This window comes from Lissotriton vulgaris, chromosome 5 (assembly GCF_964263255.1).
Source record: "Lissotriton vulgaris chromosome 5, aLisVul1.2, whole genome shotgun sequence".
NCBI lineage: Eukaryota > Metazoa > Chordata > Amphibia > Caudata > Salamandridae > Lissotriton > Lissotriton vulgaris.
The window spans coordinates 901,665,719-901,737,807 of record NC_141693.1 but is presented as its reverse complement, the minus strand read 5'-3'; the positions used below and the strand labels follow the sequence as shown (position 1 = coordinate 901,737,807).

Below are 72,089 nucleotides of genomic sequence, written 5' to 3'. Positions count from 1 at the left end.
CAAGTGGATTTCACCAGAAGCCAGAAAAACATCACCCACACACTCATTACCAGCAGACTAGACTACGGAAACACCCTCTACTCGGGAATCAATAAATCCCTGCTACAGAAACTTCAGACCATCCACAACACTGCGGCCTGACTCTTCCTTGGCACCCCACAACAAGAGCACATGACCCAACACCTGCGAGACATCCACTGGCTCCCCGTCGATAATAGTAACCTTCAAGCTCACCCAACCTACAAATCCCTCCACAACATCGGACCGAAATACCTCAACTAAAGAATCTCTTTCCACGCACCCAAAAGACTCCACTGCTCCGCCGACCTCGCCCTAGCAACGACCCCTCGCATCCGCAGAACCAGAGCCTGGGAGAGAGCCTTCTCCTACATCACAGCCAAAGCCTGGAACGAACTCCCAGTCAACATCAGACAATTCCCCCACCCTGCACACCTTCAGGAAGCACCTCAAAACCTGGCTCTTCGGCTGACCTAGAGCTGCAATCCCCATCCCCCCCGCCCCACCACCATCACCACCACCACCACCCCCCCCAGCGCCTTGAGACCCTTCTGGTTGAGTAGCAAGCTTTGTCTGATTCTCTGGGGCAAAGTAAGGGAAACCAGTGCAAAAAGGACAGTCGCCAGATGGAATGCACTCTTAATTAAAATCTGCTACTCAGGGCCTAAAAAGCAGCCCCTAGACGGTTTGTGTGTTTACTCCACCAGAGCCAAGGCTGCTACTACTGCATTGGCATACTGAAAGCCTGTCCTGGATATATGCCAGATGGCTACGTCGGCATTGGTACATATGTTAAACAACTACTGCCTCAACAATCGGGTCTGTCAAGCGGGGCATTTTGCCCTCTTAGTCCTTCAGGACGTTTTGGTCTGAGCTAGTTCCAGAGCCATCACTTAGGGAGGTATTATTATGGTATCTATACACAAGGTGAGCAATCTGCGGATATAAGTATCCATCAGAAGAACAAGTTACGTACTGTGGGTATTGAGCTTTCTGGTGGATACTCTAATTTCAGAATCCTCACTGACTTTCCTTCCTCTGCTTTGTAAAATGGATTATTTTTTCCATCTTAAAGTCTCAATCTAGAGACCGGCACACTGGTCATGCCAATGATAAGGGGATACGCTCTGCGCTTGAGGGCAGACAACATTTGTCTGGAGCTGCACAATTCCACCTGCCATTCCACAATACTGCTCAAAACTTTTCGGATCCAGTCTGACACTAAGGGAATATTCACAAGGTGAGGAATCGGAAGTTACAGAAGGGTATTCATCAAAAAGATTGTTACTGAAGGGAGGTAACTTGTTCATCTGGGTGCTTTTATGTACGTTGGTGTATGCCTATGGATACCTGTATGTTGATGTGTGTGCATTGCTGCTGGTACACGTCAAACTTCATTTTTGCATGCCTGTGCCAGCGCTATCCAAAGCCGAATCTACTGTCGCAGACAGTGCTTGTATTGTACAATTAAGTAAGTGGTTTCATAAGCTGCAGCCCCCGTTAGGCTTCTACGATCAAAAGGTAAAGCAATGTCTGTGGAGCTGGTTTGTTACAGTGAACAAGTGATACCTGTTGAAACTGCCTCCTCCCCTTTCTTTTCCCGAGGCGGTGTCTGGCTCCCTCCCTCCTGTTGGCGATGGAATTCAGATTTATGCGATAGGATTTCAATACTAACTACAGTGTGTTTTTGTTTTGTTGTTTTCTAGGATGGAACAGTTGAAAAAGCGGACACCTCATCGGGGAAAACCTCCATGAAGTCAATTCTTGATAACCTCGGCGACCTCTGGAGTCAGGACCAGTATGAGTCTGAATACAGTCTTGACAGTTTCATGCATTCACTCAAATAGGGAACCGGTTTGCACAGTACAGTTGCTGCTACTCACGTTCACATATTGCTGATATTCAGCAACGCGTAAAAGCCTAGACTGAACCTTAGCCGAATTTGTAAATAGATGTGAAAATATCACGCCGCTAGCAAATCCGTTGTATCCATTTTATAGGGAGATGGGACTTAATGTCTTATATTTGCACTGTATCAAACTTTACATGTAAACATATATTTTGTGAAGTGGTTTGAATATTATATGCTCAACAGATGCAAAGTCATTGGCCGTGAAATAAAGCAAGGCGGATTTTACATGTTGCAACTTGAGTTCTTTATCAATTATAACATTGTCTATACACTCCTGTTTTGTTAGTCTGAGGATGGGAGTGATTGATTTCTGTATTAACGACTCAAAGGGAGAATCTGATCTCTAGTTTTATGCTAATTAAGTGGCCAAGACTCGTCCTGCAATTGGGAATGCAAGGGCTGGGGATAACAAATGCACATACATTTTTTACAGTAGAGCCTTAAGCACAGTAACCACGCTCTGAGCTAGCTTCTTTGCATTACTCTACCGGTCTCCTGCAAAACGAGCAATCTTACATGGTTAAACGGTCTGCTTTGTCCAAATCCAATTGGCTTGACTTGCTTGAATTTTTCTCTATGCCAATGGATGGTGTTTTTAAAGAGCACATGTGCCTACGTGCCATAGCGCAAAGTACCAATTGGTTACTGAGCACTGCTTGCAGATAAACAAGAATGTTTTTAGGTCTTACCTGGATTTTTATTAAGTATCACACACAACAGAGAGAGGGGGAGCATTCCAGGTCTAGGCTGCTGCCACAGAAAAGGCCCTATGTACATGTGCGATTTGATGAACTTTAGTTGAAAAGTTGTAGCTGGGAGTAGTGCTCTTGTGGGGGGTATAGCTTAACAAACTTCTTGCTAGAAATTCTGGAGACTGTTGATACAGTGCCCTGTGCACAGTGGTCATTGCTTTAAAGAGTATTCTGCTTTTCACTGGAACCCAGTTGAAGCTGACTTAGAACTTGGGTGGTATGTTGTTTTCTGGAGGAATGTGTTGTTTTCCTTGAAGCTTCATTCTTTTTCAGCTGTAGTTGATACATGTAAGGAAATGGGTTGAAAATTGTGTGGCCTGCATAAGTAATGGGTCAACAATCCCCCCTCACTGGGAAACAAACACCCCTTTGTAGCACTTGACTCTCTCAGGGTAGGGAAGCAGAGCAGTGCAAGACCTACTCGGGGAAGGTGGTGTGGGCTATTAATCACCATACACTGGCATGCAATAATGACACTAAATACGTGATTGTCCAGTCTGCTTTTCTTTAAAATAGGAAAAGTACTTTTATTACACACACTACTTATTGCGCAGTAATTTACAAATACACTTAAGGCTGGTGGAAAATACCTTTGACAACATTGCATTTGGCTCCTAAAGGGTCATGATTCCACAAATCCCAGTACCCTCACATACAGTGTTAGATATCACCATAAAGGAGAGTGTCACTTCAAATCATGTCAGTGCTACCACTTTACTGTCTCTTATTTGCATGCTTTCTATTCAGTTGCTTTCGTCCTTTCTGCTTGTCCATTGTTTGTTTGTCCCCTGGAGCATAGCCTCTATTAGACCTTCCAGAACGTAGCAATTTACAATAAAATTACGAAATCAGCACTTTTGTAAAAGTGCCTGCGAAATTTGGAGGTACTAGGCCTCTGGGGAAGAGAAAACCCAGATGTGTGCACGAGCCAAACTTGTGATTCTCAACCACTTCAGGAGCTAAAAATTTTAAGGGAGGTAGCACAGTGATCAAATTAATAAAGAGTTTACTACACAGCTCAAAGCCATGTCCAATGAATATGTGAACAGCGCCGCTAATTTTCGCTGATGAGGCACTACTGCAAATGAAAAGAGGAGGTTGGCAAGTTTTTCGCACCCATTCACCTGGCAGTGTGCTTCTTTCTCCGCACGGAGGTTGGATTGTGTGTTCCGGATACCTACAGCCGGCAGAACCCCCAGAATTTACAATCCCTAACTTCCCAGGTTTCATGACCTACATAGCTGATGAGATTGCAGGTTTCATGTGAAAACATAGACCCTCATAAAATGTTGTGCAGGAAAATGAGGTGGCAATGCTGTACCAGTAATTACTATACAAAACTGTACCTACATAACCGGTTTGCTATTATTTCACCATGGGTTTTCACTGATGGAAAGAGGAATATCATTATTAATCTGTGTTTGTGCAGCAATTTCTGTAGGGTTTCCTACATTCTGCACACTTTTCTCCAGGTATATTCCATCCGGTTTTCACTGGAGAAAAATATCTGCAGATTTTTCTGCAGAACTTCAGGTGTGTGAGGAGTCCCGTAACCACAATTGTGGTTTTATTTTGGTACTAAGCTATGGACAAGATTCCTTCCCTTTATTACAATGCAAGGCATCCATGCTAAGCCACTGGTCTTTGTTTATGCAAGATATATGCTTTAGTGGTCGGTCTATGCTACTCACTATGGTGACCATCAACCTGGACTAGGCGCTAAAAGGAGATAAAGAATGTATCTGATAGAGACTGGATCTGGAAACTTTTTTGCCACAGCAACCCTGTGTGCCGGGGGCTGGGTGGCATCACGCGTCTCCGCCCAGGCGTCGTACGTGACGTCAGCGAGGTCACATAAGACCCACCCCGTCAGTTTTTTCCTTTTCTGCGTGCAATGCGGATCCGGTCCTTGCTACGGGCTTGTTTAGGGCCCCTTTTTTCTTCCAATTCTTTTTGTGGAACAGTGTGCGAATGCGGGCTACAAAACTTGCACTTTTTGTGGGCGTCTTATGTCGGCGACGGACCCTCTCACCTCATTTGTATGTGGTGTTTGGGGTAGGATCACGGTACATATGATTGTTAGGCGTGCAAACAGTTAAAGCCGAAGTCACAGCGGGAGCGCCGGATGAAACTGCTCTCGGAACGTCTCCTAGTCGACGTCCTCCCCTCGGTCTGTTTTGGCGGACGGCTTCAGATACTGCCGTGGTCGTCGCTCTCGTCCTTCTCCGATGTCACGTGAGCGTCGCACCCCGGTGGGTAAGTGTCGCAGTTTGTCCCCAGGGGCTGGTTTCCGGTCTGCTGGGGTGTGGACTACCCGCCGGTGATGCGGCCTCACGTGTCCTCCTATCCACCATTTTCCGGTGTTGGGGCATCGAGAGTTCAGATGGAGACATACACAGCAGTTTTGCAGGCCTCGCTGGCGTCTCCTCCTCCTTCCCCTCCTGACGCGTCTGCGGATCCCTCGCCTTGCGCGTGGCCCTCTGCGGCGCCACCGGCGGCTCCAGCCTTGGCGCCGACTGGTTCGTATCCAGGCTTGGAGGATGTGGTGCTGTTGGGGTGCAGCCCCTCGTGGGGATGTGACCTCCCTTCGGTTTCTTCTGACTTCCTGGGCTTGCCCTTGCCCGTCCCGTTTGGCCTCGGGGACGGCTGCCTTAGTTTGCAGCCGTCACCCACGGAGGAGCTGCTGTCTCCACCGCCGGGCCCTACTGAGGCGGGTGCGGCCTTGGCGCACACGGTTTCCACGGCTGTGGGCATTCTGCACATGGGTGACCCGGTGGCTCACTTTCCGGCGGACCATCTCTTGGAGGTCCTCCACCAGGGCTCTGGTGGGAGGGGAATCTTACTTTCCTTTAAAGGTTTGCTCCTTTCTTCCTTGATGGGGGCTTGGAGGCGTCCTGCCTCAGGGGACCCAGTGCCTCAGTATCTTTTGCTGTCCTAAGTCCACCTGACCAATCTCTGGGATCTGCAGCGTCCCCAGAGATTGGTCAGGTGGACTTAGGACATCATGCTTTGGATGGCCGGGAGCTTGTAGCGTTTATTCTCGGCTCCGCTCTGGATATCTCAGAGGTGCTGGGCCGGGCCATGGCTTCCTCAGTCGCTCTGTCGCCATGCTTGGTTTCGGGATGGCGTATTCCCTGAGAATATTTGGGAGCAACTCATCGACATTCGGTTTGATGGCAGCCTGTTGTTCCACGCCCCGGCCAACTCTGCCTTCCAAAGGATTTTACAAAAAACAATTTGATGGACAGAATGTAGATCGATGTCTTACATTCACCCCAGTACAAGGATCTGGGCCTAAATCCATCGTTTTTTGCACTCCACACCACCCTGGGTCAGATAATGGCTTTATGCAAATCAGCTCTGACCCTGTGCCCCATGGGAACAGTCCAGTCCGAACTACAACAGCCATATCTTTCCCAGACCGGAATCAAGCATCCGAGGACCGGACCGGTTTCGAGGTAACACCTCTCATCAGCCCGGCTAGCTTGACTCCAGTGGTGTGGAGGCTCTGGGACCCACGTCTGAGCTACCCCAGTACACTCAGGGAGAAAATTACAAAAAACAATTTGATGGACAGAATGTAGATCAATGTCTTACATTCACCCCAGTACAAGGATCTGGGCCTAAATCCATCGTTTTTTGCACTCCACACCACCCTGGGTCAGATAATGGCTTTATGCTAATCAGCTCTGTCCCTGTGCCCCATGGGAACAGTCCAGTCCGAACTACAACAGTCATATCTTTCCCAGACCGGAATCAAGCATCCGAGGACCGGACCGGTTTCGAGGTAACACCTCTCATCAGCCCGGCTAATTTGACTCCAGTGGTGTGGAGGCTCTGGGACCCACGTCTGAGCTACCCCAGTACACTCAGGGAGAACATTACAAAAAACAATTTGATGGACAGAATGTAGATCAATGTCTTACATTCACCCCAGTACAAGGATCTTGGCCTAAATCCATCGTTTTTTGCACTCCACACCACCCTGGGTCAGATAATGGCTTTATGCAAATCAGCTCTGACCCTGTGCCCCATGGGAACAGTCCAGTCCGAACTACAACAGCCATATCTTTCCCAGACCGGAATCAAGCATCCGAGGACCGGACCGGTTTCGAGGTAACACCTCATCAGCCCGGCTAGCTTGACTCCAGTGGTGTGGAGGCTCTGGGACCCACGTCTGAGCTACCCCAGTACACTCAGGGAGAAAATTACAAAAAACAATTTGATGGACAGAATGTAGATCAATGTCTTACATTCACCCCTGTACAAGGATCTGGGCCTAAATCCATCGTTTTTTGCACTCCACACCACCCTGGGTCAGATAATGGCTTTATGCAAATCAGCTCTGACCCTGTGCCCCATGGGAACAGTCCAGTCCGAACTACAACAGCCATATCTTTCCCAGACCGGAATCAAGCATCCGAGGATTGGACCGGTTTCGAGGTAACACCTCATCAGCCCGGCTAGCTTGACTCCAGTGGTGTGGAGGCTCTGGGACCCACGTCTGAGCTACCCCAGTACACTGTCTAACCCAGGGTGGTGTGGAGTGCAAAAAAACGATGGATTTGGGCCCAGATCTTTTGACTGGGATGAATGTGTGACATTGATCCACATTCGGTCCATCGCCTGTTTTGTTTGCAATTGCCGCCATAAGTGCGCTGGGGATGCTCAGACGTGGGTCCCAGGCACTCCACACCACTGGAGTCAAGCTAGCCGGGCTGATGAGAGGTGTTACCTCGAAACCGGTCCGGTCCTCGGATGCTTGATTCCGTTCTGGGAAGGACATGGCTTTTGTAGTTCGGACTGGACTGTTCCCATGGGGCACAGGGTCAGAGCTGATTTGCACATCGCCATTGTCTAACCCAGGGTGGTGTGGAGTGCAAAAAACGATGGATTTGGGCCCAGATCTTTTGACTGGGATGAATGTGTGACATTGATCCACATTCGGTCCATCACCTGTTTTGTTTGCAATTGCTTCCAAAGGATTTTGGCAGGGCTCTGTCCTACTCCTCCTTCTCCTCCTCCGCCTTATACTCCTCCTGCTCCGTCCTCTCCTCAGTGACTGCTGAGTTGGACTGATTCTGGGCCTTTTTAGGCCGTCTGTTCTGGATTGTGTTTTCTGGCCCTTTAGTACTCCATTTGGATTTTGGCATTGTTGCCTGCTGGACGGCCCTTTGTTAATCGTGTGTATTCTGCCAAAGTTGTTGCACAGACTTGGCCCTGAGATTAGGCCTTTTGCTTGCTTGGGCTGCATGTCCAGCCTTCCACGGGGGTGTTTTTTTCCCCGTTCAATGGCTTGCACCTTGCTTGGGAGTTCTGATCGCTTTCGGGTGCCTGTTCTCCATGGCTTCCATGTAGGTTGCTTTTGCTTCTTGGGGTTGTGTGCGCGGCCACTGGTAGTGGTGCGCCAGGCATCAACTCCTTGACCTACTCCTGTTCCTAGATCTGGGATGATTCTGTCCCCTGTCAGGCGCTGCCTGCCCGGCGTTCCTGGTCCTCTGGCTTATTCTTCTTCTTCTTGTTTCTGACTGCGGACACCATCCTGGCTGGCGGGTTGCCCTTCATCTGGAGTGGGTTTGCCTTCTTTTCCCTAGATTTCTTGGGTCCTCTAGGCTTCTTCTTCCTCTCTTCCTGTCTTGGCATTGGGCAGAAGCTATGTTGCCTTGTGGGGTTGTGGGATGCTCCGGTCTCTCCGGCCTTGCCCTTGGTTCCTCCGCTGTGAGTGTACGGGCCTCTTCAGCCTTCTTTTCCCTCCTCATCCTCTTGGGGTCGGTGGGGTTCTGCTTGTGGGAATTCCCATTGCCTGGCAGAGACGAGGTTCTACCTGGTCCACAGATCTGGTCCCCTGTGGGGCCCTCTGTTCTGTCTTTGCTGGTGAGGTCCTTTCGCAGACCCTCCTCCCTGAGGGAATTGCTAGGGTATCTATCCTAGGTGAAGGAATCTGCGGATGTACGAGTTACTTCGCTTCGGTAACAATGTATCTGGTAGAGATGATTCTAGCCGCAGATTGTTTCACGGCCCGCCCTTCCTCCCGGTTCTGCGAGGACCCTTGGCTTGGTCTTTAGTGCTCGCCTCCTGGTGGGGGGGCTGAGTCTCCTGTGAGTGCCTTCTTGGCTCTTGATGGGTGGCTCCGTCTGGGGGTGGTTCCTCCTTTCTCTGGTTGCTGGAGGAAGCGGTTCCAATGCATAGGCGCCCTGCTGATCTGGCTACTCCAACCTTGGAGGGGGTTTGCTTTCCACCATGTCCTTTACTCCCCTCCCTCCCTCCTTTGCTATCTCTGAGTGGGGGTCATCGGGCTATGCCTTGCCCGTGTTCCTTTGGGGTTGGTTACCCCCTGTGTGTTGGGGTGGCTTGGAGGTTGTTGTCCCCTTCTATCTTGGGACTGCCTCCCCTTCCTTGTGAAGGATGGGGGTGGTAGGTCTGCTATGGGTGTCATGACTTCACGCTTGTCCCTGTCTCTGGGGCAAGGGGGATGGGAGGCTGTCTATGTACTGGCAGGGTGGCTGCCGAGGGCTCTGCTGGTACTTCCTTCTCTCCCTGCCTTGGGTTCTGCAGTGTTTACACTGTTCCTTGTGGTGATGTGCTCACCATTTCTTTTCCAGAGGTTTTTCTGCTCTTCGCACACTGTTCCCATGCTCCCACAGTTTTTTATTGGTGATTCCGCGTTGTGGTGCGGAACAGTTCACTGAAGAAAATTGAGGTAGGCGCGCCGGGGCGGGTCTTATGTGACCTCGCTGACTTCAGGTACGCGGACGACGCCTGGGCGGAGTCGTGTGATGTCGTCCCACCCAGCAGCGCACAGGAATGCTGTGGCAAAAAGTTTTCCGGATCCAGTCTCTCAGCCTGGGGATAATTCTCCATGAAGGAATCTATGGCTAGAATCGTCTGTACCAGATACATCATTATCGAAGGTAAGTAACTCGTTCTTCAGGTCTCGCTCCTCCTCAGAACAGTGAGTGTCAGGCCCCGTTTTAAATTAGCACTTTTGATGATCACTTTGTGTCTGATACGACTCCCCAGACTGTTTCTTAACAAGCATAGTTCTCGCATTTACGCGAGTTTGAGCTATTGACATTGCAAATAATAATGCCTTTTATTTTATTTGTTTTTCTTTAAAAAACATACATAAAAGACATTATTTACGATGGCAATAGCTGAAACTCTTGTAACTGCGAGAACTATTGCATTGCAAATGCTTGTTTAAATACCATGCTCCTTGCCCTAAGACCTTTTCATGCTTACCTTAGGGGTGACTTACAAGTTCAAAAAAGGAAAATGTATGCCTGTCATAAGGTTTGTCTTGCAAAGTCGAAATGGCAGTTTAAACTGCACTACCGGTTGCAGCAGCAGGCCTGAGACATTTTAAGAGGCTTCTTTAGTAAGTGGAACAATGAGCACTACAGCCTATTGGTTGCATTTAATTTACAGGCCCTGGGTACAGGTAGTACCATGTACTAGGGACTTGTAAGTAAAATAAATGTACCTCTCAGATGGTGGCCGATTTTACCATGTTCTCCAGGGGGAGCACAAGCACGCTACCACTGATTAGAAGAGGAAAAGAACACAGTCCTAAAAGCAAAAAAAAAAAACATGTTCAGCAAAGGAAGACTGAGGCTGGCAAAAATCTGGGGTGAGCGTGTCAAAAGCCTTTTGCAAGAGTTCTATGGAATTTCATACAATATGAAATACTAAAGAGGTTCTGGTCTACAACATTCTCTATAGCCACTGTCCCTAGAAACATTCAAAACATTAAATAAACTCTTGCTATCGCTGGTCTGGTTGGGGAAGCGTAGTAGAGATGTCTTTGAAACACACAAACTAGACCAGGAGGTCTGGGTCAACCTGACATTGAGTTGTATTATTACGCAGCACACCTACAGCATGCATTGAAATAGACCACAGTAGAGAACAATTGGGAAAGGGCCTTCTGAGTGGGACCTGCAATGAAGCCATTTTGATGGAACTACTATTGAGGGGGGTTGACTGAGAATATCCTTACATACTGAAGTAGACTGCATCTGGGAGAGAATATCAACCAGGGTTCTCAAGCATTCACCCTTCTCAAGAGATCTGGAACTGTGGGTGTTGCAACCCGTTAGATGCATAAGCACAGACAGGACGCTTACATTGTGGCATGAGGGAGGCGTCTGCTTCTTGGGAGATCTAAACCCTGGGGCCAGGGCCAGGTTCATCACCTTCCAAGAGGCACAGGAGAGGTTTAGTGTGGGGAAAGGCCATTTTTTGCAGTACACCAGGTTTAATGGAACCATCAGAAATGTTTGGACTGGGTTCCCTGAGACTCTCCCCTCAAACGGAAACCCTTCAGGCAATCCTTAGTTTGGGCATGGAGGGACATTTGGTGGCCTAGCTCTATAAACAGAAACCCTTCAGGCAATCCTTAGTTTGGGCAAAGGTTGATATTTTTTGACCTGGCTCTATAAGAGTGGATAGGGTAGAGGGTCGCGTGACCCAAGCTCGCAAGATGGTGGACGTGTTCCCTTGAGCTCAGACCCTTCAGCCCATTAATCTGACATCATCCTTCTTGGCACGATTATATCCGTGCAGCGCGGCCTCTCAGCCACCCTTGGAGCTAGGCTCGTGCTGGCCAAGGACCGGTAGGTAACAAAAGTGAGCTGATTTTTTCCCGTACGAGCACCGGCAGAGGATGCTGCAGCCACGCAGTTAGGAGGGCTGCCTTCCTGAACCTTCCCCAGTGATCCAGGAATCCCGGGGCATGGATCGCCGGCATCACTGCAGCCAGGGTAATGCTGCCTGTTGGGACCGGGGCTTAGCATTGGAAAGTGTGCCCACTCCCCCCATATTTTGACATCCAAGCAAAGGCCTACCGGGACTAGGGGCCGCGAGAAGGACCCCGGATTGGAGCACAGTCCCTAAGGTGTAGCCCCTGTGGTCCCGTGGCAGAGAGGGAAGTGCTTCTTGGCACTCCACCCTGGAGGGGGCTGGGAACCGAAACAGCTGGTTGGGTTGCATTTGCGCCCAGGCTTAAGGCTGGTGGGAGTATTCCTGAAGGGTAGGGGTCAGTTTTGGACAGTGGGGTATTTTTTTTTTTTTACTGCGGATAGGTTTTGCAGCAGGCTTCCTGTTACAAAAGTGGGAGCCATGTTTTTCACTAGCACCCCACTCCCCGCTACCGGGGCCAGTCGACTAGATTGCCAGGGCTGGTTTCTGTTTCCAGTCTGCCCGTGCCAGCAGCAGGAGGCTTTATGATTCTTTCTCCCTCATCCTGAGAGTCACAGTCCTGGCTAAGGTACCGGGGTGGGGTTGAGGAGTGGCAACGCACGTTTGGACATCCTGTGCAACATCCGGGCATATACCAGAAGGTGCGCTCAGACTTTGAGGGCTGATCGCGGGCTGCACATGTCGTCCGGTGGTGGGGCTGGCAGGCCCGAGACACTGATCTCCTGGTCTTTCTCTCTTTCCCTTGTTTTTTTTTTTTTAAAACAATTTTTATTGAGGTAAAAGTACAAAAGCATACAAGGCATTACATCAGTACCGCATCTCCGCCGTAATCATCAGTTCAGTACAAGGCAAGCACTCGGCGAAGCATCTTATTCAATAAGAAAATGTGCACACTCATTCCTTGTGCTCCGAGGCAATAATAGCAGTGTCACCAGATGCGGACAGTCGACCCAACCCCCTAGATGATCCCCCCTTCTCACCCCCACTAAACCTTTACCCCCTACCCCAACTACATCCCCCTCCTCCCTCAATCAATACCACCCACCCCCCTCCCCCCAGGCGTGAAGGGGTGGAACCCCGTTGGGATGGGAATAGGTTTGACATCTCTGGTCATATCTAGCAATTGGACCAATGGATACTATGTGGTATGGGTCGTCTCACTTCACAGGAAGGGGGCAGCAGCTGGCAACCGAACTATGCAAGGTGGTCTACATTCATCTCGATATACTATGGCGAGTGCGTCCCAGGGCTATGTGCAGGGGTTTCCTTGTCTGCAGGGAGTGCAAGTTCATTGACTAATCTTTCCCAGGCTCTCGCTCTCTCTAGTGCCTGTTCATTACCTGTTCTAAGCGCCATTTGTAGTCGGACCTCCCCCTCGCATTGGGCCCACTTACTAAATTCATTTTTCCATGTATCTACACTGGGACCCTTGTTCGCCTTCCACTGAGAGGTTATGGTCATTTTAGCGAAGAGAAACCCCAGGTCAACAAATTTACTAGTGATTTTGTTCTTTGAAGTGTGGGGAAACCAATGGAGGATACACTGTGCCATGGAGGATTGTAGGTCCCGCTCTGTAACATCCCTCAACAGTGTCGTCACCCCTTGCCAAAAGGAGTCGAGCACCGGACAAGCCCACAACATATGTTTGAAATCGGCGTTCTCCATTACACATCGTGGACAGGCCGGTGACTGGGTTGGAAAGTATTTATGTAAACGGACTGGTGTTAGGTAAGCCCTATGTAGGATGTGAAAGTGCACCAGCTGGAACCGCACATTTCTTGTACTCTTCCAAGCCTTCTCCACTATCCCACTCCACGCTGTATCTGGTATATCCATCCCTATATCCGCTTCCCATTTCGACTTCAGAGTTATCAGTGGGGCTAGAGCTTCTTGGGTCATGCGCTTGTACAAGCAAGAGACTGCTTTGACTGTGCCCGCAGCAACCACCACATACTGGCAACCCATAGATGTAGGCGGTTCTGTCAAGCCCAATTCCCAGTGCTTGCGAACCACTGTTGTGAGAGCAGCATGTATCAGAAAGTCACCTCCAGGTAATTCAAAACGGTCCCTCAGGACATCAAATGGCAGCAGCGTGCCATCCTCATATAGGTTGCCTATTGTCGCTTAACCCTGTTGTTCCCAGGTCTCCAACCTCTGCCAGGTTCCTCCGTGCGGCAGTGCCCTTCATATTTTTTGTGGGATATCTGATGCGTAAGGGATCTCTATACCCCCCCGTCATAGGTACCTATTCCAACATTTTTGGGCTGTGGCAAACTCCTGAGTAAGCTGCATGTCACCTAACGGGAGGCGCAGAACTATGCGAGACAACACCAGCAAGGGACCCGTTAGCTCACCTGTCTCCTTCTTCCCTAGCTGCCCTTGCTACCCACTGCGTGAGCCATTGAAGTTGGGCTGCTATGTAGTACGTCTCATAGTCTGGGACCGCTAGTCCCCCCTCCGCTCGGGGTCGCATGAGTGTCCCGAGCGCCACCCTGCGCCTGCCCAAACCCCACAGAAAGGTACTGACCATCGCCTTAAGTCTCCGAAAGTAGCTCACCGGGATCCAGATCGGGAGAGTCCTAAAGAAGTAGAGCAATCGCAGAAGGGTCACCATTTTAACGAGTGCCACTTGTCCCGCTACGGATAAAGCGACAGTGCTCCAGAACTCAAAATTGGCTTTGGCGCCCCGATCGCTTTCCCCACGTTTCCCTCCAGTATGTCTCCCCGTTCGTGATAAATCACTGTGCCTAAGTAGGGCAGACTTCTCTCCTCCCCGGTCACCCCCTCAGTAGTCCGCGGGCACTCTCTGCCCCCCCCCACCAACCCACGGAGTCGGATATAAGCACGACTTCGTCCAATTGACTTTTAGCCCTGCTACTACACTTAGGGCTCGCAGCAGAGATTTCGCTCCTCGCAAGGATTTTCCTGTATCTGCCAAAAACATTAATAGGTCATCCGCATAAAGTGCGATGTGGTGGACCTGCCTGTATACGTCTAACCCCTGATATGCACGCCCCAAACGAGCGTGCGCTGCGAGGGGTTCCACCGCTATGGCGAACAACAATGGTGAGAGGGGACAACCCTGTTGTGTGCCCCTTCCCACCCTACATGCCTCAGATATCACCCCCCCCCCCGTTCGAACTCTGGCCGTTGCATCTTTGTATAATAAAGCCATCCAGCTCACAAATTCCGGACCCAACCCCATCCGACGCATACCATGAAAGAGGTAGTCCCACTCTAAACTATTGAATGCTTTTTCGATGTCAACAGCGAACACTGCTGCCGTATCCTCCTCATAGGTATCGGCCTCCAGAACATGTATGAGCCGTCGTATATTAAGCGCTGTGTTGCGGGCAGGGATGAACCCGGACTGATTGGCATGTATCAGTGTGGACATGTGGGGAAGCTGCCGAGTAGCCAGGATTTTGCTCAAGATTTTGTAATCCAAGTTAAGCATGGATAATGGGCGATACGCCGTTCTATACCAGGGCTGCTTGCCCGGTTTCAGTAGCGGGATAATGATCGCCTCCATGGTGGATTCCGGCAACCTACCTAACTTCTTGGCTTCGTTGTAGAGCCACGACAGGCGAGGCGCAGGGAGGTCGCGTAAGTGAGATAGAATTCCACTGGAAAGCCACCCGACAACGGCGTTTTATTCCGTGCCATACTATTGATGGCTACCCGCACTTCTCTCACCTCGATGTTCCTACCCAACAATTTCGCATTTTCGTCCCACAGTTCCGGTAAGTTCAGATCCCCCATAAAGTTTTGTAAGTCTTCCTCCGATGGAAGCACCCAACTACTGTAAAGTTCTGTATAGTAGTCAAAAAACAGCTAATTTATCCCTTGTTGATCAAAGCGGGCCACTCCCATCCGGTCTCTCAACTCTAGTATGACTGAGCTACGGCGTGCGGGATTAGCTAGCCAGGCCAAAAGGGCTCCCGATTTATCTTGCTCTGAGTGCGCCCGTGTGAGAAAGGCTTTGTAATCAAAACACCGTAGGCGTTCTACAGTTGTTGCAACTGGCTTCCAATAAGTCTTCCTGCTTATCCGGCCGTTCAGGGCGCTCTTTCTCTAAGGCATGCAATCTCTCATCCTCCCGTCGGATGTCTTGCAATAGAGTCTTCCGGGTCCCAGACACTGCGATCTACATCTCCCGCGCACAACTGTTTTGTAGGCGTCCCATTCCACAGTCACCGACCCCGTAAACCCTTCGTTAATTTGAAAGTAGTCTTCAATGGTTGAGGCTATAGTGGTTCGAAAGACCTGATCTTCAAGCGCTTCCGGGCGCAATCTCCAGGTAGGGATTCTGGGACGCAGCCGCGACCACTGAAGCTGGGCCATCAGCTGGTTATGGTCAGAAATAGTGCGGGTGAGATATTCGCTATTGGTAATCTCTCCGTGCACATCAGGGGAGCATAGAAATACGTCTAGGCGGACATGTAATTTGTGGATGGCCGAGAAGGAGTAATCTCTAACCAATGGGTGCTGAACCCTCCAAGTGTCAGTCAACCCCCAAGTCTGTCGCCAGGTATAGCGCGCCACTGCCAGTTTGCCCGCTGGTGCATTCGGTAAGGGGGGGTGTGATCGATCCAGGTCAATATCTGTAACACAATTAAAATCGCCCCAAGTAATAGTGGTCCTACCAAGACAGATGCTAATTTATGGGACAGTGAGGAAAAGAAGGCGGGATGGTCCATATTAGGTGCATCCCAGCTTTAAATCTCTACCATCCAGTTTCCCCAGGATCAACACATACCTGCCTTCTGGGTCAATCAATTGTGATGTGCACTTAAAGGGGACCCCAGCTCTTACCCAAATTAAGACCCCCCTCGCATATGCCGAAAATGTAGTGTAGTAAACTTGACCCCTCCAGCGGCGTTGGAGAGCCTTCCCTTCTTTTGCAATGAGGTGGGTCTTTTGAAGGAAAGCTATCTGTATACCTCTACGTGTTAAGAAGGAGTGTATTTTGTGGCGCCTATGCATAGTATGCATACCCTTTACATTCCATGTGAGACATGTGTAACCTAATGTGGGTCCCATTGCTGATAGTGGTCTAGGTAATGTTCCATCCCGTTCTCCTCCCCCCCCCCCGACACGCCCAGGTCCCCTGAACCAACCCCCACAATTGAAAAAATTAAAACATCCCCAACTCCCCCTCCCAGGACAGGCATCCAACACGGCATCCCCATCCAAACAAGGAAAATACACTTAGAAAGTCTAATCAGTTCAGGCTGCTTGGAATAAGCCCAGATGCCCCCCCAAACCCCCCTCCCCTCTCCCATGGATTCATCTCTCTGCCCCTGTCCCCCTCAAAAAGTTCCACAGCGCGCTCAAACATTACCTCCCTCCACTAGGTACTAGGTCCCAAAGCCCAGCAGGCAACACAGATACCTCATGAAGGCAGTCATATCGTGCACAGTGTTCTGTCAGCCAAATACCCTATCTGCTGTTTGCGGAGTGACCACTGGTAAATCAGTCTCCGAGAGCCCGTGGACGCTGCTGAAACTAGGGCTCTGTTCTCCACTCTTCGTGCGCTCGGAAGTGTTGCTGGCTGGGCTGTGATCTCCTTGGCTGATGGCCGCCACCGCCAAAACCGCCCTGTCTCGTTCTTGGCGCCAGTCCACGGGAGAGCCTGGTCGTTGCATCGGCAATGTGGTAGGGGAGCGATGACGAGGCGAGGCTGCAGTTGGGGAACGCTCACCTGCCTCCCCTCGGGTTTGCAGCCAGTCCCAGGTGGCCTGCGGCGTGAGTAAAAAAGTGCGTATTCCCGTCAGCAGTGACCCGCAACTGGGCCGGGAACAGCATTGCAAAAGGAAAGAGTAGAGTCCTCAGCTTCCGCTTCACCGCTAAAAAGGAAGTTCTTTGGCGTTGCACTTCCCTGGTATAATCCGGGAAGAGATGGACTGGGGCCAGGCCTGCTTACGAGTCCTGCAATCTCAGTGACAGGTGCCCGCCCACCAACTTAGAATGGAGGCTCTGTCCCAGTGCAGAATGAAAGCTCAAAGAAAACAAGGAGTATTTCAGTTCCTCACAAATGTACCATATATGGCTGTACAGTTTAACGTACGTAATGTAGAAAACAGATGGGTTTTATATTAATTGTTATACTGTAATCATTAATATCCTTACTATCACTGTGTTCGGTGTGTGTACTTGGAGGTGGAACAGTGTCATGGCTGAATAGAAACAGAACGAGCCCTTTCTAAGAAAATGGTTAAAGCTGGATCAGGAGAAGAGGGGTTTAACATGGCAAGCAGCAGGAGGTAGGGGTTGCAGGACGGCAAGGTGAGATTAAGGAAGATGCAATAAAATGCTAGCAGCGAAGTGCAGGAGGTGATGGTGGGGGTACGCCATGGGGAGATGAAGTGATTTACGTAATATAATTAATAACAAGTAACTCTGCAGACACGAAGGGGGGGGAGGGTGACAAGAAGCTTGGAGGAGACAACAACATAACCTCCAGCTCAAAAAGCTCTCTGAGCGACAATGAAAAAGTAGTCCCTGAAACAGTTGCTAAAATAGACAAGTGTAAGGCTATGAGAAATGGGGCACTGCTGAGTTGGAGTGAACAACCAGCCAAAAGGAGGGACAAATAGGAAAGATTAACCGCTTGGAAGCAAGAATTTTTAAAGGATACTAAAATAAGCAAATGAAAAGCAATGGGCGGGTTATAAGCTCACAAAGTATATACAACATGTATCGAAGAGAATGTACAATCGCTGTCTAGCCATGAACTTAAAACAGACATATTGGTATAAAACCCCACAGACGATGGATAGCTGACTAGAACAAAATAAAGCAGAATAAGTTTTGCATGGGTTGTAGAGCCACTGTATCCCTTTCACATTTATTATTGCGGTGCCTCATACCAGAGAGGTTCTGGGAGAAGCTACTTGAGGAAATGTGAAATGTTTTTTGATATTCCCGTAATGAGGGGCGCAATGCCCATTGTCCTAATAGGGCTTCAACCACTCTTTATCTGTCTTAGTCTGGTTGCTACAGCTACCAGGGCACCCTCTATTTATTCTTTGGATTATGTGTGCGCCAGGCTTCGCAGAGATTGTGACCACACTGACTGTATCTTATAAAGTATTTCACAATTCACCCAGAGGTTCAAGTGGGTAAAATCCATTTGAACAGTAATACTGAATGCAATGTGTGTGTTTGTCTCTGACTAATAGAGTCCTACAACTGAATCTTTGTCAGTACACTGGGGAATAGCAACGTGTACTTATAGTGGGGTGACTTGTCTGGCTCTCACCAGGTTCTGTTACCCCAAATCCCTTGCAAACCTCACTTTGTTAAAAATAAAATCCACATTTTCCTCACATTTCTGTGGTGGAAAGTTCTGGAATCTGTGTGGATACACAAAATTCCACCCACCCCGCATTCCCCAAAGTCTTCCGAGAAAAATGGTACCTCACTTGTGGGGGTAGGCCTAGTGCCCACAACAGGAAAGGACACAAAACACAACTTAGAAACACCACATTTTTACATTGAAAACTGCCCCTTTTTTGCAAAGTGCCTAGCTGTAGATTTTGAACCCTAGCTCTGCTGGCACCTAGGGAAACCTAGCAAACCTATAAAAAAATTTAAACTAGACATCCAGGGGAATCCAGGATGGGATGACTTGTCTGGCTCTCACCAGGTTATGTTACCCAGAATACCTTGCAAACCTCAAACTTTGTAAAAAAAAAAACATTTTCATCACATTTCTGTGATGGAAAGTTCTGGAATCTGCGTGGATCCACAAATTTCCTACCACCCAGCATTCCCCCAAGTCTCCGGATCTTTCTCAAATTTCTGTGTGGGAAAATTGTAGGATCACCGGCTGAGACAAATTTCCTACCACCTAGCGTTCCCCCAGGTCTCCCAATAGAAATGATACCTCACTTGTGTTGGTAGGCATAGTGGCTGTTACAGGAAATGGCCCAAATCGTACTGTGGAGACTTCAAAATTACCTATCACAAAACTACCTGTATGTGTTGGGGGGGCACCTGGTTTTTTGGCCCTGCCGCCATCTAGGGAAACCTACCAAACCCATACATTTCTGAAAACTAGACACCCTGGGGAGTCCAATGAGGTATGGCATGCGTGGCTCCCCCAACGTTTCCTTACCCAGAATCTCCTGCAAACCTCAAATTTAGCTGAAAAAATATCACTTTTTCTATACATTTTTGCGTGGGATCGCCGTGCCGGCACAAATTTCCTACCACCCAGCGTGCCCCTTGTTCTCCCGAGTAAAAAGGGGGGCAGAAAGGCTGTTTGGAAAAAGTTATGACGGGATCAAAGGCCCTAGCCCAAGGGGCCGCTCCCCCCTCCCCAAGGGCTAGTGGGTGGATCCCTGCGTGGGGATCACCCACTAGGGAAGGATACCATTGGCAAGGGGATATTCTCCCCCATCCACAGATACCTCTCCCATGTTTGTGGGTGCTCGGGGGCTGAGATAACCCCACAAGCACCGAAACGGTGAAACTGAAACTAAGTTTCAGTATTGGTATCATTGTAATGACAGCCACCATGCGCGCGATCGTCAATAAAAACCCTAACCATGCTTTGGGAGGTTGGGGAAGCTTTTCCACACCTCCCAAAGCAAAAAAATAAAAGTGTGCTCATGACGGAATGGCTCAGTCATGAGCACACTTGCGCTCATTTATTTTGAAAGTTTTATATAGCGCGAACAAGATCTTTACAGATATCAGAGCGCTTTACAAGGACAGTCGGTAATAACATAATAGTAGGTAATAGTTGAGCTAGATAGGTACAAGGTACATAGTTACAGAGCTAGTTCAAAATACAGGAGGTAGGTCATAGTTGAGGTAGTGTAGGTACAAGGTGCATAGTTAAACAGGTACGCCAGTAATATAAAAGTACCAAAAGAGGGATCATATACTTGTTTAAGCGTGCATAAAACGCTTTTGGATATAGCATAAAGGTAGGCATAGTTCATGGAAGGGGTTAAAAATATATCGTTTTGCTAATATGTAAACACACTGTACCTTGTGCAAACTTTTTTTTTTTTTTAATTATTTTAACTTTCCATTAGGACGGTCTTCAGAACCGATCTGATAACTCCTTTACATTACCTCTCAAAAAAATAAGGGCCTAATTTGTCAATATTATACGCAATGCAGCAAGACAACTTTTGTGAAAGGGACAAGACAGGAATGTGCCATATTAACCAATATATGGCACATTCCTGCTCTCTGCCTACACTGTCACACAATCTGCTGCCTAGTGCCAAAGAACGGTGATGGATTAAACCCAGATCTGTTGACTGGGTGTGAGTGTTTGATTGGTTCAGATGCTCCGTCCATCACCACCCCCTTTTGTACCGCTTTGGCCGCCATAAGTTGGCAGGGTATGCTCAGACGTGAGTCCCTTGCTCACTTTGCCACTGGATTCAAGCAAGCCTGGCTGAAGACGGCTGTAATGGCAGAAACCGGTCCTAGGAAGCTTGAATCCGGTCCAGGGAAGGCATGGCTTGGCAGTTCGGGCTGGACTGTTCCCATGAGGCACAGGGTCAGACTGATTTGCATATGGCCATGTCTGAACTGGGGTGGCAGAGTGGGATAAAGAACGGTGATAGATTAAACCCAGATCTGTTGACTGGGTGTGAGTGTTTGAATGGTTCAGATGCTCCGTCCATCGCCACCCCCTTTTGTACCGCTAGTGCCAACACAAGCGCATTTAGGCAATGGTACAAGGGTTCCTGTGTTGCAGACTGGATTGTTTTTGTACAGGAAGGGTCACTTTCCTGTAAAAAAACTATCCTAAGAGGCATTTTCCTCTTTCTAAGAGTGCTGCAGAATATAGCACACTTAGAAAGAGGAAACAACGAGGAGAAATGAAGATATTTCTGCTTGTGGCGCCTCCCATGGGAAGGCGTAGTGTTTTAATGCATGCTCAGGTTTACTAGTCTTGGTAAATCTGGGAATGCGCCAAAATCCATGGGTGGATGCATGGGAACACCCATGCTCCACTCATTGAAAGCCTTCCACAGCAAAGTAATGCAAGGCAGTGACTTGTGTTGCCTTGCTATACTCCAGATTTACCAAGCAATGCACGACCCTGAAAGGTGGCCTTCAATTGCTTGGTAATACGGACTCTGAAGTATTTCGTTGCCTTTGCGACACCATGGTTACGCAAGGACAATGCAATACAATACAGTCATAAATGTGGCCCTTAATCTGTGTCAACATGAAGCCTCAAAGGGCTTTATCAGTTAATGCCAAATACTGGCTCTCAGGAGCCTTTAGATTTACTGATTAACCAATTGCACACATGTACGTTTCTTTCAAGTAGGAAGCATCCAGGGGTATTGATGTGCAAGCCATCAAATTAACAGGAAGATCAGAGCTATGGGTCTGCTTTGGCTCTAGGAGGCCTTGCACAAGTCCAGTCTTGAAAATATTTGGTATATAAATCAAGTGATAGATAACAATACTGCTTTAACATTATGGAATAGCTGTGTTTTGTTTTTTAAACAAAAATTGTGGAAACTGTCGTAAAAAAAATTAAAAAAAATTGGTCATATCATTCAATAGATCCCATCCACTTCAACCACTGAGGTAATTCAAAAGATATTTATAGATAGAGGCTACTTTCTTTTTACTCTGCTCCTTGTGCCTCCTAGTTTTGCACTCTCTCTGCCTGATCAGCAGACGTGCAAGGTGCCCATAATAGACATGGGCCGACAATTATAACAAGTTCAGTGTCCTGTACCCATATTTACTTGGTGAAGGAACCAAAAACCCCATTTTACAGGCCAGAAGCTCCAGTAGGTAAAATCACTGTCGGAAAAGGCTGCACTGTAGCCTGGACCGCTGCCTGAACCTCAGACAAGGCACGAAGCAACATTACATGTTCCCCCCCATCCTCCCCAAAGACCCTCTTCATCCCCCCTTCACAACAGCCCCTGAACACTTTTACTACATGCTCAGAGCAGATGGTAATTGTGTGGGTTAAACCCTTTGGAAAAGGTATATCCGGTTCCATAACTAATTCCCCATTCCAAAGTGTTTAACTCGTATTTGCATGGTATTGATGTATTGTTGAAAAAAAAAAAGAAGTGTATGTTTGGTTGTTAAATCAAACAAACAGGACAACAGCCCTGTATTTTCATGAATAACTGTTTGTAGTGGAACCACCAGACAAGAAATCATTTTAGGACAAGAACCCTCACTCACCTGAGGATGGCATGCTTCATCATTGGGTTCCCTCCTCACACCTGGACTGCAAGGTCCATGTTGTGGGCTACAACTCCCCAGAGGGGAGAAGCTGAGGTGTTTCACAAAGATGAGCAGTGGAAAGGGGTAAATGAGGGGCAGATTGCAAAGTGAGTGTTAGGGTGAAGATAAAACTATCTCCAGTGGTCCATGTGAGCTTTATTTAGTGGCCTCAGGGATAGAGTTCAAAAGAGGACTGTGGATTAATCAAATACATCCATCTGTAGGGTCAACATGTTTCTGTCCATAAATGGTCCCATACAGGGATCCCCGGCCATTCGTCAGGACTCCGAGGTTATATAGTCACTGTGCTAAACACGTGCGATAGTGAAAAGATAGTAATAAAAACACAATATAAATATACTAGCCGCCACGTGATAAAATCGGGCAGAATAGCGATGATCGGTATTATTCTGTGAGGACCATCTTTCTGAAAGTGATAAGAAACAAAGGTAATGATTCAGTTCCCATCACAGTATACACAGATATCAGACTGGCAGTGTACTACTCTAACTATCTCATATCTATTAGAGATCTTCATAGCTTTAATTGTCCATGATTGGTCTTACGTAATAAGAGACGTGCAGTCCACTCTCGAACCACTGAGTACCACCCATAGGGAACTATCCCAATTCATTTGGAAGGTCAGATTACATTTCTTCTTCAATGAAGCGGACGATTCCACCACAGAAAGAAATGTCATCAAAGGCCTAAGAAATAAGTCGACTTTCAACTTACCTCTACATTTGGTCCCCCCTGAAGTAGCCACCTCTGAGAAAGCACTGGTTAAGGATTTCGAACACCAGAAATCTATGGCTAAATGTCCCTTTTTCAATATCTCCAAAGAAGAGATATTATGCCTTAAGTCCTTGGCGTTCAGATCAAGAAATTATCATCAAACCTTCAGATGAAGGTGGAGCCACGGTTCTCATGCATTGCCAAGATTACCATGAAGAACGCCATTGACAACTGAACAATACCAAATACTATAAACTATTACAGAACGATCCCACACTGAGCCCACACTGAGATTACAAAGGTGCGTCAGTTTTTTGGTTGAGAAAGGAAGAGAAAAGGGTTGGATCACCAATAGTGAATTTGAATTTCTGCAACCAGCTAACCCCAAGATACCTTCTTTCTATATACTGCCTAAATCCACGAGACCTCCACCGGGCAGAATAATTGTGTCTGGAATAGTGTCATGGTTGGAACCATTGTCACAGTAACAGTTTGTAGACTGGTTCTTACGTCCCCTGGTGTCCAAGATGGCCTAGTATCAACAGGATACTAAACCTGTATTGAATGCATTGGCATGACATTTCCTAGTTTTGTATGATGTGGAATCATTGTATACAAATATCCCACAGGATGACACCCTACAAACTATCAAAGGACTCCTGGAACAGAGAACATGACGCCTACCACCTTTGTGGTGGAATTTGCTACGATTGCCATGAAGAATAATTTCCTTCAGTACCAAGACCATCTATACTGGCAAATTTGTACATGCACAATTTTGAATCAATGCACATCTATCCTGCAGTTAATTTATATGCTGGGAATTTGAAAACATGGAAAAGGTATATAGATTACATCCTTGTTATTCGGGAGGGGGACTTGGAATCCTTACCAACATTCTCTGGACGGCTCAATACAAGAAACCCCTAATTTATATTTACCTACGAATACAGCAAGGTCTCCTTACCATTCCTGGACCTCTTGCTATATCCGAAGAACGGAGGGATCTGCTCAGAACTATACAAGAAACCAATGTCACTAAACTCTCTGTTACAACAGCTTTCATCCCCAGGCTTTGAGGGATATCTTGCTGGTTGGCCAGTTTTTAAGGATCAGAATGAACTGCACTGAACAAGACAAAGCAAGGAAGATGCGGCAACACTCAGTCGTTACCTATCCCAGAGATCCTACCCACAAGACATTATAAATAGAGCAGCCGAAAGAGCTAGGAATAACAACAGGGAAGCCCAGCTTGAGACACACCCTAAATAACGATCAGAGAGACTTGTTTGTGTGAGCCATCTCGCAATTACAGTGACCAAGGTGGTTAATAAGAATTGGCCTACTCTAAACACAAGAGTCCGGAATCTACCTAAACCTCTTTTTTCTCTAAAACGAAGCAAGAACATTGGAGACATGATTGTCCATACCAGACTACGACTCGATCAAAAGAAGACAAATCCGAATACTTTGTGGTTCCTCTCTCCTGTTAAGGAACACTTCCCTTGTGGCTCATGTTCAGTCTGTCCATATACCAATGTGACACACGAGATTGACCTAGGACTTAAAACACCATGAGATCTTTAAAACCATACCAATTGCAATACAGAAGGAGTAATTTATCTACTCAGATGCCCAGGTAAATTGAACTACATAGGCATGACCACTCGTAAGATCAAGAATAGGATCACTGAACATCAGAGCGTTGTGAGATGTTAAAAAAAAACTAACACAAAACTCACTAGACATTTCTTGGACCTAGCTCACACAGAAAATGACATAATGCGGATGGTGATAGACATACTGAACTTTACACCAACAATAGGTTCTCATTAATCAGTCTTATTTCAGAGAGAGCAGCGTTGGGTCTTTAGACTGAGGAGTGACAGATGAACGAGATCCCTTGAACCAGTCTGAACAAATAATATATGACCACAGTGATATCTTAGATTAGATCTGATTTCCAGACCATAGACCTTTCCATCCACTTGGACCATAGGCCTATATGGGCGCACTTATATCCTATATATATTTTTTGTTTGGTGTTCATACTATTTCTCATACGTCCATTCCAAGTTTTCACATAGATATATACATTTATACTTTCTCCACATAGCTTCAACTATATTTGAAGATCACTACATGTTACCAAAACAGCATGAATGTACCCCTGTTCAGATTTAATTGTAGAGAGGAACACACGGTTTTTATACACCCACTAGACTGATAAACATCAATAGCTACCAGACACATAGTGTGCAGCCATGAGTGCATTGACAAATAGGAACATAGATTATTCTAGTTTGAGACTAATATCGCTGCAAAATAACTTTAGAACAATTTATATTCACCACCTATTACTGGGACTACATGTCCCAAGATACTCACCAAGGGAGTCACATGCACGTAATGCACACAATATGCGTAGTGCACGTAACCCACATCACATACTGCATCCTCTAACAGAACGCAGACGGCAGTCAAATCCCACTCTCGCCGGGACGTCTGTTCGGTTGTGGCATCGACGACTTAGATAAGCGGGTACCTACTCGATTTGTAAGCTCTGCACTGAGCTACATTTTCGATGTATGCACACCCCCAGGTGGAGGTAGGCTAATCTATGGTTGCTACAAGCTGCTTGTTCATGTATTCCTACAACAATAATTTGCAGTTAACGTAATTGAAACCTGATTTAACTCCCTAATTCTTTCCGATGTTTAGGCATTGCATTTTTGAGGAACGCATATATATATATATATATATATATATATATATTTATATATATCCTTATAATGTGCTGATACCTGTACAACTACTGTTGATATGACAGTGTATTTTTCTTGATAAACAATAAGATACATCCTGACAACCTCTGCCATCGTTTGTGATTTTATACACATTTGCATGTTTTGTCTGCAATAGTCGTGCACTTTACTTTTTAGTTGGGCACTACAAGACGTACCCAGTGGTTCGAGAGTGGACTGCACATGCCTTATCATTAGGTAAGACCAATCCTGTACAATTAAGTAAAGTTATGCTGATCTCTAATAGATATGAGATAATTAGAGTAGTACATTGCCAGCCTGATATCCGTGTATACTGTGATGGGAGCTAGGGTGACCAACCGTCCGTAAATTTCACGGACAGTCCGTAATTTCGGCCGTCTGTTCGTTGTCCGTGAAGGATTCTTTAACGGACGCCATTTGTCCGTAATTTTAACCGGGCACCGGTCGCACCTCCCTAAAGCCGGCACAGCTTCCACTCACCTCCCTTCTTGACGTGACATGACGCATTCAGGGCTGTTTGCATCTGAATAAATGCCCCTGCTCTTGAAGCTGCAGCCCCCACCCCTCACAACTCCAGCCCTTGATGAGCTGTTAAGAGGTGCTCGAAGGTGACTGAGAGGGGGGGGGGGGGGGGCTGCAGCTTTAGGAGCAGGGGGCATCTATTCAGATGCAAACAGCCCTGAATGCGTCATGGCTCTGCCATTTGTGTGAGACATTCCCTTTCTGCTCAGGGCCCCAAACATCCTACAACCGGTCTGGATTACACAGAGGCAGCACATGGTTCTCTTCACAGCACAGAGCTTAATTACGGTCACTAAATTGTAAACAAACATCGATTCTTCAAACATGAAGTATTTAATATAATAAAATTAAGAAATGGCACAATCGCACCCACACTAAAAAGTATGGAGGACAATCGGTTAAATTAGTTCTCTTGGAGTATCTCCTTTAAGTACTGTACATCATAGTGGGGGATGACAAAAGTAACTCTTTGGAAAGAGACTGACTTCTCATTGTCTTGTCCAGGAGGGGGTGAGGAGCCCTACCCCACCCTGGAAGAGACCAAGATGATACTAGAATACCGCATGCCCACCCCTGTGCCCACCCTGGTGGATCCTGGTCCCCCTCCTGCCTACCCTCCCCCAGTGATGGCTCCTGTCCCCCGCCCCCCCCCCCCCCCATCTGTGGTGGATCCTGTCTCTGCCCTGGGTGGCTTCTGTCCCAGTCCAGGAACGGCTCCTGCAGCTCAAAAAGGCTCAGCTCAAAATTAATATGAAAAGGTGGGCGAGTGAGTAAGTGAAGGGATGGGTGGATGGCTGGATGAATTAGTAAAAGGGTGAATGGATGAATGAAAGATTGAATAGATGGATAATAAAAGAGGATGGGTGGATTGATGAGTGAGTGGTGGAAGGATGGAAGGGAGAAAGGGTAAATAGCTGGATGTATGGGTGGAAGGGTTGCTGGATGGGTAAAAGGGTGGATGGATGAGTAAAAAGGTGGATGAGTGAGTGGGTAAATGGATGAGTGAAAAGATGGATGGATGGATTGATGAATTGATAAGTGCAAGGGTGAATGGATGGATGGATGAGTGAAAGGGTGGATGTAAGGATGGATGAGTGAGTGAAAGGGATGGTAGATGGACTAAAGGATGAATAGATGAGTGAAGGAGTGAAAGGATACGTGGATAAGAGAAAGGATGGATGAGTGATAGGGTCAATGGATGGATTCATGAGTGGATGAGTAGATGGATGGATGGGTGGGTGGATGGATGGATGGAAGGAAGGATGGCTAAGTGAAAGGGTCGATGGAGAGAGAAAGGGAAAATGGATGGATGACTGAAAGGGTGGATGAGTGATTTAGTGGATGGATGAGTAAGTGAAAGGATGGCTGGATGGGTGAACGGGTAAATGGGTGGATGGATGAGTGAATGAATGATGGGTAGAAGAGTGGATGAAGGAGTGTACAGATGGATAGGGTGAAAGGGTGGATGGATGGATAATGGATGGATGAGTGAAAGGGTGGATGGAGGGATGGATGAGTGAATGGATGGATGGGAGAAGTGTGGCTCACTGGTTAGAGCAGGCAGACCCTGAAGCAGAGGTCATACCCGGGACCAGGGTTCGATTCCCGACGCGGCAGGGTGTTGAGCTCAAATGTTCACGGACACGATAATTCTCGCTTCGGTGCCTGACCTAATCATGGGTTCACACTCTGCAACTCTGGGCATTAAGCTTGCTCAATCTCCACAACGGCCCCCCGCGGCGGGATGCCTGGCTTTCACCTTGGGGATGCCCTGTAGGGGCTATCTCACAGGGAAAAACCAGGACGGGTTCCCAAGGCAAGCGCGGAGATACCCCTTCGGGGGTCGATTCTGGCGCTATATAAGAAATGTAATAATAATGGGTAGAAGAGTGGATGTATGAGTGTACAGATGGCTAGGGTGAAAGGGTGGATGAAGGGATGGATGAGTGAAAGGATAGATGGAAGGATACATGATGGATAGGTTTGCAAATGGTTGAATATGTTTGGATATGGCTGGGCTTATTTATATACTATTGCGCGACCTCTGATGTGTCTGTAAAACTTATCCAATTGTCCTGAAGTTTTGTCCTGAATTTTGACCCTTTGTCCTGAATTTTTACACTCACCGTCCTGAATTTGCACCAATGCCAGTTGGTCACCCTAATGGGAGCTGAATCATTACCTTTGTTTCTTATCACTGTCATGAAGACGGTCCTCACAGAATAATACGGATCATCGCTATTCTTGCTGCTTTGATCATGTGGTAGCCAGTACATTTACATTGTTATTTGACTATCTTTTCACTATCACAAGTGTTTTGCAGATGACTATATAACCTTGGGTCCTGACGAATGCCCCGGGATCCCTGTATGTGACCATTTATGGGCAGAAACATTTTGACCCTACAGAGGGATATATTTGATTAATCCCCAGTCCTCTTTAAAACTCTATCCCTGAGGCCGCTAAATAAAGCTCACATGGACCCCTGTAGATAGTTTTATCCATCACCCTAACACTCATCTTGCAATCTGCCCCTCAATTACCCCTTTCCACTGCTCATATTTGTAAAACATCTCAGCTCCTCCCCTCTGGGGAGTTGTAGCCCACAACATGGACCTTGCAGTCCAGGTGTGTGGAGGGAACCCAATGATGAAGCATGTCACCCTCAGGTGAGTGAGGGCTCTTGTCCTAAAAGGATTTCTTTTCTGGTGGTTCCACTACAAACAGCTATTCATGAACATACAGGACTGTTGTCCTGTTTGCTTCATTAAACAGCCACACGTACAAATCGTGATTTTTTTTCGAACACTGCGGACTGATACGTTTTTGGTATTTTTTTGATCCCATTAAGATCCTCTGTGTGGAGATAATTGATGTATTGTTACCTCAAAATATCTTCTAAATACTGGCATGGAGTTTGACCCCTCTTGTATTGTTCAAATTGTAATCGGTCCATGGTGGGTCACCTAAAGTGTCTGGAAATAGATCGACAGAAATTAAAAAAAGTTATTAGATCCCACCACATCTACAAATACACAGCAGTGGTTCTTCACCACACTTTAACTTAAACAAAAGACAGAGAATGCAAGAATCCATCAGAATGTAGTCGAAAGATGCTGTGGCTGTGATATTGCATTATGTAGCATTTTTCTATCCCTAAGAGCTCCTAAGTAAGTAATACATTTTATTGTTTTTAGTTATTTACAATCATAAAATGTTTGACCTAAAAACAAAATAATAACAAGTGTCATTCTTAAAATGAGTCATAAACATTTAATCAAAAATGAATTCAATGTGCAAAGATAGTCCAATGGCTAATTATATTGTAAAAGTGTATAGTGCTGGCTGGGGCTATCAGGTTAGACTTTTACCCTTATTTTGCTGTCCTGTATCCCCAGTGGCATGCTAAAGACGGTTTAAGGTGCAGTGGTACTACAAAAGTACAATGTGCCATAAGGGGGAACCCCAGCAGTTGAGTGTTGAACTTAAAATACAGTGAAGACAAATGATTTAAACCACTCTGACCCATATGTTTAAAATTCTATTCAGACTGGGCATTCTTGTTCATTACTTTGTGTCCTTCAGAAATTTTAAAAATCTAGTGATTAACTAAATGTTGGACCTAATTAGACATGTTTCTAACGCATTTTGACATTGCCTAATTTCTAGGTGGCAGAATACTGGATTTAACCAAACCTTCCTTAAATGCTTCAATTTGTTACAGATACAAACTACATGAAGCAGTGATTCAAGTTTGTAATTACACGTCTACTGTTCAAGGCATCTGTCCCTTTCAATCGTCCATATTTATAGGCTTTAAATAAGGGGTATAAGGCTGCATCTTTGCCTAATTAGATTTTATTTCAGCCCGAGATTCATAGGGCTAGATAGATGGGGGGCCCTCCTGTTGGACTGATAGAGGGAAATACTCAGATTCAAGTAGGCCTTGCTTTATGGTTCCTGTCGATCGTCATCAGCAGACTTCAGTCTTGCATTATTAGTGAGTATCATAGCACATACTTTTGGTGGAAGGTTCAAGTCAATGATTTCTCGGGTGCCCACGGTGTTCACTGAATTCCGTGCGTATGATTTCCATGCAAGCTTACTATTCTACATACTTGACCATATTAACTCCCTCCGTGAACTAGGCGGGGCAGCCTTCATTTTGTGGGACACCCCCCACGCCGCACGGCCACCAGCTGCTGTGTGTGCCCCTTGCCCTGCCTATACTGCCTCGCTGCCGCTAACCACGCCCCCTCCTCCGAGCGGCGTGGTCCGTGCTCGGCTGCCGGCTGCCTTTGCTTTTTTCAGTTTTTGTCTTGTTTTTGCCATCCATTTGTGCTTGTATAATTGTATTTCTTAATCTGTGCCCGTGTTAACGTTTTTCCTTCCTGTTTGGCCGCCTACCTCGCCGCCCTCCGCTCTCCCTCCCCGCTTCCCGCCACCGCCGATTGCCCCGCCCCTTTTTCTCTTCTGTACCCTCCCCGCTCCCGCCTCCCAGCTGCTCCGCCCACCCACGCACTTGGCCTTATATGGAGACCGTGCGACGCAGGTGAGTGTGACCCACTTGTGGGACACCCCCGCGCCGCACGGCCACCAGCTGCTGCGTGTGCCCCTTGCCCTGCCTATACTGCCTCGCCGCCTGCCTCGCTGCCGCTGACCACGCCCCCTCCTCCGAGCGGCGTGGTCCGTGCTCGGCTGCCGGCTGCCTTTGCTTTTTTCAGTTTTTGTCTTGTTTTTGCCATCCATTTGTGCTTGTATAATTGTATTTCTTAATCTGTGCCCGTGTTAACGTTTTTCCTTCCTGTTTGGCCGCCTACCTCGCCTCCCTCCGCTCTCCCTCCCCGCTTCCCGCCACCGCCGATTGCCCCGCCTCTTTTTCTCTTCTGTACCCTCCCCGCTCCCGCCTCCCAGCTGCTCCGCCCACCCGCGCACTTCGCCTTATATGGAGACCGTGCGAACGCGCAGCGGTCACGCTCAGCGGTCACGCGCAGCGGGTGCGCCGTTTGTGCGCCGAAGGCGCGCCAAAGGTAAGCCCGTCTGCGCCCGTCCGCGACCGGATCGCGACCAGCGCCAGGACCCCTGGCCCCCGAAGACCCCGACCGACCCGCCTGACGTACTCCGCCGCCGCCCTCATCGCACTCAACACCGGCCGACTCCCAGAATGCCACCAAGCCGCACCACGACGCACCCACGGACCCTTCAGCTGCCACGCCTGCAAATTCACCTGCATCCGGACCTGCCTCGCACCAGCACCCGCCAAGTCGAACTCCAGAAGCACCCACCTCAAGTGCATCCTGCTCAACACCCGCTCCGTCCACAGACACGCCATCGAACTCTGGAACCTCCTAGACGCCACAGCCCCTGACGTTGCCTTCCTCACAGAGACCTGGATGAACGCCTCTTCAGCTCCCGGCATCGCCATCGCTATCCCAGAGGGCTACAAGATCGTCCGGAGGGACTGCAACGCCAACCAGATGGGAGGAGGCATCGCCATCATCCACAGGAACACCATCCGTCTCATGACCAGCACCGACAACTCCCCGACCACTGCGGAACACCTGCACTTCCAGATCCACACCGACCCGAACACCACCCTCAGAGGCACCCTGATCTACCGACCCCCGGGACCACGCACACAATTCAGCGAGGACATCGCCGACTTCGTCAGCCCGCATGCCCTCCCCTCCGCTGACTACATCCTCCTGGGGGACCTCAACTTCCACCTGGAGAACATCAACGACCGCAACACCAGCACCCTGCTCGACAACCTCGCCAATCTTGGACTCAAGCAGCTGGTGTCCACCCCCACCCACCTCGCCGGACACACACTCGACGCAGTCTTCTCTTCCAGCACAGACATCGACTTCAGCCACGCCACAGAGCTTCAATGGACAGACCACAGCTGCGTCCACTTCACCTTCAAGAGAACGACGACCCACCACCACCAGCAACAGGCCGCCCGCAGAAGCTGGAACAAGATCACAGCAGACCAGCTCGCCACCTCCCTGAGCCAGCACCCTCCTGCCAGCTCAGCGAACCCCAGCCAGGCCGCCGACAACCTCACGAAGTGGATCAGCATCTGCGCGGACGAGCTCGCCCCGCTGAGGACCCCGCCCAGCAGACCCGGCAGCAAGAAAGCCCCATGGTTCACCAACGAACTCAAGAGCTCCAAGAAGAACTGCCGAGCCCTCGAGAAAGTCTGGAGAAGGGAACCCACACCGGACAACAGGACCACCTTCAAGCTGGCCACCCGGAAGCACCACCAGCTGATCCGCGCCGCCAAGAAAACTGCATTCAAGGACCGGCTGGACAACAACGCACACAACTACAAGGAACTCTTCAACATCGTGAAAGAGCTATCCAACCCCAGCGCAGGAAACAACGACATCACCCCATCGCAAGACCTCTGCAACTCCCTCGCTTCATACTTCCACAACAAGATCGCGGACATACACAACAGCTTCAACAACCAACCAACGCACACCAAGACCGAACAACCACCCCCCACCACCACCCTCCACGCCTGGACCCCGATCAGCACCGAAGACACCATCCGCACGATGAACTCCATCCACTCCGGATCACCGACCGACCCCTGCCCTCACCACGTCTTCAACAAGGCCGACGCTGTCATCGCACCCCACCTGCGAGACATCATCAACACATCCTTCGACACCGCCACCTTCCCTGAGAGCTGGAAGCACGCCGAACTCAGCGCTCTACTCAAGAAACCCACAGCGGACCCCACCGAACTCAAGAATTACCGCCCCATCTCGCTCCTCCCGTTTCCAGCCAAAGTCATCGAGAAGACCGTCAACAAGCAGATGGCCGCCTTCCTCGAGACGAATGGATCCCTCGACCCCTCACAGTCCGGCTTCCGAGCCAATCACAGCACCGAGACCGCCCTCATCGCCGCCACCGATGACATCCGAGCCCTGATGGACAACGGAGAAACAGTGGCCCTCATCCTCCTAGACCTCTCCGCGGCATTCGACACTGTCTGCCACCGCACCCCAGTACAGCGCCTCAGCAACATCGGAATCCAGGACAAGGCGCTGGAATGGATCATCTCCTTCCTCGACGGAAGAACACAGAGAGTCCGCCTACCACCGTACAAGTCAGAGGCCACCAAAGTCATCTGCGGCGTCCCCCAAGGATCCTCACTGAGCCCCACCCTCTTCAACGTCTACATGAGCCCCCTCGCGGCCATCGCACGCCAACACAACCTCAGCATAATCTCCTACGCCGACGACACCCAGCTGATCCTCTCCCTGACCAATGACCCCGCCGCCGCCAGAGCCAACCTGCACGAAGGAATGAAAGAGGTAGCCGAGTGGATGACGACCAGCCGCCTGAAACTGAACTCGGACAAGACGGAGGTCCTCATCCTGGGCTCTTCACCCTCCGCCTGGGACGACTCCTGGTGGCCCCCCGCCCTGGGCACCGCACCCAAACCGACAGACCATGCACGCAACCTGGGCTTCATCCTGGACTCCTCCCTCTCCATGACCAGGCAAGTCAACAACGTCTCCTCGGCGTGCTTCAACATCCTACGCATGCTACGGAAGATCTTCCGGTGGATCCCCACCGAGACCAGGAAGACCGTCACCCAGGCCCTCGTCACCAGCCGACTGGACTACGGCAACGCCCTCTACGCTGGTACCACCGCCAAGCTCCAGAAGAGACTCCAGCGGATCCAGAACGCCTCAGCCAGACTCATCCTCGACATCCCACAAACCAGCCACATCTCCGGACATCTGAGAGACCTTCACTGGCTCCCCGTCAACAAAAGAATCACCTTCCGCCTCCTCACCCACGCACACAAAGCCCTACACGACCAAGGCCCAAGCTACCTCAACAGCCGAATCAACTTCTACGCTTCCAATCGCCACCTCCGATCAGCCAACCACGCCCTCGCCGCCGTCCCCCGCATCCGAAGAGCGACCACAGGAGGAAGGTCCTTCTCCTACCTGGCCGCCAAGACCTGGAACTCCCTCCCGACCGACCTGCGCCTGACCCAAGACCACCTCTCCTTCAGGAAGAAGCTGAAGACCTGGCTGTTCGAGCAGTAGCGGCACCCCCCCCACCCCCAGCGCCTTGAGACCCTACGGGTATGTAGTGCGCTTTATAAATGTCAGTGATTGATTGATTGATTGATTGATTTGATATAGTAATTTAACCCCTTGGGCGCAGCCGCGATTCTGCGCCTGTGCGGCACTTCTGAAGAGTGGGCGGGTTCATGACGGCCCCCAGCCGTCATCAGCACACGAGCACCGTGATGCATGACGGCTGGGGGCCATCATCAGCATGGAAGGGGTTAAGAATCGTGTTTTCCCCATGGCCGCTTGCTTAAGTTGTATTCTGTGTGAATTTGAGTTGACAGAGTGGCATCCGGCAACTGGAACAGTCTTCTATAACGACAACGCCGGGCCTTGGGCAGGCAGAGGCCTAGGCCGCTTCTGAAGATTAAGGAGCCATATGACATTGTTGGAATAAATTTAGAATCAATGACTCAACAAATTGTTCAGGACCTCATTTGTTTTCACAGTTTCTGAAAGCGGATAATCATTGCGATCGACATGCCTTTCATTGCCTCAAGCTGTGCATGGTGCGAGCCACACTCTTTAAAGTAGACAACATGGAATTTCAAGTTAGGTACCTGCTCAATATTCGCTTGATCCAAAGTGAATTTAGTTTTCTTAACCATCTTCTTCCCAGACACCATTATTTGAAACTTCGAAACATTGCTAGAGATCTTATTTTTATTGCAGGAGAGAGACAAGGCATTCCACAGCAGTATGGTCAAATAAACATTGTAAATGGGAGCCTGCAAACTGGAAATACATTCACTCCTAATAGGGCAAATGGAGATTAAATAATAGGGGAGTCAATATGCATCCCTGTTTAAACGCTTGGTTTGCCAGATCTTTTGATTACTCTGTTAGGGGGAACCTTGACTCTCACCCAGGTCTTAACATATAGGCTCATGGTGGCTCACAACAGTGTGTCCGGCATGCCCCGGCTATGGAGCTTCTGCACCGTCTCGCTCTGCACACTTTATCGAAGGCGGTGGTGTTGTCAATGAAGGCAGCATAACGAGTTGGCGCTTACTTTTTATTTGTGTTGCTTCAATCCGGAAAGAAAGAATCTCCAGGTTATCCTTTGTGCTGCAGCCTTGTCTACAAGCTGACTGTGTAATCGGTCTTAATGCGCCGGCCGTGCCCCATTCTTCTAGCTCGGAGTTAAGAGCTTTCACAAAGCATTTCCCGTCTGCATCAAGCAGGGCTAATAGACTGAAATTAGCTGGCTGATTAGTTGGGCCTTTTTTTTGTGTATTGGGAATAACATGGATCCCCTCCAGCTGTCTGGAACCTCGTGTGTTATGATTAGGGCTCCCGGTTTTATGGTATTTATTTTTTTGCCATTTCCGTCTGTATTTATCCATATTTATTTTTTACTAGTTTTATCTGTATATATCCATATTTATTTTGGGTTTCGTGGAAAAATTAAGCTGATATTAGTATATTTCCACATTTATTTAACCAATAAATATGCGCTCATGCTTGAATGTCTTCCAGGTTTCAGAGCTGAAGATAAATCAGTTCATTATATGAAAATATGTGAATTTCAGTATCAACCTTGTGCATATCTAGTGCAGTTAAAGCTTCTTTACTAAAATTCCTTTCCTTTTTGACCCCCTTATCTATCAATCCACACATCTATTGGCCTGGCAGTCATGGCAAACATTGTTTAGAATTACTCATAAAGCACCCCAATTTCCGTTTTTATCCACATTTAAAGATAAATACAGACAAAAAATAAATGTTTTCTGTCTGTATTTATCAGTAAAAACGTAAAACAGGGAGCCTTAGTTATGATGCATTGTTTAAAGAGCGGACAAAGAAGATGAATCCATTCTTCTCGTGCAATGTTGAATATTCTAGCTGGTAGACCGCTCGGCCCAGGAACTCGCGCCGAGCGAAGAGAGGTGATGATTAATCCTAATTTGACAATGTTATTTTTGTTTTCCTCCCATTCTGCCAGTGGGTCCGCAGGGGACACTGTAGCCAGGGTCTAGGTCTCCTCAGAGGGCTTTGAGGCCCACATGCATCATTGTGTCATTTTGCATTTCTTAATTTGCGAAAAATAAGGAATCGCAAATTAAGAAGTGCAAAATGCTATGCATCATTTTTTCGGTATTTCTTTGTGATTCGGTAAAAATCGCAATTTTTACCGAATCCCAAAGAAATACCGAATTCTTAAGTTAATTTTCGCAATTCCCATTGATTCCTATGGGCCAAAAGGCCCATAGGAGTCAATGCAAATTGCGAGTGGCACTTAGAAAATTTCATGGTGCGGGGGGGGTCCAAAGGACCCCCCCATGCACCCCTGAAATGTATTTTTCGCATCATGTTGCACACACACATGTCCTAAGGACATGTGTGTCCGTAACATGAATGTTGAAAAAAAAGCATTTTCAACATTTTAAACACTTTTTCCAAATTTACCGAGTGGTTCAACCACTCGGTAAATTTGGCACCCTATTTGCGAATTTTCACTTTTTAACATAATGATGCATTGCTTTTAAGAAATCGCACATCTGCGACTTCTTAAAAGCACCCGCAATTTTAGAATTCGCAAACATGTTACGAATTCTAAATTGCTTCATGCATCCCAAAAAGCACTTTTGCATTCGCAAACGGCCGATTTTAAGGAATCGCACCGTTTGCGAATGAAAAAGTGCTTGATGCATGTGGGCCTCTGTGTTTGATACACTCATAACATCCCAGTTTGCTGCTGATATGGAGGGCTGTACTTTCCAAAATGTTTCTTTTTGACCTCTGCTGAACAAGCCTCCAGAATTTATGTCAATTTCTTTGTTTCGAGGCCTCATAAAGTTCTACCCACTGCTTTTCTTCATTCCGTTTGCTCAGTTCCCATATCTTTGATCTGTATGCCTTTGTGATTGTTCTGCAGTCATTAATTGAGTGCACCCGAGTTGTTAATGAACCGGCTCCTTCTCAGTTGATTGTTCAGCTTCCATCTGAGAATTGTTAGTTCCGTTGATGAGTGAAGTAAAGGGCGGTCTTAAGGTGGGCATAACATTTTATTCATTTTATTCTAGGATCGAACAGCAGTACGCAGGGGAATATACAGTACTGGAGATGTAATAAAATAAAAAATACAGTGGTATCGTGCATAATGTCAGCCCTAAAACTCAACACTAAGGGGCAGATTTACAAGCCCCTTGCGCCTCTTGGGTCACTTTTGTGATGCAGCGGCGGCACAAAACCAGCGCCATGCTGCGAGGTATTTACAACGTGACGCATTTGGGAGATGCGTCACGTTGTAAAGCCCTGCGCCACGTGTAGGCGTTCCGGCACAGGAGGGTGGGGGGGGGGGGGGGCGTTCCGGCGCAGGAACGCCTCCTAAAGTGGCTGAGTGAAATCTACAAGATTTCACTCAGTCACTTTTAACCCCATGCTGCGTCAAAACCCTGTGCCTGCTTGAAGAAGGTGTAAGGATTGACACACCATTTTCAGGATAGGGCACCCCTGAGCCTTGCTGGAGCTGCGTTGCGCTTGCGACGCAACTCCAGCAATGCACCGCTTTACGGCATCAGATGCGTCACGCATTTGCCCATTTTTGCCCCATGGTGTGTCGCATTGTAAATGCGGCGCATCCATGGTGGCGGAGCCCTGACGCACAATAACTGGCACATCCCTGCTGATGTGCAGGGATGCACCAGTTATTGTAAATCTGCCCCTTAATATAAAAAACACAAGCAATTGATAAGAATGTGCAAACATATTCATGGACTTATCATAAAGACAGTCAGGTCGTTACAGATAACGAACATCAGATGGAAAATCCCGTTTCGTACAAATCGGATAAAAGGAGCAAAGTGCCATCGTGCGTGCCTCGTGCAGTCCCTACTTATAAATTACAACGTCATATCATTTATCCCAATTATATACACTAAAAGTAGGATAACAACAATACACAAAAACCCTTCTAATAACAAGCCAGTTTTGTACAGTTCAGATAGAGTAAAGTGTCATCGTGCCTCATAGAGTCCCTACTTGTGAAATAACAACCTCATATCAGTGATCCCAAGTATATACAATAATAGTGGAATAACAGAAAAGAACAATAAAACTTCAACTAGCAAGCCATTGAAAATCCCAGCATCAGAAGGTAAATCATCTCTCGGCCCCCTAGAACTCAGAAAACAGGCAGTGCAGTTACAGAGCCCCACTAAAGTGGGATACTGTAGTGCAGTCGTGCCATAGCCACCTTACATGTTTACATAAATGCAATTAATGTGTATCTTCAAAGAGGCCAACTGCACCATTTTAATACTCCTGAAATGAAACAGCTGTCAGCATATCTCAGGTTGCACTAATAGGAGGTCGGGCCCACGTTTTCAATTAATTCATGATACTGCCAAGAGGCATTAAATCTCTTTAAGAACCACACCCGTCTTGCATAGCCCTCCTCAAACTTCTTTGTTCTGAGCATTTTTTAAGCCACTCTTGGTCAGCTGGAACAGGACATGTTCTCTATTTTTGGAGAATGAAGGAGCGAGCCATCGAGAATGCTAAAAATACAACCCCCTGCCCACGTTTGCCAATGCTGGAGCTCTGCCTGTGATTGGAAACCCAGAAAAAGTACCACACAAGCTTCTTGATCTATCTTAGCCTGAAGGCCAAGACTGAAGCAGAGAAAAGCTTTTCCCAAAACTGCCCCAGCTTGTGACAAGTATCAAAAATATGGAGCTAGGCCCCGAAAACAATGATCCTCAACTGAGGGGTACATTCTATGAAGGGCTGCAGGAGTATAATATGCCACCCATCTAGATCAAAAGGACATCCTCTTAACATTTGCAGCTCATAATGACTTTTAGCCTGTTACCAAAATAATGGCAGTCATTCTCAGAGAGACGACATTGTGAAGTCAGCCAGATTTTTTCTGCTGCATTCCATGGTTACTTAATAACCTATACCAATTTCCAGTTCCCTGGAGCGTAGACCTTAAAAGAGAACGTATTAAAGGACGGGTGTCTTAACTAGATTCCTGGGAGTGATTACCCAAAAGATGAATAATCTGCTGGAAATCTAAAAAAAACTCTTACAGTGATCACCACACCGAGTGTGAATTTCTTGCCAAGTGTTGCGTTTACCCTTCAAAATAAAATTCCCAGCTCCTTTAATACAAAAGAGTTCCAGAATTTGATCTGGGTATGTGGTATTGTTAGTGAGGCATAAGGACACTCCTGTAATATAAGATATATGTAACCTACAGTAATGTGAATTGATCCATAGACTGCTTGCAAGCGAACTCCCAGCTCCTGGAGCACCTTGTATCTTTTTTTTCTCGGGAATTTTGCTGTCCTAACGAAAACTGGCAACCTAGCTTCTGCTTCCTGTATCATTTTATCTATAAAAAACAGATCGACCATTCTCCTTCCAGTGGTCTTGTCAAAGCATCTAAAAAGGACGCATCATAATGTGTCTGAACATGAGCAAGCACCAGCCCTCTCTGTATAATATCTAACTGGAATACAGAGTATTTTACAGGACCTTCATGTTCCAAAGAAGATGTCTAAAAAGTACATTTAAGTCCCTAAAATAGCTCTTAGTAACTTTAATAGGAACGTTTGAAAATGAAATTGAGGAAAAATAGCCATTTTATGTATTAAATCTTTTATTGAGCACAGTCAAGTATTATGCACCTCCGAACTAACATGCGGGCCAGAGCCAACCTGGGGAAGCCAAAGTCTGAGGCCCCGCGGACACCCGTCACAGGGCCAGCGGGGCACGCTGTCCGTTTAACACAGCAAGCCGCCTACAACCCAACCGGGCCGGCCGCGTCTTAAGAGGTGCTACAGAGGTGCAGGCTGTGTAGTGCTAGTGCAACATTAAGGAAACGAGGAACAGTGAACAACCCCCCCCATCCCCTCCCACCCTCACCCTCCCCTCGTCCATGTCCGGGCATAAGTGGTAGGCCCCTCTCGTCCACTATCGGTCAGGTAGCGCTGCGCGTGTCAGGACTGTGCGCTTATGGGTGCGTGTCTTGGGCTCCGGGAGAGGTGTTTATGCGAGGTGCAGCAGCCGCAGGTAGCGTGGACAGCTCACTTCACGGAATTCCCCCGTCAGTAGGGCGAGGAATGGTCGCCAGAGCTCCGCAAAGTCCGCCCCCCTCCCCGCCGCAGCCAGTGATAGTTTCTCCATCCCAAGGATCGCCCAGAGCCGGTGCAGCCATCCCAGTTGTTGCGGAGCCTGGACGGTTCTCCAATGAGCTACAATATTCTGGACCGCTGCCCCCAGAGCAAGTGCGATCAGCCGCCCCCTCCAGGACTTCAGAGGATACATGAGAGCGTTTGGGAAGCCCAATATGATGTAGGCTGGGAAGCGCGGCAGCTGTGTATCTAGATGTGTGTCTATGAGATCTAGGATAGGGTTCCAATAGGAGCGAAGCGCCTCGCAGCCCCACAGCAAGTGTTCCAACGTCCCCAGTTCCCCGCACCCCCTCCAACACCTATCGCTAACTCGGGCATCCCATTGGTGTAGTCTCTCCGGGGTGTGGTACCAGTACGTGGCGACTTTAGTTAGTGTCTCGGTGAGCCTGGTGTGGTGTGCTGAATGCCTGGCCCTATGGTACACCCCTTCCCACTCTTTCTTCGTGAGCTGTCGCCCCAGGTCCCTCTCCCACCTTACTTGTCCTGCGTTGTATGTGTGAGCCTGGGTGAGAAGCAGCTGTTGGTAGAGGTCTGAAATCAGTTTTTTGTCCGAAGTGCGCGTCAGCAACCATTTTTCATAAGGCGTGAGGTGTCGTTGTGCACCAGGCTGGATCGAGGGGTGAAGCACCCAGTGTCGCACCTGTAGGTACTGTAAGCGTTCCGATTCAGCAACGCCATAGTCTGTCTTGACTTGCTGGAACGGGAGGATCCCTTTTAGGTCAAACATGTGGCCCACCGCTCTACAAGGCGTCGTGCGCCAAGTCGTTAACGCTCCGGTATCCAAGCCCGGCGTGAAGTCAGGATTTTCGAAAATAGGGGTCATAGGCGATGGAAAGGTGGTCAGTCCCTTGACCTTAGCCACTCTGTCCCACACCTTCAGGGCGGTGCTTATGATTTCAGAGGCGTACAGGTTAGGGGGCCTATGCCGGCGTGGCAGGAAAGGCACACCCTGAAGGGTACGGCCGGCCACTGCCTGGTCCTGGAAGAGCCAGTGCTTGCCTGATTCCAGTTGAAACCACTCCACGAAGGTGCGCAATTGCGCCGCCTGGAAGTACAGGGTGAGGTCGGGCACGCCGACCCCTCCATTAGCAGGGGGCAGAGTGGCAAGGGTATGCTTGAACCGCGGTCGGCGGCCGTTCCAAATGAAGCGCAATAGCTCCGATTGGGTCTGTTGAAGCCATCCAGACGGAGGATTCAAGGGGAGTGTCTGGAACAGATACAAAATCTGCGGCAGCAGCGTCATTTTGACCGCGGCAATTCTGCCTAGCCATGATAGAGTAAGCGGCTTCCAGCGCCGCAGCTGCTCCCGGAGTTTGATTGTGAGGGCTTCGTAGTTGACTCGCGCCGTGGCCCGCACAGTCGGGGACAGGCGGACGCCCAGATAGGGGACAGACGCGTCCGACCACTGTATGCTGAACTCGGATTTAATCTCGTCCACCACGTCCGGGCGTAATGAGATGTTTAGGGCTTCCGACTTCGCTTCGTTGATCTTGAAACCCGAGGCCAGGGCAAAGGCGTGAAGCTCCACAAAGAGAGCACGTAGAGATTGCATCGGGTCGGTGAGGGATAGCAAAATGTCGTCAGCGTAAAGGCTGATTTTGTGTGTGTCCGCACCGAACTGAATGCCAGAGATGAGGGTGTGTTGTCTCACCCTCTGTGCAATCGGCTCCATGTACAGTGCGAACAGGAGCGGTGATAGTGAGCAGCCCTGGCGTGTACCCCTGCCGATATCAAATCTCGGGGAGGTGTAACCATTCACCCGCACCGTGGCGTTGGGCCGGCAGTAGCAATTGAAGATGCGGTGGCGGAGTTTCTCCCCAAACCCGAAGTGGCGAAGTACCTGGTCCAAGTAGGGCCAATGCACCCTATCGAATGCTTTTTCAGCATCGATGGTGAGGAGCATACAGCCCGGTCTAGTGCGCGACCCGGCCTCAATGAGGTGTAGCACCCGCCTAGTATTGTCACTGGTCTGTCGTTGGGGGATAAAGCCTGACTGGTCAGGGTCTATCAGCTGTTGCATGTAAGGCGCAATGCGGCTTGCGAGTATGCCAGTGTAGAGCTTCAGGTCCACGTTCAGCAGTGAGATGGGCCTGTATGAACCACAGGCCGTTGGGTCACGGCCTGGTTTGGGGATCACAGAGATAGACGCCTCCAGTAGGTCCGGGTGTATGGCACCAGGCGTGTCGAAGGTGTTAAACAGGTCGCGCAGGAGGGGGGCGAGCTGCTGACAGAAGGCCTTGTAGAAGGCTGCAGTATAGCCGTCGGGCCCCGTGGATTTCCCCACCTTGAGGCGGGCAATGGCAGAGATGACCTCCTCCAGGCCTATGGGCCGCTCCAGGAAGTCCGCTTGGGCTCGGTTAAGAGTGGGGAGCGCAGCACCGTGCAGATAGGCCGGACCGGCGTCAGGGTCTAGGCGGTCCGCGTCGTATAGTGCCGCGTAAAAGTTGCCGAAGGCTGCCGCTATAGCCGCATCCTCCGTGATCTGGCTGCCATTAGCGGATAGGAGGGAGCGCACCTGTTGCCGTTGGGTCTGCGCCCGCAGTCTGCTCGCTAGGAGCTTCCCGCAGCGGTCGCCGCCAGTATAGTATGCGTGTTTGAGGCGCATGGCGGCGTATTCCGCCACGTCCTGGTCTAGTGCAGCCAACATCTTCCCCTCAGCGCATAATTGGCGCCACGCCCGTGCCGCCCCTGTGCGTTGGTGCATTTGTTCCAATTCCGCCACCCGTTGGGTGAGTTCGGCTCGCTTTAGAGCCCTCTCTCTGTTGTTGGCGGCGGCAATGGAAATAAGTTCACCGCGCAGGACCGCTTTGAGGGCTGCCCATTGGGTGGCCTTGGTGGTGTCGTCGTTCGCGTTGTGTTCCAGAAAGTGGTCAATCGCGACCGTGAGCCGTGTGTGGGTGTCGGGCAGCTGCAAGAGGCCATCGCGCAGCCTCCAGTGTCGCTGTGGAGCCGGTGTGGCCCCCACACGGAATGTCGCTACCACCGGGGAATGATCCGATAGTGAGGCTGGTAGTATCTCCACCTCCTTGACCTGCAGTGCCAGTTGAGAGGAGCACAAAAAGTAGTCCAGCCTCGCGTAGGACTTGCGCACCGCTGAGTAATAGGTGTAGGCCGTTGTCTGGGGGTGTATGTGTCTCCATAGATCTATGAGGCCCAAGTCTGCTATGTGTGCATGTCCTGCCGCCGTAAGTGCCCCTACTTGCCCGGATCTCTGGCCTGAGCGGTCTGCTGTATTGTGGAAAACAATGTTGAGGTCCCCCCCCGAGTAATAAGCGGGTGTGTGTGGTGGAAGTCGTCGCCTCTAGCGCCGAGTGTAAGAATTGTTCTTGTCCCTCATTCGGGGCATAGACCGAGCCCACAAGCAAAGGATGGCCTGCGACCTGGAAGCTATAAAGTAGAAGCCGCCCTTTAATTTCAGCTTCTTTCTGGAGGACTCTCCCCTCGAATGACTTGGCTACTAGAATTGCCACTCCGGCTGCTTTTTTCTGGGACGAGGAGAAGAACTGCCAGGGAAAGGCGCGCGATTTCAGCCTATGTTGGTCGCTGCGGACGAGGTGTGTTTCCTGGAGGAGGCATATGTCCGCTTTGGAGCGCTCGAGGAAGGACAATATCGCCTTGCGTTTGTTTGGGCTATTGAGACCCCGCACATTGAGTGAGAGCACCGTAAGGTGACGCGTCATAGCTGAAGCAATAGGGGAGATGCTAGGTCCCGCCTGCAGGCGGTGGTCGCGTGACGAAAGACCCTGAAAGACATTGTGCGTGAAGTCCTATTGACTCCCTCAGTGACGGTAGAACCCCCTGGACAAGGAGAGCCCCCCCACCCCTCCCCCTCTTCCCCCAACTCCCCTCCGGCCCCAACCGCAACTGGTGCAACACCCCCCTCCCAGAACCCCCTCTGTCCCATTGTCCAAACGTTGAAAAGGGTGCAAGCACCAACAAACCTCCCCCCCCTCGTCCCACCCTCCGCCCAGATCAACCCAACCCCAAAGAAGTCTGATCCATTACAGTCCCAGATCCAGGTGAATGTCCGCTGGACCCGTGGGAAGGAAGTCACTTGGAGTGTGGGCAGTGGTGACGGTGTCGGCGGACAGAGCGCCTCTCCATCCGGGTCGACCATCAAAGGATTCGTGGAGAAAGGGTGTAATTAGAAAGGCTTCGCCCCCGCCGCCGGAGTGAGCAGTCCCGGTCGAACTGCCACCCCATTGATCCATGGGTCCCTGGCATGGGGGTCAGTCATTGTCTTGGCTCGCCAGGCCGTGAGTGACGGCCTCCACTGCCGCCCGTTGGCCTTCTACTATCTCTTTAGTGGCGGGACGCCTTGGCTTGTGTCGCCGCCGCTGCTGCCGCCAGCGTCCCGGCGCCTCTGCACCGGCGGTGCCTCCATCCCCCCGGCTCTCAGTCTCAGTCGGCTCTTCGATATTCAGGAGACTACACGCCTCTCTGAGGGAACGCAGCTGGTGGAGGTTGTTGTCCATCTTGAACACGAGCCTAAAGGGGTGCCCCCAGCTGTAGGAGATGTGGCGCTTGCGCAGTTCTGCTGTGACCGGCCGGAAGATGCGTCGCTTCTCCAGAGTCAGCGCTGCGAGATCCTGATATAGAGCAGGGGAGTGCGTGCCATAGGTCACCGGCGCCATCTGGCGCGCCTTGTTGAGGATCTCCTCCTTGGTCCGAAAGTCTTGAACGCACGCCAGGATGTCGGCCGGGTGGGCTGTCGATGCTCTAGGTGGGCCCGCTCTGTGCACCCTGTCCAGGCCCAGTGGAGAGTCCGTCGGCCTGCCCAGGATGTGGTTGAACAGGCCCTGTGTATACAGAAAGAGGTCCTCTGTGTCCGGGGAGTGCTTCACCCCCCGTATTCTGATGTTATGTCGCCTGGAGCGGTTCTCCAAATCCTCGGCGTGGGTCTGGAGGTCCACTTGCTGGTCGTGTATGCGTACGAGCTCCTGTCGCAGTGCCTCAATTTCCGTGTCTCGTGCGTCGCTCTTCGTCTCCAACTCCGCCACTCTCTCACCAATGGCGTCGGTGTCACGGCGTACCTCTTTTATCTCGTCTTGGAGTTCTTTCTTTAGGGCCTGTATGTCTTCTCGCAGCCCCATGAAGAGCGACTCCAGAAAGGAGCGCGTGACCGGGCCCTCCGGGTCCATCTGTCCCTGGGACGGCGAGGCCTGGCTTTTCTTTTCGGCGCCCACTCGGTGGCCGGCCGCTGCGGCCTCCGTCTTCTTTCCCACCGCGCCGGGAGTGAAGAGCTCCGCAATGGAGCGGTCCTTCCTAGTCCTGGTGTTGGACATGGCTTGCGCGCCCCACCCCCGCCCGGCGACCGGCCGCCCCTAGTACCGGCGGTCCCAGGCCGTGAGCGTGGCCGTGTCCTGCGGTGCCCGGCACGTGGGCAGTGGAGTGAGTGGTGCGCCAGGTGCGGTAGCTGTGGACCCCGCCGGAGTCCGGTGTTGCAATTTGGCCCTGCGGTGAGGGCCCGGGGTAGCGCTCCACCAAGGGTTCCCCAAGGAGGCAGGGGTTGAGTCTGGTGTGGGGGCCCCTTCTCGCCGTGTCACTCAGTTTTATCTCACTGCCGGCCCCCGGGCCAGTGCGGAGCCCACCGCGTAAGACAACAGCGTGGGCGGGTGGGCAGTCTTAGGCCGAGACCCCCATGAGGTGCTTGGCGCCAGAAGCTGCAGGGCACCACTGTGGCCTCGGCACTAGGCCAAACAAGATGGCGGACCCCCGTCGTGGGTCGCAGCTCCAGCCCTGACTTTCGTCTGCCGGGCGGGGGCGGGAAGCGGGCGCTCCGCGGAGGGGAGGGGGGGGCTCGGTGTCACTAGTTCTCCCCCCCCCTCGTACCTCCTTTCCGCTGTGTTGGTCCGCCGGGTGTCTGCCCTTTCGCGCCTCCTCTGCGCGCGCCGCCCGGTCCCTGGGGCCGCCGCTGAGGCGGGCGGTGGATGCCGGCGGGAATCAGGGCCAGGGCCAGGGCCGCACTGCCGAGTGATGTGAGTGGCAGGTCCGCAGAAGCCTCCGCGTTGGGTCGCGGGAGGCCTCGCACGTCGCTGTGCGGGCCGGACCTACCACTTATGCTGCTGCCCGCCGCGGGCGGCCCCAGGCGGCTTCGTGGCTCCTCCCCCCGCGGCCTCACTCCCGTCCTCGTCCCCCGCTCGGGGATCTCGCCAGGCCGTAGCTGTCGCCACCTCCGCGGCAGCTCCCCACCAGGGTCGGGGCACCTCCGGTCACAGCACCGGTCCAGAAAGGGCGTCGCTGCAGTGGGGCCGGCGCCGGGTGTCTCGCGGGGCCGTTCTCAGCCGGGCAGTCGCTATTTGAGTGCTAAAGTTGGTGGCCGGCGGCGGGAGCTCAGCGGAGCACGTCCGTCTACATCGCCATCTTGGCCACGCCCCCCCCCCAAAAAAATAGCCATTTTAATAAGAGCTACCGGCCAATCAATATCAGGGGAAGAAGTGCCCATCTTTCAAGTAACCCCTGAATTTTCTTCAATATTACTATATAATTCAATTGAAAGACCTGGGAGTAGATATCCATTACAAATACACCTAGGTAACACATCGGGCTTTTAGAATGAGCTTACTGCTGCAAAGGAACAGGAAGATTACTAACTGGAGAATTAAAGACAAGCAGCTCTGTTTTATTTTCATTATTTTATACCCCCAATCCTTTTAAACTGTTCAAACTCGTCCAGAACCCTTTAGAAATTCACTCTAATGGGTTTCAAATATAAAATAATGTTGTTTGCAAACAACTTTAATTTAGCCATATAATAAATGGGCGCACATATTGCCTCATTACCCCGAATCCTGGTAGCCAGAGGCTCTATTTAAAAAAAGTGAACACAATTGGGGTTCGGGGACACCCCTGATGTGTTTCCCTATTAATAGCCACTGTTCCCAGGAGGCTGGAATTCACTAATATCTTTGCTTGCGCCCCGTGATAGAAGTTCTCCAACGTCAAAATGAATTGAGCAGAAAAAGCGAATTTCTCAAGACGGTAGCACAGTGCGTCCCAGTTAATCAAATCGAATGGCTTCTCGGCATCAACCATTATTACTGCTGCACTGATCTGGTTAACTGAAAAAGAATCCAGCCTGTTTTTTCATCCATCAATCAATTTGCCACAAACCCAGTCTGATCTGTATGGGTTAAAGCCTGGGCCACTGAAGTTATACGAATAGTCCATTAACAGTTTAAAATCAGCATTCAATAAGCTGATAGGTCGATATGAATTAACATCAATAGAGTTTTTATCTTTCTTTACGAAATGAATGATAGTTGACTCCTTAAAGGACAAACAAACTTCCCCTCCCTCCTTAATAATATTAAATAAATCAGTTAGGAAGGGTACAAGTTTTGTTTCAAAAAATGTTTTTTAAAATCTTGTCCGAAAGCCCATCATTGTAACATGCCTTTTTACGAGGAATTTTGCCAAGCGCTTCCTGTACCTCTGCAGCCGATATGGTAGAAAATATATATTTGCAACCTGAAAGTTTAATATTTGGGACACTTCATGCCTCTCTGTAACTAATTGTTGGGTGACTGGGTTCTCTAACAAGCACAGCATCATACATGTCCCGTGTGGACCACGCCAACAGTTTATTAATCTGCTGACTCTCTTTGTATACACATTGCTGGAATGCCATGGAACTTTTAACTAATAAGTCCTTCAAAATTTGCTTGGCCTTTTCAAGATGGTTCTCTATGTGACACTGTGTACCTAAAGGCCTATTCTTAATCTGAAGGACGTGATCTACTGATGATTGCAGGTCTGCTATTTGATATGCATGCACTCTACTTTGTTGAGCTTTATAAGCAATAATCTGCCCCAAACCGTGGCCTTAAAGGCATCCCCCACTGAAAATAAAGATGCCATATCCCTGTTTAACAGGAAAAAATCCTGAATGAATTTCCTCATTTCTGTGAGACACTCATGATAGGAAGTAGGTTGTGGTCCAGCTCCCACCTAGACATTTCCCTCCTAGTTGTATCCATCTCTGTCGTAACAGTAGCCAGCAAATGATCGGAAAAGGTATTGACCCAAATTTCCAAACCCGCCTGTTTAATAGAATGGGAAATTTGAATAAAATCAATACAGGAAGCAGTATGAAGATGTGAGAAACATGTATATTGTAAAATACCTGGATGATCTTTACGCCGTAGATCAATTAATTGAAAATCCCGCTTCAACGTATAGATCACTCATTTAGTTTGGGGATTTAATTATTTTTTAGCTTAATTTGATGCATCCTCAGCCAGATCCTGAATATATTTAAAATCCCCTCCTAAAATTATCAGTCCCCCTGCTCCCATAGCCGTATGGATAGAGAGCCACCTGAGAAATGTGTAGTGTTCTGTATTTGGGGCATTTAGATATCACCTTTTACGAAGAGGGTGCAATCAAGCCTGGCCTGGTAGGACAAACCAACCCTATGGGTCAACCTCAGTTGATAGACCTGAGAGAGGAGGCCCTGTTTTCATGCAGATAAGGGTGCCTCTAGCAAAGGCCGAGTAATTCATGGTAACAATCTGACCCCTCCATCGTTTTTGGAGTCTTTCTCCCTCAACTTGTGTGATGTGCAACTCTTGATGTAATACTATGTGAACCACTTTATGTCTGAACAAAGAACTAATTTTGTGCTGGTTAGTTGGTGTTTGTATCCCCTTGATATTCCAGGCAATGACTTGATATTTCGGTTAAGGTGTCAGCTATATGTTACATATAGGTTTCCATCAGGCAAAGCATTCCAGCCACTGACGAATGTAATAAGGTGTCCGGGTTACTAGGACTCTGTCTCTCTAGCTCATAAGAAAAAGTAACCAAAAAAACAAACAATAATGCAAGCCAAGGACAATACAAATGACGGGAGGCAAACTGCCAGCTGTCCAAAGTGTACCTAAAGGCCTCTAGCAGGCGTTTAAAGTATGTGTGACAACCTAGTTACAAATGAGGAAATCATGGCCAGAGCTCTAAGGTTTAGAGGCCTCGTGTTGGGCGGAGGTTCCTATCCGGGTCTAATGTAACAGCCATCCCTTCACCCTGAATAATCACCAAGAATGGGCTTGAGAGGTCCAAACACGATCTCTAACTCTAGAGGTGACAATAAGGAAGTAAGGAGCTACGTCGAGGATAAAATGTAGTTTCTCCAGGATATGCGGTGGGTTCAAAAGGGTAGGAGAGGAAATCATCCACCTCTCCTGGCCTTCCTCACACAAAGAAGGCTCGGGTGCAGCAATCGTGTTTAAGGGGGAATGCATGAGATACAGTGTGGCTACCTTATGAGCCTCAAATTAATGACAGTCTGTAATGATGAAATGTCCACAAGTGATGAAGTATTTAAGAGATGCTTTATTCCAAGTTGTATAGAGAGACTCCACCAGGAGCATCCAACATGGTGCTCAGCCCAGCCAACTGTAAACTCTCAGGCAGAACACCAACATTCTGATAGGTGCATCACATGAATATTCCAATAGAGGCAGAGAAGGATAGCATAGAGAATACCAAGATACCACACAGTCATTACAGAGTGCATCTGCAGTTTGTGGAGTAACCCGAGTGGGAATCTCATGTCCTGTAGTAGAAGAAAGGAGGTGTCTTCTTCCTCTGATTTCTCCTACAAATGTACTTGAGAACTGCCTATGATATGTTCCTGGACTTTTACTGCTTGCTGTCCCAAGCTTATTCCTGACATGGGGTCGCAGAAGAGGAGAGTGCACTTCCCACCTGTGTGTGAGAGCTGTTGAAGCCGTCTAGGTAGTCACAGGCAAAAGCAAAGCATCTTTTAGGCCCATCTCTCTGTTTCCTTTTGACCACTAGAAAGGAGGTCCTCTGGTACTGGACCACCAGTGCGTAGTCAGGAAAGATAATTATTTGGTGATTCTCTTTTAGAAATGAATTTTACTCTCTCATGAGTGCATTCCAGTTTTATAGTGTAAATGTTTGGCGACTACTAGCCTGAGAGGGGACAGCGAGTCGGCACCCAATGGGCCCTCTTTGGAGAAGGGTGTGAGGTCCTGAGGTGGCATAAAGTCTTTAAACCACGTTTCAAGGTAGCCTGACATGTTGAACCCTTTAGAATCCTCGGGTAAGCTAACTATGCTTCTGTTACTGCGGTGGGGCCTACCCTCTGAATCCTCTGCCCTTGAGGAAGTGAATTTGCTAAGTTAAATCCAATAACTGCTGTTGGAGGCTGTGGTTCGGGGCTATAATTCCTCTAGCGTCTTCTTCGAATGGACAACTCTCTCTGTGAGATTTGTGTGATCATCTAACAGGTTTGCATTGATGGCAACCATATCTACTTCACCAGAAGCTGGATCCTGAAAGTTTCTATGGGCTTTAGGATGGCATCTACTTTGTCTGTTTCCATTGCCAATGTACTAGGCAAAATATCATCATCCGATGGTCATAGAGAATAGGGACCATCTTTAATTTGTTTAGTTCGGCCCATATTTAATGCAGCTGTGCTCCTGCAGCCATAAGCGATAGCAGTCGCAGCAGGGTTTCAGGCGACAAGAGCATTGTATGGGAATTTTTTGGGTAATCTGCAAGCTGGAGTTCTGGACTTTTTGGTTCCGTCCAGAGGTGTCAGGGATAACACCCGAAGACCCCGGAGTTCTACCTGTCTCGGTGCACAAATAAACAGAAACACGGGCTTCTCGATGGTGGCGTCAAAGACCAAAGGTTTATTACTGCAGGGACACAGAAGTCACAGAAACTACACACGGGCAGTATCTAGGAGCCTGTTCGATTTGTACAAAGTGGGTTGCTCCTTAAATACTAAATTTTAGGCTTGGGGCAAATTCTTTACATGTTAGTACATTTCTAAACCTTTGTGTCCTAAACAATAAATATTTGGCGTTGTACAGGAATCGTCAACAATATCTGATGTCAAAACATTACGAACGAGGGGTTCCCACTATTCCATCATAATCCCATGTCAACTTTTCATTCAAGAGCCGGACCGCCTCATCGTAAATTTCGTTACCTCCCCCTAATAAAGGCCCCGAAGGAAAAGAGCAGAGCCAGGTGCAGAAGATAGAAAAGCAGGATAAGAGATGTTTGTGGGTCGTAAATGGGCAAGGCTACCAGCTTCGGCCGCCTAATCATGATCAGGCCAACGAACACAAGAACCAGTATAGCAGGACTGGCCTCAGGCAGAGGAGGCAGCTTCTGTCGAGTCATGCGGCCATGGCATGTTCTGTTCTAAGGTGCACGTGTCACTAGCAAGGTGAATCGCCGGCTAAAGCTTACGTGTCCTTAAGTGAAAGAGGTCACTGCGTGTCCATTGACTATGTGAAGGCAAGAAATACAAAATGGCTGCCGTAATCTAAGATGGATGCTATGGGTAGATCAGAATTATGTTCATAACAGGAGTGCTCTTGCTCGTAGCATAGCGAAAACACCAGGATATGCTAAATGGATCATTTGCGGTTCACTGATACCAAAATTATGTATTTACGACAATGTTGAAAACACGGGTTCAAATCGTCACGGAACCTCAGACCCTCCTTTTGCCCTTACATAGGCAATTACTCAGTCTATGTCAGAGTCTATCTCAGTCTATGTCAGAGTCTATTTCGATGTTCATTAGGTCAGTGACATATTGTTGCATCATCCTTCTTTCTCGTACCTTGTCTCCAAACGCAGGTGGTTTTCTGAAACAGGTTGCAGCACAGAGACTACACAAAGCGGGACCACATTGGGTAATAAGGCAGCACGAGAACAGGAATACTAGGATGATACCAATGACCATCAGAACCTTCCATCCTCACGCTGATAATAGGGTCCAAAGCCACTCCATTAAGGACCAGTTTCCCTTGTCTACGTGAATAGAGTCGGAAATCTTATGAAGCTTAGAGATCGCTTCATATACAGTCGGAGCATTATTGGGAATAAAAACACAGTAGCTCGATTGGATCATTCTGCATACCCCACCTTGATCTGCAAGTATTACGTCTAGAACCATACGGTTCTGCAACGTCATGAGACGATCCGCCTGAAGCTCAGCTGTTAAATTACTAAGGGCACCAGCAGTTTCTGTAATAGTAGATTCAACTACCCGTGTTAGCTGACGTAGATTTCTACTATTGGCCATAGGCCCCCAGAACGGAAGGAAACCTTTGAAGAAGTCTCCAGCTTCCTGACCAGCGGTATCTTCCTTGCTGAAAACACCTCTTGCTACTCTGGTCTTGTGATAATCTGGGGAAGCAGTGTATGTTGGAGGCAACAGTCGAGCAATATAACATGAACCTGAGAAGTCAGCAGGCAGCCATGTATATGCTCTATCTTGACAAATGAAGTAGGTACCCCTAGCAGTAAGAAAGGCAGGGGAAGAGTTAGACGGAAACACGTAAGTCTCAACGCACTCACTCTTCCCTAGCTGAGCTCTTGGATTTCTCCCATTTCCTTGCAAACAGACTTGACCTCGGTGAGGTACGACCCAGACTGGAGCGGAGCTCTTACGCTTGCTTTCACCCAAACTAATGCGATACTCTGTTGAATTCCAACTCAAATATACCCGTAATTCATCTTTAGGGTAAGATGGGGTGTTATTGACGTCTTTAATCATGTCAATGATTCCCTTGACTAAAGCTTTATTGGCAGAGTTATATTTAGTGGAACGTGGTGGACGCGGAGGATAGGTCTCAAGGGCATAGACAAAAATGGTTTGAAAGGCCTGAAATGATCCATTATAGCTAAAAGGCAAGACTAGATAAGGGATGCCTTTATCCATAGTGTGGGGTATCAAACCACACACCCAGCAGTCTGTTGTGTTAACTACCAGTTGGTGTTGATGCAAGAGCTGTACAAAAGTGTTATTAATGAATTCTGAGCGTCGAGCTTGTTCATGTTCGGGAAACGAGTGAAAAGAATGATAAGAAGCAACAGTAGAAGAAACAGGATCAAGGGGAGGTACTGTAGTTGTTACCGGTGTAAAAATTAAATGCATACCAAAGACGATTCCACCCACCAACGTTATTAAAACAATCAAAAACGTAATTGCACATTGCATCAGAAAGCATTTGCTATGAAGAATTTTGTAAAGTCTATTTCTGCGTACATAAATTACATTCTCTCGGTGCAGCTCAGGAAGCTCCATCTTCTACAACCGCTCGCGACCACTGATGATGTGTACGTAGATGAAAATGCCTCTATCAGCCCTGGGAGTTCCCAGAACTAACAGAAAGATCGACCTTGTGTCTGACCCCCGCAGATTCAACTAGGCACACAGCCACGACCCTACGGCTACCCAGACGGCAAGGCAATTTAAAACAACATAACAATACAAAGTATTAGCAAACTTCCTGGCTGGAGGCAATGTATCAAAATTCAAATGTGTAAAATAGGCAGTTTCCTGCTTTATTTGTCCTTTATGTGAGATCGTAAGTTGTATCTCAATTTTCCAGGAGCTGTTTGATCCGGAAACAGTGTATTTTCAGCAGGGGTTGCAATGTTCAGGTTCGCAGATGGCAAATGTTCTTTTGATGCAGAGGACAAATGTTCGGAGTTCAAAGGAGCAGTTTCAGAAGGGGAGTCAGAGTTTGGTGAATCAGTGATCAGTTCTGCATCGCTGAAAGGGATGAACCTGGGGACTTGTTCAGTTTCAGAGGCACCGATTCCTTTCTTCACCCAGTTGTCATAAGGAAGCGGCAGGGGCACACGCTTGGCGTGCGTTGCATGGATCCAGTTCTTTCGGCCAGCCACACGTATAGCAGTCCTCGTCGCCAACAGGACTTGGAATGGTCCGACGAATTTGGGTTGGAGATTTCTCGTCCGTCCAAAGTTTCTTATGACCACTTGGTCACCTGGTTTCAGCTGATGACCTGGACTCTCCGGTGGCTTTGGCAATGCATCGAAAACCTGTTGGTGAATAAGACTCAATTTAGCAGTCAAGTCGAAAAGGTAATCAATTAACATTGGGTACTCCAGCTGCTTAAACTCCTTCGGTCTAGGTACCCCCCAAACATTTGCAGGACGACCAAATACAATTTCATAAGGACTAAGCCCTACTCTAGAATGCACAGTCGCTCTTGTGGATAACAGAGCCAAAGGTAGTGCATCTGGCCAGGACAAACCTGTGGAGGCCTGTATTTTAGCAAGTTTCAGTTTGAGGGTGCCATTGTAACCCTCAACTAAACCAGCAGACTGGGGATGATTCGCACTGTGGAACTTCTGTTTTATCCCTAAACCGGCACACACACTCTGCATAACTTTCCCTACGAATTCACTTCCATTATCTGACCATACAATCCGTGGCATTCCAAACCTGGGGAAGTATTCTTTGAGAAGGATTTTGGCAGTGGACAAGGCAGTGTTGTCCTTCAGTGGATATGCTTCGATCCATCTGGAAAAAGCACAGACTACCACTAGGACGTACTTTAGATTATTGCAACGATCCATGTGAATGAAGTCTAACTGAATCACTTCAAAGGGGCAAGAAGGAGGAGCGAAGTGACCAGCGGGTGTGGGGATTCCCTTGCCAGGATTATGCATCAGGCATATCATGCAATTTCTCACCACTCTCTCTGCACACTTACTAATCCCATCATTCCTCCAGACTGGAGCCAACATCTTACAAATCCCTTTAGAACTGATGTGCGCTGCTCCATGCGCCATCGTTACTACTGCAAGCACATACGCATCAGGCAACATCCAACGCTGCTGTTCTGACAAATCAATCCAACACCCACTCGAGTCCAATTTACCCGTATTCTCTTTCCATGCAAGCTTTTCCTCCTCAGTCGCCTCTTTCTGAATTTCTTTCACACTTTCCACTGTATCCTCACACATTCCAGACTCAGAAATCCATCTTGCAGACGTTGCAACATACATTCTACTCATCATATTCCTAGCTGTCTGTTTAGCGGTCTCATCAGCAAAAGCATTCCCACGACCAACATCATCCGTGATTGCTCTATGAGCACTGCACTTCACAATCTCAACTTCAGTCGGCAAGGTTAGAGATTCCAACAAGTCATTAACTAGCTGACCATGTTGAATCTTAGTCCCATGGGACGTAATGAAACCTCTTTCTTTCCACAAACGGCCAAAACTATGGGCCACGCCGAACGCGTATTGACTATCTGTGAACACATTCACTCTCTTTCCCTTAGCTAAAACACACGCTCTCGTTAGTGCGATCAATTCTGCAGCTTGGGCAGAATTCTGACTCACTCTTGCAGTCTCCACAATCGTACTCAAAGTCGTTACTGCGTAAGCAGCTGTCACATCACCATTCTCCAATTTAAAACAAGACCCATCAACATACAACGTGCCATCTGGATCTGGTAACGGAGTGTCTTTAAGATCAATTCGTCCTTTTGTCTCTTCCTCGGTTCTGAAACAACAGTCATGTGGTTCCGAATCACTCAACTCCTGATTAGTCGGCAACAATGTTGCTGGATTCAATACATTGCATCGTTTGATCTGAATATGACTCGCTAGCAGTGTCAGCTCGTAGCCTGATAATCTAGCACTGGTAAGGTGCTGTGTCTTGGTCCGGTTCATGAGTGTATCCACAGCATGAGGAACCATAACCACTAGCATGTTGTTCATCACCAAACCAGCAGATTGTCGAATGGAAGCTGCAGCTGCTGCTGTAGCTCTCAAGCAACTAGGCAACGCTCTAGCTACCGGATCTAATGTTGATGAAAAATACGCACAAGGGCGTTGTTTGTCACCAAATTTCTGTGTCAGAACACTCAACGCGCAACCTTCTCTCTCGTGAACATAGAGTGTGAATGGCTTGCTGTAGTCGGGTGTACCCAATACAGGAGCTGAACACAGAGCATTTCGTAACTCAGAAAAACTCTCCTGACATTCGGCAGACCATGGCACCGGACTCGGAACACCTTTCCCAGTCAAAGCCACCAATGGTTTTGCCAAAAGAAAAAAATTTGGGATCCATTGCCTACAGTAAAAAGGCACGTACTTCTCTCTGTGTGCTAGGAACATTCATCTGCGTAATTGCTTTTATTCTCTCTGGGGTCAACCTTCTTCCCTCCTTTGACAAGAGATGACCTAGGTAGGTCACTTCTTGGCAACAGTATTGCATTTTCGAAGGTGACACCTTGTGATTCAAACTAGCCAAATGATGCAATAAGGAAATTGTAGCTGCTTTGCAAGTTTCCTTGTCATCGGCAGCCACTAGAAGGTCATCGACATATTGCACTAAAGCAGAACCAGGAGGAAGTACAAAGGAATCTAACTGACTTTTTAATGCCTGGCTGTAAATGGATGGGCTCTCACAATAGCCTTGTGGAGCACGTTTAAACCTGAAGCTTCGACCTCCTAGAGAGAAGCCGAAAATATCTCTGCTTTCCTCGGCTATTGGAATGCTGAAAAAGGCATTCTTCAAGTCGATAACTGAAAACCATGTGGCTGTAGCAGGAATCAACGTTAACAATGCAGTAATGTCTGGGACCACAGGAAACTGCGGAATCACAATTTTGTTAACCTCTCTAAGATCTATTACAAACCTATAAACTGGAGGCTTTGAAGGATCAGTGCGTTTCAGAATTGGCAATACAGGACTGTTACAGACATTTCCTCTAGTTTCTTCTACTACGTCTTTCTTGATCAAATCTTGCACAATCAACAAAAGTGCACGTTCACCTTCACTAGAGATCTTATATTGTGGCATTCGTGGAAATTTGACATTCGCTTTCAAAGTGACTACATAAGGTGGAATTTCTAAGAGACCTACATCGTTAGGACCAGTCGCCCAAAGAGAATCAGGGAGAGAACGCAGCTCTGGTGGGAGCGCATCCATTGACAAGTACATCGGAGAGATGATTCTCCTACCCAATGTAAGCTGTACTCCTGCCGGAGAACAGTACAATGTCGCGTACAGGCGTTTTAACAAGTCTAAACCAAGCAGATTTTCATTACAACCAGTCGTCAAAATCAAGGGTGCTTTCAATTGACGGGGTCCAACAGAAATGGACAAAGGACCAGATACAGGGTTGTAAACAGGGGCGCCTGAAAAACCTACAGAAACATTTGTTAAGCCAGACAAAGGTGCGCCAGGGAGTTTCGCATGAATGATAGAACTTTTTGCCGCACCAGTATCCAACAGAAACGGTTCGACTACACCTGATGTTGCTACTGCGACATAAGGCCCACTCTGATCTACTGGAACTGATACTACTCCCTCTCTTTGTCCATGGCTGTCCTAGTACTCACTTTGCTGAAATTCCTCACTAACTTCACAGTAGTCTTCAACGTGATACTGTTGAGATCTATTTTGTTGGGCAGACTGTCCATTTCGCTGATCAAAATAGTTAGAAGGGCGATCATTCGTCTGTGGAGGCATAGCACCTCGTCCTCGACCTCTAGAATTTTGCATAGAACCACCACAACCTCTCTGAGCTGCTGCAGCATTGTTCTGTGCTAATACTGGACACTCATTCTTATAATGACCTTCTTTCTTGCAGTAAGCACACTGATTCCATTGATATTGCAGTCTCTGAGAACCATAATCTGTCCTCTGATATGACCCTTGCTGTGTGTTAGTCTGATTCGTGCGAGGCGGATATGCTTGCTGCAAAAGGACTTTAGTTTTTAAATCTTTCGTTTTCTTATCTGACTTTTCCTTTTCTTCTTTATCCCTATTTTCATAATACTGGGCAGTTGCAAGTATTTGCGCAGTCGTAGAGACAGCCCACGCACTTTCAGAATCTTTTAATTTATTACTTAGCTCTGGTAACAGATTGTGCACAAATTTATCGACAAATAGTCTCTGTCCTCCTTCCGTGCTCATATCCTGACCACTGTGATCTACGAAAGTTTCTTCAAACCTTGTGAAAAAGTCGGAGACACTTTCGTCCTTCTTCTGCATACATGCGGACAACTTGTCCCAGTTAACGCGCAATGCTGGCATCAGAGTCTTCATTAAATCGATTATTCTGCCGGGCAAATCAGCAATTAGAGGTTCGGGTTTGGAACCACCTACTTGTTGACCATCCGCTGCTATTATAGCTGCCCAATCACCACCTAGGGCAACTGGATGATTCGCTTTACGAATTTTAGCCCAAATTGGTTGCGGAACTACATTACCAAATAACATGTCAATGTCCGCTAAATTCATTACGCAAGCTTCAACTGTCTGCGCTAACTCTTTGTAGTATCCGGCTGGATTCTTACGCGGATCAGGCAAGGCCTGTTTCACTGCTAACACTTCGGCTCGCTTCCACGGAATGTGTATCCACACTCTCTGGAATTGGGCCGGAGCGGCAGGAATACCATTCACTGCATCAGCTTGTACAGCTTCGTGCCATATTGGAGGAACCTCCCTCATCGGATATTGGCGACCTTGTTTCGTACTACTTTTCTCTAACTCCCTAGGTGAACGAAGGGATGGATCATTCCTATAACTTAAAATCAATTCCATCGCTTCCTTTATATTCTGACCAACTATCATACCTGCAGCAAATTCTTTCTGGACATGAATTAATTCGCCTAGATTTGATTCAGAGTCATCTTCTTCCAATTCCTCACGCAAAAGGGAGCACATTTCATCAAATACATATCGCTGTGTCGGTTCATTCCATTGCATAAATGTATCTAATACATCTCTAGTACTATATCTTCCACTTTTCGAAACCCATCTAAGAGCTGTGGAATCTAATATTCCCCGTTCTTCAGTACTGGGAAGCTGACTGCGTCTCTGAACAGAGTCAGAGGCGGGAGTCTTAATTAAAGTTTTATAGAAGGGAGATAGAATATTAGAGACAGAGTCAGTGATTCTCCGACGAACAGAAAGCGGAGTCATAATGCTAGCAGAAGCCGTAAATAGAGTAGCAGTCGGAACAGATAAAACAGGAACAGTAGGAGTAGCAGGCAAAGTAGCTTGTGAAACAACAGGTGTGAGCGGTACAGGCATAGGCAAAGAAGCCGGCAACCCTGGAAGAGGAGGTGCCGGAGGAACATTAACATTGATCACAGGAAGTACAGGAACTTGATTCAGGGGAGCAGGAATACCAGGCTGTCCAGCAACCAGTAATTGAACATTCGGTAAAGGTGGAGCTGTAGCACCCTGTGCATATGGTGGGGGTGACCTTAACAAGTAAGACAACAGGGGATCCTTTTCGGGGTCCTCTACTATCTTAGCTGTACTCGATGGCAAGGCAGGATAGCACTTGTCTATCGCTAGATTACGCTCTCTATTGGCCACCTCCATCGCTTTCTCAGGCTCGTTGAGTTGCAGCTGCTTAGCAGACTGTTCTAAAGTCAACTCTTGCTCTTTCTGTTCTTTCTTTAACTTCTTAATTTCTCTCTGTTTAGATTCTTTTCGCCAATAACGGAAAGAATCAAACATTGCCGGCCGGGCTTTCTTCTTAAACAATTTCATTTCCAAATTATCAAGAACTTCGGGTTCAAAACTACCATGCAGTGGCCAACTAAGGACACCGTCTTTCTCTGTATATCGGATCCACACCTCATTATAAGATATAGGACCCACACCAAACTTACAATACAGATCATAAAGAGGAGTTCCAATCGGAGGAACCAGACATGAGTCCTCCAACCGGGAATCACTGTTGCAACCAAAACACGACAACATACAATTTTTCCGACTTACCATTTTATAATCCGGAACACAGAACAGACAAGACACAAACCAAAAAGGTGAGCACTCGAACGAAGAACTTAGGCCTACCAAAGTGAACAAATGTATCGATACCCAAACTAAACCAAATGATTATCGTAACCAGAACAACCAGTGATAATCTTACGAAACCAAACCAAACCAAGAACTAAAAGGATTTTCCAAACAGGAGCAACCCTTACGAAGTAACCAACTAGCAACCACTTAATACTTAACTGAGGCACTGAAGACGTCACCAAGGAGAAACCCGTCTACGTCTCGCCGTACTAAGGTCTGCACCTCGGGTCCAAGACAGGGCGACAGTCAAGGCAGCGGACCACTGCAGCCGTCCGAACGGGAACCCTCGTGGAAGAGAACGTCGGGCCACTTTTGCGATATGCCGGGATCGATGAAGTGGGGCGCCTCCCTCTGGAATCTTCACACGAAGCTTCTCGAACTCGTCAGGCTTTTGGACCGGTACCGAATGACGTCGCCCCACATTGGGCGCCAATTGGAGTTCTGGACTTTTTGGTTCCGTCCAGAGGTGTCAGGGATAACACCCGAAGACCCCGGAGTTCTACCTGTCTCGGTGCACAAATAAACAGAAACACGGGCTTCTCGATGGTGGCGTCAAAGACCAAAGGTTTATTACTGCAGGGACACAGAAGTCACAGAAACTACACACGGGCAGTATCTAGGAGCCTGTTCGATTTGTACAAAGTGGGTTGCTCCTTAAATACTAAATTTTAGGCTTGGGGCAAATTCTTTACATGTTAGTACATTTCTAAACCTTTGTGTCCTAAACAATAAATATTTGGCGTTGTACAGGAATCGTCAACAATATCTGATGTCAAAACATTACGAACGAGGGGTTCCCACTGTTCCATCATAATCCCATGTCAACTTTTCATTCAAGAGCCGGACCGCCTCATCGTAAATTTCGTTACCTCCCCCTAATAAAGGCCCAGAAGGAAAAGAGCAGAGCCAGGTGCAGAAGATAGAAAAGCAGGATAAGAGATGTTTGTGGGTCGTAAATGGGCAAGGCTACCAGCTTCGGCCGCCTAATCATGATCAGGCCAACGAACACGAGAACCAGTATAGCAGGACTGGCCTCAGGCAGAGGAGGCAGCTTCTGTCGAGTCATGCGGCCATGACATGTTCTGTTCTAAGGTGCACGTGTCACTAGCAAGGTGAATCGCCGGCTAAAGCTTACGTGTCCTTAAGTGAAAGAGGTCACTGCGTGTCCATTGACTATGTGAGGGCAAGAAATACAAAATGGCTGCCGTAATCTAAGATGGATGCTATGGGTAGATCAGAAATATGTCCATAACAGGAGTGCTCTTGCTCGTTGCATAGCGAAAACACCAGGATATGCTAAATGGATCATTTGCGGTTCACTGATACCAAAATTATGTATTTACGACAATGTTGAAAACACGGGTTCAAATCGTCACGGAACCTCAAAGCTTCAGGGTAAGTGACAATCCCTCTCAGCTCGCATACCACAGGTGATGAAGTCTGTTTACAGTGTAGATGGTAGAACAAGCAGCCCAGCCTGGTGGGTAAGCATAACTGAGTAGGGTCTGGAAAAGGGAGGGCATTGGGTCTCACTTCGTAGCAATGTCTTTAGGAAGTGAGGGCGTGGAGTCTATCAGGTCAGGATCCGTGAGCTCTACATAAGGATCTCCCGAGCACTGTAAATGTGCAGATCAGAGAGTGAAGAAAGTGGGCACAACACACTTGCAGCCAGTTCCATTTGAGGACCAGTTTATTGGAGTAGGTTTTGCTAACTGCTGCCAAGGCCCCCGGAAAGAAAAGTGGAGAAGCATGTCTGAAGACATTTGTGCCTTGCAATCAGGTACTGGGGCCTCACAGCAGGCTGCGCAGTCACGGACAAAGATGTGATGGTTTCCCAGACACCTCCAGCCAGGCCCCACTCAAACTGTCCAATGAGCCCCAGTGTCTTCAGTGTGGCCCTGATACACCAAAGTGTCTAAGGGCCATTGCATTCAATGCTCTTTCAATCCCCTACCCAAAATACCAGCACTCACCAGCGCCTTGTCAGCCTGGGGAGGATCAGGAGGCCTGTCCAAGCTCCATGATCTGTCGGGGGGGAGGGGGGGGGGGGGGCGCCTGTGCTGTTGGCAACAAGTCAATTAGGCCTGCCCAACTTCTCGCAGGGCCCTAGGACTATACCCTGATGTTAGGAGCTGCCAGGCCTGCTGATTCAGGAGCCCCGCAGTCCACACTCTGCTCCCAGCCAATATATTTGCAAGAATCCATTGGTGAGAGATCGTAGGCCCAGAGGAGGCTGCAAGGATCTCACGGGACCACCCATCTGTTCCTCCCATCATGGCGCTGCGTCTTGCTGACGACCGCTCTGAGGCCTAGCCTAGAAGCCAATTTTATTTTTTAACGAGTCCCGCTTGGGCTGTGTCTCTGCCACAATCCTCACTTGAAGCATTTGAAAGCATTTGGACGGGGCAGAGAAATTTCACATTATGAGAGCTTTAAGTCTAAAGCACTCGCCATATTGGTCTTTGCCACTGGTTCACTGTTCTCCTAGACCACTTCACTGGCTACAATGAGTGCAAACACATTTTCTATTTTAAAGTAGGTTTTCAGGCTATTCTCATGGAACACCCTCCACTGATCCCTAGATTTACCTATGTAAAATAAGCAGTTGGCTTCTGAGAAATTCTTTAGTACTTTTTTGGGGCTACGCCATTTGTTTTTAAAATCCCAAGTGTAAATAGGTTTCAGAATTGTGTTATTTGACCCTCTTGATAGCTTGTAAAGGACATCATTCTTTCACCACCTCCTGGCCTCCAGAAAGGTTACCTTTCGCCTGTATCATGATTTGGGGCCATCATTCTACAGAAAGTCTGCATATTTCCCACCACATCATGTGTTAGGTGTCTATCGGTTGCTGTTCAAGCCTTCTTTTTGACTAATTGAGGGTGCCTCACAAGTTTTGCATAGAGTTGTATGGAAAGGGTAAACCCCCTTCTTTCTGTGGTACATACGTATAGGCAAACTAAAGGCAAGAAAGGAGGAGGAACCTCTTCCTCCTCAGGAGTGCTTCAAAAGCCCATCATGCTCTTCTGTGTTATTGAATATTTCCACCAGCCCATTGGTCTGGTGAAGAATTGGTATGTTGCTCCAAATTCATGTCAAGAATATGAGAGGTATAGAATTGCTGAATAGAAAATGGAGTTGTGGGAACAGCAATGCATAAATTCTAATGGTTGATGGGATCTGTAGTGTGTGCAATGTATCTCAGTTAACATCCATAACCGGTTGAGCCAGGATGAAACCTCCGCTTCTTACAGAATCAGAAGGCGAAAGCTGCACTTCAGGACAACCAAGTAGCCATCTGTTTGGATCACTAAAAGACTCACGCCGACAGGAACTCAATGGTTCCACAATGCTTGCAACAAAGGGGGCATCCAAACAATGGCCATAGAAGCATCCATCTACATCTCAAGGTTCTACCACATCATCATTCCTTGAGACTACAAATACCTGCCGGAACTTGTGGCTATCTTTGGTTGCTCCAGACTCTGAAGACCCCATGCCGGAACCACCCAATGCTCTCCACCATTGACCAAGGAGGGAAGCAGACTCTTAGGCTACGCCTCTCGTTAGAAAACAGCTCTTAGTTCTCAGAGATCAGAATTTAGGTGAATACTGCTCAAAAAGAGCAAAAACCAGTACTTCTGTACTCAGAGATGTGCTTCCGTGTTAGAACATCTCAAGATATCAGACTCAACTCTACATATTCTTTTCTTAATAAATCCTTTTTTAAGAAGATGAATGCTACATGTTGCTATAAACCTATTTTTCTAGAACATTCTTGTACTTCACTACACTAATTAGCACTATGCAGGTATTGGCAACAATAAACGTTCTTGTACATTGTTGCAAACTGCCACAAATCTTTCTCTGCGCTGTTGCAATTCAGATGCCAGATCCCCATTGCCTTGGACACAGTTCATCGGCCACGGCCATCAGTGAAAACCACCTGAGGATCGTGTATAGTGAACTGGGCATGGTATGAGCTGGCATCTTAGATGAAATGCCAGGTACTTTGCTACACTTCACACCACATGGCCTTCATGTATGAGAACATCAAAATTGGTCCTCCTGTTCAAAATCAAAGACCTGAAGAGACACTCTGCTGAAGACTACGAGGATTGCCAAAGCTACTACAGAGACAGTAGTCCTCCTTAGTGGCACAGCCTCATAGTTGGGAATAGAGTTCCAGGAACCAACAGTGTTGATTCCACCATCCTTGCAAAGGGAATTACAAGGACAGCTAAGAGAATAAGTGAAACTCTGGTCTGGCCATCTGACCTTCTTCATGCCTGATAATTTCTGTAAGCCCTGCATAACCTTTTAATTTCCTGTTCTATGCTTGGCCAGTAGAAAAGAGAGGTCACTCTCTTTGTTTTCGTTTATGCTCAGTTGCCCAGCTCTTCCATGACACTTTGTACTTGCCAGTTTCTTCCCCAGTGGATTAGGCCTAGGCCTGGGTCTGTTTCCTTAGCAGCACCAAATTGCACTTCGCTGTTGCCACAACAAAAGGTTCTCCTGCAGCTAACAGTAAGAAAGCGGAACCTGAGAGAGGAAATGCTTGTCTAACTTAGCCTGGTATCGTAGACGTGGCTGATGTCGGGGAAAAGGGGCAGGGAGAGGGGGGACAAAAAACAAATAGTGAGAAAAAAAACGTACCTGAATCCTGGCGCATCACTGCTCTTCTATCTCCACTTCAGGCACAGGTTCCCACACTGCCCTGCGGCCAATCCTGACTCCACTCTCACAGCATGAGAGCAGCATCACGATTGGCCAGAGCGCCATCGATTTGCGCTCCCAGGGAGACTGGGAGCCTGTGCCTGCTGTCTCCAATCCGATCCGCTTCAATGCGCATGACAGTTTGCCATCCTGAGACGGCCGGCCAAACCGTCATGCGCACTGACACCACTGCAGCTACCACTCCCCCTTATGCGTATCATACCCATAGCCACACCCCCAGACTCCACGGTATGGAAAAAAATAAAACTATAATAAACATGCTTTATTATCTTTTTAGTTTTCAAGTTTTGCAGCTGCTGCTGGCAGAGGGGTGACCCCCCTCCGCCATAGCGGAGAAGCTGCCGCTGTGGTATCTGCACACTGGTAGAACTGTGGCAGATGGGTTTCAAATTACATTTGTTATGGTCTGTTAACTGTAGACCAAACGGGACATGTCTACTTTCTTTTTGGCTGAAGTGTAGAATATATAGTGTTCAAACTGTTTATACACGATTTCATGACTCTCTCTAATAATTTCTCAGTCCCGAATGTATACCTAGTGTCAGTTTGTCATATACACATTTAAGTTGGTATGTTTTTATATATATTTCCCTGAGATAGCCTTAATGGAATTCCTGCTTTGCTTTACCCTGTTGGGGCAAGTTAACTACTCTGCTGCCTGCTTCTCTTAAATAAAAGACCCTTCTGGAGAAATATCTTCCCTTAAGAAAGGAAGGAAGTGGGGCGAAATCTCTATAAGGTGATTGTATGTATGTATGTATTTGCATACTTATATAGCGCTGCACTGTCACCCAGAGGGTATCCTGGCGCTTTGACTCAGCATACCCGAAACCACCGATGCAGAAATCACACTGCTCTTGGAAACAGGTGGGTCTTCAAACCTCTCTTAAAGGTAAAACTCGAGTTCTCCCTAACATCTAGATTTGAATGTTGAACAAAGTTTAATCCACCAGTCTCCTTCCCTATATACAGTGTGAAACCTGTCCAAGAGTGTCCAAGATACTGACAGAGAAAAGAGGGGGAAGGGATATAAGGATAAGAGAGAAGGAACACAAGAGACATCATCTGGTTGTAGTCATACAGCTTGTCTGGTCAAATGAAGGCTTTCTCAAGTGGTCTGCAGTCTCACAAGTAATGGCTCTTTTATATTGAACAGAACACACATTATTGTAACTGTCTGCTCATTACATTAATCTCAGTTGGATGCACTCTTTTCTTTTACATGGATTTCACATGAATGGCAGCATTCTAAAGAAACTGAAAAAATACCCCCAAGTCACTCTAGCAATATGTGCATTATAGTAACTTGTGGATCGAGCAGTACCCAACAATGCTCATTATGCCTCACCATTTCCCTGTGTTTTTTTCTTACACACGAAATTCACAAATTCAGGGGGACAGAAAAAAATATATCCAACAATGCTCACCATGCAATATTGGTTGCGTGAAAATTTAGTAGGTCTGTCCATCAGCATTCTATTGAACACAATTCTATAGGTTGGTAGCAGAGATAGCATAGGCTCGATAAAAGAGCTTTACCAAATAATGGGGTTGACCCAGACACGTCACTGGGACCTGGGTGAGATGCGGTACAAAATGAGGGGTAGTCCCTGTGGAAATGCAATATCAAATGAAAATCAACATTGCCTGGGAAATTAATTACAAACAAAATCTATTCATGTTTGTACACATTTAATCAAGTTTGACCACATAATGTCATGTCCAAAGAACAGACAGCACATTTGTCAGTAAAATTGCGCCAAAGTGCCCCAAAGGGGAAGGGAGGGAATGGCGCAGCAATGTGCAAAAGTGAAGGTAAGTGAGAGAGGGATGGCAGTGAACAGTATATATATCCAAAACATAAAAAGGCCTATCCAGCCTTAACCAAGGCTAAATTATTTACACAACCATGATGTTTGAGAAGACACAGTGGATCTATCACGGTCGTCTATATTTGGTAAACAAAGCATACGGCTGTTGATGTTTCGACCTAAGGTTGGTGTAGGAAATTTTAGTCCTTACAAAAGGGTCTTCATCAGGACCGTGGGGGGCACCCTATGTTCACCAGGGCATGCGGTGGAGAAAATTACATGGAGGGCCCGCAGGCTCCAGGGTCAGAGAGGGACGGGTTCCTTGTGAAAAAGTTAATGGTTTTAAATAATTTCTTTAATGTTGTGGAAAAGGCACAATAACTTCAAGATGCTCTAATTGTCTTGAAATTGAATACACGTCCGTTCGCTGGCTCAGTAGTGCCATTTTCTCCACCGCTTGCCCTGGTGGACATAGGGTGCCCCCAATTGTAATTGATTTAACAGGTGATGTTGATTTTCATTTGATATTGCATTTCTACTGCGACTACCCCTTGTTTTGTACCATTAAAAGAGCTTAGCTCCTTTTTTAATTAAGGTTTTACAGATGAATTTAAAGGTCCTTTTATGCCAGTTCATGCCAGAGCCGGGACACCTGTACTAAGTTTATAAATCTCACTTCTGATAGAGACATTTATGATTCCTTACCTTAGTAAACTCCACAGGCCTCAGACGGCTGGATATTGAAAATCTGCAGCAGTACTTTTGGGCGCTTGTAGGTGGTGCTGACAGCTCCACATCAACCGCTATGGGTGTGACGTGTGCTGTGCCTATATAGTTGACAGTTGGGAGAGGTCGCTGAAGCTCCTTGTGACGCAACAATGTAAGTGCCGTTCCCGCAACCACTCGTCTTCAAATTTGAAGACAATATTGGGTAAGTCATAGAAAAAGAAGTCGAAGCACTGCTTTACTTCACCCTGCCCTGCTAAATCACCGTCTCCTAGTCCATTCTCCAGCAGTCCAACCTCCGAGCGATGCCAACTCCTTCTCTGTGCCTCCCCAAGCTCTCAGGAGGTGGAGCGACTCCTCAGTTTAAGGAGGTGTTTTTATTTTTAATTTTCTGTACAAATAAAAAACAAAACTTAGAGATGGGAAAAGAAATCATCAACACAAAAAGTATGATCAATAATTTGCATGGAGGTACAGCAATGGACAATGGATATTGCTGAAGATTGCTCAACAAAAAACATACATTCACATCGACTGTGGCAGTCCAGTAATTACATAAGGCAAAACCTTCTAGAATTTCAATCTCAAACACATGATGGAAAAACATTTCTTACGGGCCAGAATCAGACCTTGCATAAGACAGTGCAAGGGCTCCCTCTTCTGCATCGAGATCCAACTTATAATATTTCAACCATGGGGACCACATTTTCCGAAATTTACGTGGGCAGCCCCTCGCCTTATAAACCACTTTCTCTGCTGCCATGTAGAGTTCCCTATTGGGCTTCCATTCCGTAAGTGTAGTGAGGTGTTGGGCATCCCAGTATTTGGCTATATCCTGTTTAGAGACCACCAACCCAAGGTTGGCCAGTAGGAGGCCATAGCGTGGCAGGTCAATGTAAATGTACAGGAAGTTATATAGCGCAAATCACCGAGCGGTTTCGAAGCGCTTGCTTAGGGAACCCGTCCTGGTATTCCCCTGTGAGATAACCCCAGCAGGGTATCCGCAAGGTGAAAGCCAGGCATCCCGCTGCGAGGGGCCGTTGTGGAGATTAAGCAAGCTATTGCCGGAGGAGGAGCTACGCGGGCATCCAAGATGGTCGCGTGAGCAGAGAGCTCCCGAGACCCGCGCCGCCCTTATTGATTTATCCTTCAGCTATCCTGGTCACTTTGACGGGCTTTTGAAGTGCTACTCTTGCTGATGCTGCTGAACTTTTTTGGGCCGAGATCGGACTTCGGGGACCATTTTTACGTCGTCCCTAACTTCCTGGCCTAGCCCCGGACGGGACCGGGGACCCTGCTGCCTCGGATGGCCGAGCAGTAATGCAACAACAACGGCTGCCTGGCATTTGCTTCACCGATGGTGTGCCACTTTCACTTTCGGTTTCTGGACCTCCCGTGTATTGACTGCCTGAGACCTGCTCTTCAATCCTGGTTTGGTGTGCTCACTGGCAACACGCTTTCTTCACAGTGCCGGCTCAGTGGACTGTGACAATTTCTTGCAAAAACCAGACTTTCGAGGTTCGAGGATCGCCGACTTCCTGTTGCACCCGGGTGGTCCCTGTGAGGTGCTGAATTCAACATGACGACGAAACCCGAGGTGGAGAAGCGCAGGAAGGCCACTACTCGTGGGGGATCGGTCCAGTCTAATGTGATCGATCGCTATACGCAACCGAGAGGTTCCCCCAGTGCTGCCAGCCGCAGCTTGGAAGACCCAAAGACGGACATGGCGACCTCCTCGGAAGTGTCACTTCAAGACCTACTGGCCGCCATTGCGGGGCTCAAGGCTGATATGAGCCAGCAGTATGAGGCCACCGTGTCCAAAATAGACACGGTGGCGGTTGATGTTACCCTTATTCGAGCTGATTTGGCCAAGACGAACGAGAGGGTCAAGGCACTGGACCTGAAAGCATCCAGTTTGGTGACGGACATGGCGGAAGCGCAGTCGGAGATTGGGAATCTGCGTTCATCACAAGACCTGTTAACCAAACGCATGGAGGAATACGACAATAGGGCCCGACGGAACAACATTCGCCTAGTCGGGGTGCCGGAGGACAGTGGTGCTGCCTCGATCGATCTACTGGTTGAGGAGCTAATTGTTGCTAAACTCGCTCCCGCAGGCCTTAGTAAGTTCTTTGCGGTCGAGCGCGCCTATCGCTTCCCAGGTGGACAGGTAAAGCCGGGGGGACCCCCGAGGCCTATAATTGCTAGGCTGTTTCACTTTCGAGACAGGGACGCCATTCTTCAGGCCGCCCGCAAGCACGGCCCGTTGAAGTTCGACAACAACTCTGTCTCGATCTATCCTGACTTCACTCCTCAAGTGCAACGGCAACGTTCTGGATTCCTCGGAATGAAGCGTCGCTTGAGGGATTTGGGACTAAAATATGCTATGTTGTTTCCCACTCGTCTGCGTATCGAATACAGGGACCGTGCTTACTTCTTCGATCAGCCAGACAGTGCCGGTGACTGGTTGGACTCGTTGCCAAAGGACGACGCCGAGAGCGGAGGCCCCGGAGGCGCGGACGGAGGTGCAACGGCGCAGGACTGAATTTGGGCCCCCGAGGTCCGGTTTTGGATCATAAACTTTACAGAGTAACTTTTATCATGTGCTTTATGTTTATGTCCGGGGTGGGGCGGGTTGGGGTAGTTTCTCCCTTCCTCCTCAGGGGTTTCTTTGTGTAGATCAGATGGGGCGACAGGCACACTGCAGTTTGGGGTGGCTCTTTAGTCAGCAGGGGTGCAGGGTGGGGGGTGCTGGAACGGGTTCATGGTCGGGGGTGGGTGGTGGGGACTTGGTTATGTTGCGTGTTTTTTGTTTCTCTTCTCACATGGTACTCTATTGCTTGCATACATCCTTGATATGAGGTTCCGGGTGGGGGCCGGGTTGGGACACTCTTTTTGGGATGGGAGGTGAGATGAAGGTTCTTTCTTGGAACGTCAATGGTTTGGGAGACAGAATTAAACGTGGCATTGTGTTGCAATTTATAAGGCGTCATGCCCCTGATGTTGTGTTACTTCAAGAAACCCATTTGATTGGTAATGCCTGTAAAGCTCTTGACCGCCGAGGCTACCGGCTTGTCGCTCATGCTGGTTTTACGTCCGGTTCCCGAGGGGTGGGTATAATGGTAAAATCCTCCTTGGCCCTCGAGATTGATGATGTCACCCTTGATGATCGGGGACGCTATGCTGCTGTCTCGGGGAGATGGGAGGGGAAGCTAATTGTAATAGTTGCTGTATATATTCCCCCGGGGCTGCAGGCCGCCACCTATGCTGATCTCGGCAAGACTCTCCTGGGACTCCCTGATGGCCTACTGATTATGGGTGGGGATTTTAACTCTGTGATGTCTGGTGAATGTGATCGACTGCCCCCTAGAGTTCTGCCATTGTCCCAGATGTGGCTAACTGACATGGCCGAAACTTTTGGCCTGGTGGACGTCTGGCGATCGCTATACCCCTCACAGACGCAATACACTTTCCACTCTGGTGCCCATGGCAGCCTCTCAAGGATAGATTACTTTTTCATGCTGACTTCTAACTTATCCTTGGTGCGGGAAGTTCGACATCTCCCTAGGGGTATTTCAGATCATTCCCCCTTACTACTCGAGGTTTCCGTGGGTGGTCTTTCTGGAAGCAGAGTTCCCCCTGTCCCGCCCTGGCACTTTCGGAACCCTCGGCTTAGCTCGGATTTGGTTAAGGCGATCGATTGCTACTTCGATGAGAATGTAGGTTCGGTGGCTTCCCCTACGATTCTTTGGGAGGCCTTCAAAACTGTTATACGGGGTTCCGCACTGTCTTCTATTGCAGCTGAAAGGAAAGCTAGGAGGGAGGCTGTGCTGGCCCTTGAGACCGAAATAACCACACTCGAAAGTGAGTTGGGTGGGGATGACACGCCTGCGCTCCTACACACCTTGGAACTGAAGCAGGCGGATTATAGAGCCTGTGTGACTGATGCTGCTAAGATGATGTGTGTGAATCAGCTCGGCCGTTTGTATGATGTGGGTGACAAGGCTAGCAAACTCCTTGCATGGCTGGATAAGGCTGAAAGAATGAATCGTGTTGTACCCGTCATTACCCGCGAGACTGGTGAATGTGTGTCTGACCCCGGTGAGATTGTTGACTGTTTCGTGGACCATTTTCGGAAGGTTTATAGCCCGGTGAGTGACCGTGATGAGGCCGACTCCCGTTTATTGCTGCGTGATATTGCTCTTCCCTGTGTCTCCGAAGAGGATAGATTAGCCCTGGAAGCTCCTTTTTCGGTGGAC

The 72,089-nt window shown here is 48.3% G+C and overlaps 1 protein-coding gene across 2 annotated transcripts in view; it reads left to right on the top strand.

Moving 5' to 3' along the window:
• BTAF1 (B-TFIID TATA-box binding protein associated factor 1) overlaps positions 1-2,155 on the top strand; it is a 1,094,445-nt gene extending 1,092,290 nt beyond the window's left edge. For both annotated transcript variants that reach the window (XM_086922506.1, XM_086922505.1), the window contains exon 38: positions 1,725-2,155. In XM_086922506.1, the coding sequence (XP_086778632.1) occupies positions 1,725-1,865 (141 nt within the window). In that variant the 3' untranslated portion in view covers positions 1,866-2,155. The remainder of the gene's footprint in view (positions 1-1,724) is intronic.
• The last annotated feature ends 69,934 nt before the right edge of the window (positions 2,156-72,089 follow it).